The sequence below is a fragment of the Arachis stenosperma genome, chromosome 8 (genome assembly GCF_014773155.1).
Source record: "Arachis stenosperma cultivar V10309 chromosome 8, arast.V10309.gnm1.PFL2, whole genome shotgun sequence".
Lineage (NCBI taxonomy): Eukaryota > Viridiplantae > Streptophyta > Magnoliopsida > Fabales > Fabaceae > Arachis > Arachis stenosperma.
In genome coordinates, this window is record NC_080384.1 from 5751728 (window position 1) to 5822185 (window position 70458).

Consider the following 70458-nt stretch of genomic DNA (forward strand, 5'->3'; position numbering starts at 1 on the left):
AAATAACGTTGCAAGTACAGTTCTTAACCGATGAAAATTCCACTATCAATTTAAAAGGATGTCACAATTTAGAATCAAATAACTGGGAGTAGAATTCCCAGGTCATTTCCCAAAGAGTTGACAAAAGAGTGTAATTTATTGGTTAGGGATTTTCTGAGAAATTTTAGAAGTTTGAAAATGGAAAAATAAGTAACTAGGAGTTAAGCAAGGAACAATTAACAAGAGATGTTGTGTTTTTGAAACAAAAGACCTTGGGTAGGGGAAGATCAATTGGAGATTCTATCCTCGTTAGTTTTTCCAAGTATAATAATAAAAGTTCCACTTAGTTATCCCCTTGCAGCTGCAGAGGAAGGTTAAATGGGTGGCACTAACTCTGACTCATAAGTCCTAGTCACTTCATATGGAAAGACTAGAGTTAGTGAAAATAGAGTTAGCCAGCAATTCTAATTATATATTAATACTTGAGTGTCCCAACTCAAGGGTTTCCAATTAATCAACTCCCAAGCCAAGTTGGGAGTTTTAAATCATTAACATGAATGCCATTTTTAACAACATGGAGAAGGAAGAAATAGGAGACATGGTAATTAAAATAAATTTATAAAATCAAAATTGGCACGGATAATTAATTAAAAGAAATTAACAAGCAATGGAATTAAATATAAAAATAGTTCATGGTATTAATAAATTCAATTTCACAAAATCCGAACATGAGTTGAAGCAATTAAATGGAAAACAAAAGAGTAGAATGATAGAAAAGCAAACTAAAGAGATGACGACTTCAATCGAAGGTAGTAGCAACTCTCTCAATATCCAACCCAAAAGTAAAACTAAGAAAATGCTAGAACCCTAGGAGAAGTAGTAGTTTCTCTCTCTAGAATTCAAAACTAAAACTAAAAACTAAGTGAAAGTGAAAGTCTGCTCTGTCTTAGCTACACCCCTGCCTTTAGTCTGTGTTTTCGGGCTTGAAACTGGGTCTGAATTGGCCCAGAAATCGCCCCCAGCGACTTCTGACATCTGCAGCACGTGATGCTCTGTCACGCATACGCGTCGGCCACGCGTACGCGTCGATGGATTTCTGCGCAAGTCACACGTACGCGTTAGTCACACATATGCGTCGGTGTGAAATGCGCCAATGCGCGCGCACGCATCAGCCATGCGTGCGCGTCGATGCTCGCTTCTTATTTCTTTGGTTTCTTGTATTCTTTCCACTTCGACATGCCTCCTCTTCATCCCTTTAAGCCATTCATGCCCTGTAAACCTGAAAACACTTGACAAACATATCACAGGATAGAATGGTAATAAAGGAGTCTCAAAAATTAACAATTTAAAGGCCCGGGAAGCAAGTTTTTAATCATAGAACAAAATTAGAAAGGATTTGTAAAACCATGCCGTTTTTATGAATAAGTGTGTGAAGAGTTGATAAAATCCATTCAAATGAGTACAAGATAAACCATAAAATAGTGGTTTATCAGGCTTGTACAGGTCCGAGAGCCTTGTGGGTTAGAGTTCTGCCATCAAGAGCAGAGAAATTTTCACAAACCCGAGTCAAGGCTACTTGAAGGGAAACACCAACATGGTTGTCCAAGTATAAGCTCTTCCAGAGGAACCAATGTCAATAAGGCCACACATGTCTAGAGTCTCAGCGAATCTCTCTGCCCTTCTGCTATCAAAGAAACCCCCTCTCACCTCATCAGTAGAGTGTAGAATCTCATTAAAATCTCCTATTGTTAACCATGGTATTTGAATTTACTCAGCTAAGCCTATCAGGTGAGTTCATAAATCCTGTCTAATTCCCATGTTATGACTCTCAAAGATAGCATTACACAACCATAATTTACTTCCTAAAGATATTTCCACTATAATGCATTGCTCCATGATACTAATCACCTTGCAATGATTAACTAGGACAGTAGATAAAAACCAAATACCACCGCTTTGACCTTGCGCTTTAGAGATGGCTACAGCTAAATAACCGATATTACTCCAAAAAAAACTTTAGTCTGTTGGTGTACGAATTTGTGATTCGCACAACTAACCAGCAAGTGCACTGGGTCGTCCAAGTAATACCTTACGTGAGTAAGGGTCGATCCCACGGAGATTATTGGCTTGAAGCAATTAATGTTTATTTTATTTGTCTTAGTCAGGATGTCAACAAAATTGTTTGGATTACTTGAACAATAGAGTTACTTGTTTATAAAGGATTGTGGAATCTGTTGGAGTTTTGGAGATGCTTTGTCCTCTGAACTTCAACTCTTCCTTGAAATCCTTCCACACACGCAAGGCTCCTTCCATGGCAAGCTCTATGTAGGGTGTCACCGTTGTCAATGGCTACTTCCCATCCTCTCAGTGAAAACGTTCCTATGCTCTGTCACAGCACGGCTAATCATCTGTCGGTTCTCAATCAGGTTGGAATAGAATCCATTGATTCTTTTGCGTCTGTCACTAACGCCCAGCCCTCAGGAGTTTGAAGCACGTCACAGTCATTCAATCCCGGAATCCTACTCGGAATACCACAGACAAGGTTTAGACTTTCCGGATTCTCATGAGTGCTGCCATCAATCCGGCTTATACCACGAAGATTTTGTTGGGGAATCTAAGAGATATTCATTCAGTCTGATGTAGAACGGAGGTGGTTGTCAGGCACACGTTCATGGATTGAGGAAGGTGATGAGTGTCACGGATCATCACCTTCTTCACAATTAAGCACGAATAAACATCTTAGATAAGAACAAGCGTGTTTGAATGGAAAACAAAGGAATTGTGATAAATCATCGAGACGCTGCAGAGCTCCTCACCCCCAACAATGGAGTTTAGAGACTCATGCCGTCAAAAGTATGTAATTCAGATCTGAAAATGTCATGAGGTACAAGATAATTCTCTAAAAGTTGTTTAAATAGTAAACTAGTAACCTAGGTTTACAGAAAATAAGTAAACTAAGATAATTGGTGCAGAAATCCACTTCTGGGGCCCACTTGGTGTGTGCTGGGGCTGAGATTAAAGCTATCCACGAGTAGAGGCCTTTCTTGGCGTTAAACTCCAGGTTATGACGTGTTTTGGGCGTTCAACTCCGGATCATGACGTTTTTCTGGCGTTTGACTCCAGACAGCAGCATGTACTTGGCGTTCAACGCCAAGTTACGTCGTCTATCTTTGCGCAAAGTATGGACTATTATATATTTCTGGAAAGCCCTGGATGTCTACTTTCCAACGCCGTTGAGAACGCGCCAATTAAACTCCTATAGCTCCAGAAAATCCATTTCGAGTGCAGGGAGGTCAGGATCCAACAACATCAGCAGTCCTTTTTCAGTCTAAGTCAGATTTTTGCTCAGCTCCCTCAATTTCAGCCAGAAAATACCTGAAATCACAGAAAAATACACACACTCATAGTAAAGTCCATAAATATGATTTTTGCTTAAAAACTAATAAAATTCTATTAAAAACTAATTAAAACATACTAAAATCTACATGAAATTACCCCCAAAAAGCGTATAAAATATCCGCTCATCACAACACCAAACTTAAACTGTTGCTTGTCCTCAAGCAACTAGATAAATAAAATAGGATGAAAAGAAATTAAGAAAAAATAATATCTCAGAGTTTCAGGTGAAGCTCAGATTCTAATTAGATGAGCGGGACTAGTAGCTTTTTGCTTCTGAACAGTTTTGGCATCTCACTTTATCCTTTGAAATTCAGAATGGTTGGCATCCATAGGAACTCAGAATTCAGATAGTATTATTGATTCTCCTAGTTTAGTATGTTGATTCTTGAACACAGCTACTATATGAGTCTTGGCCGTGGCCCTAAGCACTTTGTTTTTCCAGTATTACCACCGGATACATAAATGCCACAGACACATGACTGGGTGAACCTTTTCAGATTGTGACTCAGCTTTGCTAGAGTCCCCAGTTAGAGGTGTCCAGAGCTCTTAAGCACACTCTTTTTGCTTTGGATCACGACTTTAACCACTCAGTCTCAAGCTTTTCACTTGGACCTGCATGCCACAAGCACATGGTTAGGGACAACTTGATTTAGCCGCTTAGGTCTGGAATTACTTCCTTGGGCCCTCCTATCCATTGATGTTCAAAGCCTTGGATCCTTTTTACCCTTGCCTTTTGGTTTTAAGGGCTATTGGCTTTTTCTTCTTGCTTTTTTTTCTTTCTTTCTTTTTTTCTTTCTCTTTTTTTTTTCTTTTTTTTTCACTGCTTTTTCTTGCTTCAAGAATCAATTTCATGATTTTTCAGATCATCAATAACATTTCTCTTGTTCATCATTCTTTCAGGAGCCAACAATTTTAACATTCATAAAATTCAATATCAAAATTTATGCACTGTTCAAGCATTCATTCAGAAGACAAAAAGTATTGCCACCACATATAAATAATTAGAATTTTTCTTATTAAGAACTCGAAAAAAATTATTGCCTCTTTATTCTAAAAATCTACTATTTTATTCATGTTTGATGATGATGAGAAAAATAATTTATAACTTAATTGAAAATAAAATCAAAATAGATATGCTAATTACTACTACTCCTATATAACTTCTAAGGTAAAATCCTATAATAATACTATCACAGAGTTAAAGCTAGAATTAGAACTTAACAACCTGTATTTTGGGAAGTGGATGTTCTTCTAGTCTGTGGGGTGCCTTCAAGAATTAATTTCTGACGCTTTAGCTCCCTTAAGTTCACATCCTTGCTCTTCCTGTTCCCTTAGGTGCCATGATCTTGATGAGTTTTAGCTCAGTGATCGTGGCAAATCACACCAAACTTAGAGGTTTGCTTGTCCTCAAGCAAAATAAAAGATAGAAGAGGAATAGAGGGAGAGGCAATTTCGAAGTCCAAAAGATATGATGAGTTGAAAAAGATTTGAAAAAGATTTGGATTGGAAAAAGATTTGTGTTTATAAATTAAGATACATTTGATATTTTTGAAAAAGGGATTTTAGAAATTAGGGTTTTTAGAAATTAGGAAAAAATTTTTGGAATTGAAGGATGATATTTTGAAACATGTTTATGCAAGAAATCATGAATTGAAACATAAAAAATTAGAAAAATTGTGAAGAAAAACGAATTTTACCTCCTCCCCACCATCCTGGCGTTAAACGCCCAACTGCTGCATGGTTTGGGCGTTTAACGCCCAAATGTTGCTTCTCCTGGGCGTTCAACGCCCAGCTGATGCATCTTTCTGGCGTTGAACGCCAGGAAGTCCTTTGTTACTGGGCGTTTTTCTAAACGCCCAGGATGCTGTCAATCTGGCGTTAAACGCCCAGAAGGTGCTTCTTTCTGGCGTTTAACGCCCAGAAGATGCTCCTTTCTGGCGTTTAACGCCCAGAAGGCTACCCTTACTGGCGTTGAACGCCCAGTGGGTGCTTCTTTTGGGCGTTCAACGCCCAAAATGTTTCTTACTGGCTTTTTCACGCCAGTGAGCTTCCAATTTCCCTTATAACTCTGTGAATCCAACCAATTGCTATTTTACCTTGAAGATACCTTGACATCTACCTGTAAAAATCAATTAAATACGAATAAAATTAAATTTTGTGATTGGCTGGGTTGCCTCCCAGCAAGCGCTTCTTTAATGTCATTAGCTGGACTATTACTGAGTTTTAATCAAGTCTCAGTTTTGAGCATTCTTGCTCAAAATTGCCTTCAAGATAATGTTTGACTCTTTGTCCATTAACAATGAACTTTTTGTTAGAGTCATTATCCTGAAGCTCTATGTATCCATATGGTGATACGCTTGTAATGACATATGGACCTCTCCACCGGGATTTTAGTTTCCCGGGGAATAATTTGAGCCTGGAATTAAATAGCAGAACTTTCTGCCCCGGCTCAAAGACTCTGGATGACAATTTCTTATCATGCCATCTTTTTGCTTTCTCTTTGTAAATTTTTGCATTCTCGAAAGCATTGAGTCTAAATTCCTCTAGCTCATTTAACTGGAGCAATCGTTTTTCTCCAGCTAATTTGGCATCAAGGTTTAGGAATCTGGTTGCCCAGTAGGCCTTATGTTCCAGTTCCACTGGCAAGTGACATGCCTTTCCATACACAAGCTGGTATGGAGAGGTCCCTATAGGGGTCTTGAATGCTGTTCTGTATGCCCACAGAGCATCATCCAAGCTCCTTGCCCAATCCTTTCTACGGTTAATTATAGTCCGTTCCAGGATTCTTTTGAGTTCTCTATTTGAGACTTCAGCTTGCCCATTAGTCTGTGGGTGATATGGAGTAGCTACCCGGTGACTAACTCCATAACGAACCAGAGCAGCATAAAGCTGTTTATTGCAGAAATGAGTGCCCCCATCACTGATTAACACTCTAGGGATACCAAATCTGCTGAAGATGTGTTTCTGGAGGAATTTTAACACTGTTTTAGTGTCATTGGTGGGTGTTGCAATAGCCTCCACCCATTTGGATACATAATCCACTGCCACCAGAATATAAGTGTTTGAGTATGATGGTGGGAAAGGTCCCATGAAGTCAATGCCCCATACATCAAACAACTCAATCTCCAAGATTCCTTTCTGAGGCATGGCGTAACTGTGGGGTAGGTTGCCTGATCTTTGGCAACTGTCACAATTAAGTACAAATGCTCGGGAATCTTTATAGAGAGTAGGCCAGTAGAAGCCACTTTGGAGGACTCTTGTGGCTGTTCGCTCACTTCCAAAATGTCCTCCATATTGTGATCCATGGCAATGCCAAAGGATCTTCTGTGCTTCCTCTCTAGGCACACATCTACGGATTACTCCGTCTGCACATCTCTTGAAGAGATATGGCTCATCCCAAAGATAGTACTTTGCATCTGTGATTAATTTCTTTGATTGCACCCTACTGTACTCTTTGGGTATGAATCTCACTGCCTTGTAGTTTGCAATGTCTGCAAACCATGGCACTTCCTGGATGGCAAACAGTTGCTCATCCGGAAAGGTTTCAGAGATTTCAGTGAGAGGGAGGGACGCCCCTTCCACTGGTTCTATTCGGGACAGGTGATCTGCTACTTGATTCTCCGTCCCTTTTCTGTCTCTTATTTCTATATCAAACTCTTGCAAAAGCAACACCCATCTTATAAGTCTGGGTTTTGAGTCCTGCTTTGTGAGTAGATATTTAAGAGCAGCATGATCAGTGTACACAATCACCTTTGATCCTACTAAATAGGATCTAAATTTATCAATGGCGTAAACCACTACAAGTAGCTCTTTTTCTGTGGTTGTGTAATTCTTCTGTGCGTCATTTAGAACACGGCTGGCATAGTAGATGACGTGCAGAAGCTTGTCATGCCTTTGTCCCAACACTGCACCAATGGCATGGTCACTGGCATCACACATTAATTCAAATGGTAATGTCCAGTCTGGTGCAGAGATTATTGGTGCTGAGACCAATTTAGCTTTCAGGGTCTCAAATGCCTGCAGACACTCTTTATCAAAGATAAATGGTGTGTCAGCAGCTAGCAGGTTGCTTAGAGGCTTGGCGATTTTTGAAAAATCCTTTATAAACCTCCTATAGAATCCTGCATGCCCCAGAAAGCTTCTGATTGCCTTAACATTGGCAGGTGGTGGTAATTTTTCAATTACTTCTACCTTAGCTTGGTCCACCTCTATTCCCTTGTTCGAAATTTTGTGCCCAAGGACAATTCCTTCAGTCACCATAAAGTGACATTTTTCCCAGTTTAAAACCAGGTTAGTCTCTTGGCATCTTTTCAGAACAAGTGCTAAATGGTTAAGGCAGGAGCTGAATGAGTCTCCAAATACTGAAAAGTCATCCATGAAGACTTCCAGGAATTTTTCCACTATATCAGAGAAAATTGAGAGCATGCACCTTTGAAAGGTTGCAGGTGCATTGCACAGGCCAAATGGCATCCTTCTGTATGCAAATACTCTAGATGGGCATGTGAATGCCGTTTTTTCCTGATCCTGGGGATCTACTGCAATTTGATTATAACCTGAATATCCATCCAGGAAGCAGTAGTATTCATGACCTGTTAGTCTTTCTAGCATCTGGTCTATGAATGGTAAAGGAAAATGATCCTTTCTGGTGGCTGTATTGAGCCTTCTATAATCAATGCACATACGCCACCCTGTAACTGTTCTTGTAGGAACCAGTTCATTTTTTTCATTATGAACCACTGTCATGCCTCCTTTCTTTGGGACAACTTGGACAGGGCTCACCCAGGGGCTGTCAGAAATAGGATAAATAATCCCAGCCTCTAGTAATTTAGTGACCTCTTTCTGCACCAGTTCTTTCATAGCTGGATTCAGCCACCTTTGTGGTTGAACCACTGGCTTGGCGTCATCCTCCAGCAAGATTTTGTGCATGCATCTGGCTGGGCTAATGCCCTTAAGATCACTAATGGACCACCCAAGAGCTGTCTTGTGCGTCCTTAGCACTTGAATTAGTGCTTCCTCTTCCTGTGGCTCTAAGGTAGAGCTTATAATTACAGGAAAGGTATCACCTTCTCCCAGAAATGCATATTTCAGGGATGGTGGTAATGGTTTGAGTTCGGGTTTTGGAGGTTTCTCCTCTTCTTGAGGGATTTTCAGAGGTTCTATTATCTTCTCTGACTCCTCCAAATCAGGCTGAACATCTTTAAAGATGTCCTCTAGCTCTGATTCCAAACTCTCAGCCATATTGACCTCTCTTACCAGAGAATCAATAATATCAACACTCATGCAGTCATTTGGGGTGTCTGGATGTTGCATTGCTTTGACAACATTTAACTTGAACTCCTCCTCATTGACTCTCAAGGTTACTTCCCCTTTTTGGACATCAATGAGGGTTCGGCCAGTTGCTAGGAAAGGTCTTCCTAGAATGAGAGTTGCACTCTTGTGCTCCTCCATTTCCAGCACCACAAAGTCAGTAGGAAAGGCAAATGGCCCAACCTTGACAATCATGTCTTCAATCACGCCTGATGGGTACTTAATGGAGCCATCAGCAAGTTGAAGACATATCCTGGTTGGTTTAATTTCTTCAGTTAAACCAAGCTTTCTGATAGTAGATGCAGGTATTAAGTTGATACTTGCCCCAAGATCACATAAAGCTTGCTTGGTACAATTACCCTCTAATGTGCATGGTATCATAAAGCTCCCAGGATCTTTAAGCTTCTCAGGTAAGCTTTTCAGAATGACTGCACTGCATTCTTCAGTGAGGTAGACTTTTTCAGTTTCCCTCCAATCCTTCTTATGACTTAAGATTTCTTTCATGAACTTAGCATAAGAGGGTATTTGCTCAAGTGCTTCTGCAAACGGAATCTTTATTTCAAGAGTCCTGAGATAGTCTGCAAAGCGGGCAAATTGCTTATCCTGTTCCGCTTGGCGGAGTTTTTGAGGATAAGGCATTTTGGCTTTGTATTCCTCAACCTTAGTTGCTGCAGGTTTATTACCTACAGAAGTGGGTTGGGAAGCCTTTTTAGAAAGGTCAGCACTTGTATGTGACTGATTCCCCACTGGCATTCGAATGCTAGTGGTGGGAGCTAGAGTGGCGTCAAACGCCACTTCCTTGTTTGTTACTGGCGTTTGAACGCCAGAACCATGCTCCCTTTGGGCGTTCAACGCCAGATCCATGCTTGTTTCTGGCGTTGAACGCCAGGAATGAGCATGGTCTGGGCGTTCAGCGCCAGCTTTGTTCCTTTCTGGGCTCTGATTGTCCTCAGAGGGATTTTGAGTATCCTCTTGTTCATTTCTTGGTTTCCTGCTGCTTTGAAGTGAGGTATTTAATGTTTTCCCACTTCTTAATTGAACTGCTTGGCATTCTTCTGTTATTTGTCTTGACAGTTGCTTTTCTGTCTGCTTTAATTGTACTTCCATGTTCCTGTTAGCCATTCTTGTTTCCTGTAATATTTCCTTGAATTCGGCTAGCTGCTGAGTTAGAAAATCTAGTTGCTGATTGAATTCATTAGCCTGATCCATTGGACTGAGTTCTGCAGTTACTGTTTTAGCTTCTTCTTTCATAGAGGATTCACTGCTTAGGTACAGATGCTGATTTCTGGCAACTGTATCAATGAGCTCTTGAGCTTCTTCAATTGTTTTTCTCATGTGTATAGATCCACCAGCTGAGTGGTCTAGAGAAATCTGAGCTTTTTCTGTAAGCCCATAGTAGAAGATGTCTAATTGCACCCATTCTGAAAACATTTCAGAGGGGCATTTTCTTAGCATCTCTCTGTATCTCTCCCAAGCATCATAAAGGGATTCATTATCTCCTTGTTTGAAGCCTTGGATGTTTAGCCTTAGCTGTGTCATTCGTTTGGGAGGGAAATAGTGATTCAGGAATTTTTCTGACAGCTGTTTCCATGTTTTTATGCTGCTTTTAGGTTGGTTATTTAACCACCTCTTAGCTTGATCTTTTACAGCAAATGGAAACAGTAATAATCTGTAGACATCCTGATCCACTTCCTTATCATGTACTGTATCAGCAATTTGCAGAAATTGTGCCAGAAACTCTGTAGGTTCTTCATGTGGAAGACCAGAATACTGGCAGTTTTGCTGCACCATGATAATGAGCTGAGGATTCAGCTCAAAGCTACTAACTCCAATGGAGGGTATACAGATACTACTCCCATATGAAGCAGTAGTGGGGTTGGCATATGACCCCAGAGTTCTCTTGTCTTGTCCATTCATACTTACTTCCATAATGGAATACAAGAGATAATTTATATGTTGATATTATTTATTTTATAAAAATTAAAATTTTTATAAAATAAAAACGAAATAAATAAATGAAAGTGAAAATATTTTGAAATTGAAAATTGAATTTTAATATAAAATTTTCGAAAAAATGTAGTTCAAAATTAGTTAGAAAAATAAAATATATATTTATTTTTTTTTTTTTGAATTTTGAATTTTATGATGAAAGAGAAAAACACACAAAAGACACAAGACTTAAAATTTTTAGATCTAATGCTCCTTATTTTCGAAAATTTTTGGAGGGAAAACACCAAGGAACACCAAACTTAAAAATTTTAAGATCAAGACACAAGAAAAACTCAAGAACACTTTGAAGATTCACAAGAACACCAAGAACACAAGAAAGAACACCAAACTTAAAATTTTTAGAAAATCAAGACAAGTTTTCGAAAATTAAAGAAAGATTAACAAGAAAACACCAAACTTAGAGTTTGGCACAAGATTAAATCAAGAAAAATTATTTTTGAAAAAGATTTTCAAAAGTACTGGTGCTCCCTCATCAAGAATATAAACCAATGCTTTAGCCAATTGGGAATAAATATGACACTTGATGTAGATATTCCAATTAGTGCTTTAAAAGGAACACAAGTGAAACAAGAAAAGACACAAAGCAAGAAAAACTCAAGATCAAACAAGAAAAATAAGCAAGATCAACTTGAAGATTAATAAAGAACAAAGATCACAAGTCGACAATTTTAAAGAAAAATATGAGATATGCAATTGACACCAAACTTAGAACAAGACACTAAAACTCACGAAAATTAGCAATTAATTAAAAGAAAAATAATAAATTTTGAAAAGAAATTTTTGAAAAGAAACTATCCTATCAAGATTTAATGACTCTATAACAATGAAAATAAGAATAAAAATAAAAAGAAATTATTCCTAATCTAAGAAATAAAATAAGCCTTCAATTGTCCAAACTCAATAATCCCCGGCAACGGCGCCAAAAACTTGGTGTACGAATTTGTGATTCGCACAACTAACCAGCAAGTGCACTGGGTCGTCCAAGTAATACCTTACGTGAGTAAGGGTCGATCCCACGGAGATTATTGGCTTGAAGCAATTAATGTTTATTTTATTTGTCTTAGTCAGGATGTCAACAAAATTGTTTGGATTACTTGAACAATAGAGTTACTTGTTTATAAAGGATTGTGGAATCTGTTGGAGTTTTGGAGATGCTTTGTCCTCTGAACTTCAACTCTTCCTTGAAATCCTTCTACACACGCAAGGCTCCTTCCATGGCAAGCTCTATGTAGGGTGTCACCGTTGTCAATGGCTACTTCCCATCCTCTCAGTGAAAACGTTCCTATGCTCTGTCACAGCACGGCTAATCATCTGTCGGTTCTCAATCAGGTTGGAATAGAATCCATTGATTCTTTTGCGTCTGTCACTAACGCCCAGCCCTCAGAAGTTTGAAGCACGTCACAGTCATTCAATCCCGGAATCCTACTCGGAATACCACAGACAAGGTTTAGACTTTCCGGATTCTCATGAGTGCTGCCATCAATCCGGCTTATACCACGAAGATTCTGTTGGGGAATCTAAGAGATATTCATTCAGTCTGATGTAGAACGGAGGTGGTTGTCAGGCACACGTTCATGGATTGAGGAAGGTGATGAGTGTCACGGATCATCACCTTCTTCACAATTAAGCACGAATAAACATCTTAGATAAGAACAAGCGTGTTTGAATGGAAAACAAAGGAATTGTGATAAATCATCGAGACGCTGCAGAGCTCCTCACCCCCAACAATGGAGTTTAGAGACTCATGCCGTCAAAAGTATGTAATTCAGATCTGAAAATGTCATGAGGTACAAGATAATTCTCTAAAAGTTGTTTAAATAGTAAACTAGTAACCTAAGTTTACAGAAAATAAGTAAACTAAGATAATTGGTGCAGAAATCCACTTCTGGGGCCCACTTGGTGTGTGCTGGGGCTGAGATTAAAGCTATCCACGAGTAGAGGCCTTTCTTGGCGTTAAACTCCAGGTTATGACGTGTTTTGGGCGTTCAACTCCGGATCATGACGTTTTTCTGGCGTTTGACTCCAGACAGCAGCATGTACTTGGCGTTCAACGCCAAGTTACGTCGTCTATCTTTGCGCAAAGTATGGACTATTATATATTGCTGGAAAGCCCTGGATGTCTACTTTCCAACGCCGTTGAGAACGCGCCAATTGGACTCCTGTAGCTCCAGAAAATCCATTTCGAGTGCAGGGAGGTCAGGATCCAACAGCATCAGCAGTCCTTTTTCAGCCTAAGTCAGATTTTTGCTCAGCTCCCTCAATTTCAGCCAGAAAATACCTGAAATCACAGAAAAATACACACACTCATAGTAAAGTCCAGAAATATGATTTTTGCTTAAAAACTAATAAAATTCTATTAAAAACTAATTAAAACATACTAAAATCTACATGAAATTACCCCCAAAAAGCGTATAAAATATCCGCTCATCATCTGTCAAAAATAATGTGTTTTCAACAAACAGATAAAAGATAAGTGATATTTTCAGCTAAGTTCTTTACAGTAAATACAAGCCATCTTATTAGAGGCTCTTCTAACATTTCAAACCAAAATATTAAAATCACAACTATCAATAAAAAAATAATAAGAATAATAAAGATGAGGATAGAATATACCAATCATGGTTTGAAATAATTTAATTTTCTTTAAATCCACCAACTATATAAAAAATTAAGATTTTATTCAAACAAGTAACAAACAATTCTTAAAATTAAATAATTTTACTTTGAATTAGAACATAGAAATATGATGAGTTTGGAAAACTCCAAATTAATATGATGATGATCAAACATTATTAAAATAATTAATTACAAAATTATTAATTTGAATTTTGATGTACATATGTTGATTAATAATTTTGTTGCTTGCAGACTTAGCAATTGGGCATAAAGAAATTTGGAACCCAAAAATGTTGGCAAAATATTCAACCTTGTGCAAAAATCCTATCTAATATATGGCTGAATTATTTTTTCAGGCAACATGTATTGGGCCAAAAAATTTTGGAATAGCCCATAATCATTGTTATTAAAAGACCAACATTATGGTCCGAATTGAAAGAAGAAAGAAAGTGGAGCATGTGGTTTCTATTATTAATTTACTTTGGTGGGATCCAAATTCAAATTGAAAGCATGCTTTCCACGGATGCCTTTCTCAATGGTTATGAAATTTAAATTTTGATTAACTTGGATTTATTGCATGCCTTGGTAACATGAGAGAGAAAGCTTACATTGATTTGATTGCTATTATTACTTTATACGTTACTAGGCATGGGTAATATAAACATAACTCATTTTAATTTCTTTCTTAATTCCATTGAAAGCTTTTCTCTGTTCTCTCTCCTCTCTCTTTCGGTCATGTCTAGCAAGAAAAGAGGGTTGAAGCAAGCCATCAGAAAAAAATCACAGAGAAGCTATGTGCAAGCAAGAGGCTAAGGTGATGATGGCCTTAGCAAAAGGAAGATCTACAGTATGGTGTGGCTGAGATCTTTACCACAAATGGTAAAATGTGGTGAAGAAGTCTCAAGATCACCATGCCTAAAAAAGGTGGAACATCCAATTCGGTCAGAGAAAAAGATTTTTGGGGTATGGCTCGTCTCTACTTTTGTTCATCCATCACAGGAGGTAGCTACAGTAGCTACGTGGGGAAGAAGCAGAAGATAGAGCAGATGGAGCTGTTAAGGATTAAGAGTTCATCAAGGGTCAGAAATCTTTCTTGGGGATCAAGTCAAGATGGAAGGCTCATATTGATGAAGCTTGATGAGTTGGGAGGAGAGTGAGGTAATTGCATGTTGGATTTTGCATTCGGTTTCCTCTCTCTTCTCTCTGTCCGAACTGGTTTGTTGATTGAAGAAGAAGAAGTTAGCACGGTTCAACCGTTTCAACATTGGAGGCTTCCCCTTCTATAATAAGGGTGAACAGCCAAGACTTGAAGCAAGGAGAAAAAGAGTGAAAAGTATAGAGTTCTCATAGCTACCTAAGCTAACAGAAGTTCTTCTCCTTCAATGTGTTTCATGTTGTATTTTCTGTTTAGTTTTGTATGTCTTGAGTCTCATGATGAAAAAGGCAAACAAGTGTAAGGTTTGTAAGAAAAAGCCAAACAAGTGTAAGGTTTGTAAGAAAAAAGCCAATGAGCAAAAAAAGGAAGAGGGTACAAAATTAAAAGAAAAAGCCATAGATGTCCTAGAGGTCCTTTGTAAATCTGTGTTGTGTTTCATGATTCTGTGGGAATCCCCTTGCAAGTTGGGTTAGCACTTAGCAATTGAAAGCTTGGTAGGTGACCAAGTCAAGTTCAGGATTGGGGATAGATTCTGGGCTTGTCCTGGATAGGAATGGTAGTTCCTAGGGAGAATTGGTGTCTGTAATCAAGATGATTATAGTGAAATTCTATCATTGTTGTGATGAAGACTATATGTAGGCTGCATTGCACTGAGTAGCTGAACCAGGATAATTCTTGGTGTGATTCTCTCTCTCTTTTCTACTCCATATCAGTTTCTGTTCGCAGGAGACAAAACTGAAAAATATCTCTTGGCTGGTTACGAGACAAAAAGAAAAAGTCTCTTGACTAGTCACGAGACAAAAACAAGAATATCTCCTCAAAGAGGTCTAAAAGACAGCAAGTGTAACTAAGCAAAAAGGGGCTAAGATTCAACCCCCCCTTCTCTTAGCCACTGATAACTATCAATTGGTATCAGAGCTTGGTCTCAAAGAGATCAAACTTTGCAGCTTAAAGAAAATATCCAGATGGCAGAGAATAGTGGCTCAAACCTGGTGTCCTACAATCTGACAGAAGGGCAGTCAAGTAACAGACCTCTTCTCTTTAATGGAAAGAACTACACTTATTGGAAGGAAAGAATGAAGATTTTTGTGCAAGCAGTAAATTACAGACTTTGGAAGATAATCCTGGAAGGTCCTCAATTTTCAACCACTACAAATGCTGATGGAGTGGTTTCTCTCAAAGGCGAAGCCAGTTGGACTGAAGAAGACAGAGAAAAGGTGGAGCTCAACGCCAAGGCTATCAACTTGCTCAACTATGTAATCAGCTTCTAAGAATACCGACGGGTATCACGATGCACAACGGCAAAGGAAATCTGGGATAAACTTACTCATGAAAGAACAACCCTAGTGAAGAAGACCAGAATAGACATGCTGAACAGAGAGTATGAAATGTTCTTAATGAAGGAAGGAGAATCGATAGATGAACTGTTTGAAAGATTTAACATCATCATCAATGACTTGGATGCTATGGGGATCACATATCCTGAATCTGTGCTTGTGAGGAGAATTTTGAGAAGTCCCACAAAAGAGTGGGAAACTAAGGCAATAGTGATATCTGAGAGTAGTGGTCTTAATTCTATGACGTATGATGACTTGAGAGAAAATTTACTTGCATTTGAAAACACATATTTGAAAAAAATTCAAAAATAAAAGGAATAGCTCTCAAATCTGTTTCTAACCCTCTGGATGATGAATCCAATGATAACTCTTCTGAAAATGAATTTGTTTTGTTTGCAAAAAATTTCAAGAAAATGGTGAAACTAAAGGAAAGAAGCAAAGGAAGTAGCTCAAGGAAACAAAAGAAAGACTTCAGTAAAGTGATCTATTACAACTGCAAACAAACTGGACATTTCAAATTCGATTGCCCTAAGTTGAAGAAGGAGGAGAAGCCAAAGAAGGGAAAGAAAAAAGGTCTTATGGCTTCTTGGGAAGACTTGGAAAATGACTCAGAAGAAGATGAAGAATCAGAAATCAAGTCTCAACCGTGCCTTATGGCAGATCATGTTGAACAGGTAGTATTTCATAACCCTGACACTGAAGATCTTCATCTCATGATAGATCACCTTTCTAAAAAAATTAGATGCTTCCTAAGTGAAAACAAAGATCTTGAATCACGAATCACTATTCTTAAAGCTGAAAATGATTTTCTCAAAGATAAATTAAGGGAGGCTGAAACTGCTGTTAAACTTGTTGAAGAAAACAAGCAGTTAAAAGCTCAACTTAAAAGCTGTGAATACCACCATTCTATGACCGCAAATCTGAACTACTTTGAAGAAAATGATTGGCTGCATAAAGAGATAAGAAGGCTTAAAGAAGACTTAGCCAAGTTTACTCAAAGTTCTGAAAATCTAAACCAACTCTTGGCTAGTCAAAAACCTCTTTATGATAAAGCTGGTTTGGGTTTTCATAAAGCCTTAAAATCTGTTGAAAAACCTTGTTTTACCAAATTGGCATCCACTTCAAATGATACAAGGTTTCAAAACCCAACAAGCTTTAGCAAAACAGCAACTCCAAGATTTTGTAGATTTTGCAATCAGAGTGGTCATTTTCCCATTCAATATTTTTTTATTAAAAGAATAATTGAAAACAAAGTTTGTAAAGTTGTTTGTGATTACAATGGCTTGGGACAAAGAAGATGTTTTAACATCAAAGGATCCAAAAAGATTTGGATACTTAAGGTCACTTGAGCTTATTTTGTAGGTGTGCCTAGCATCCAAGCGGAAGGACAATATTGGTACATGGATAGTGGATGTTCTAGGCATATGACCGGAAAGGCAACCTTCTTCATTAAGCTTGATGAATATGATGGAGTGTTTTTCACTTTCGGTGATAATGGTAAAGGAAAGATAGTGGCCATAGGTAAAGTTAGTAAGAGCTTTTCTTCTTTCATAAATGATGTTTTACTTATTGATGGGCTGAAACACAATTTACTAAGCATTAGCCAATTATGTGATCTTGGATATGAAGTTATTTTTAGGAAATTGGATTGCTTAGTTATTTGTGAAAAATTTAGGGAAATTTTGTTTGAAGCCAAAAGGTGTAACAATGTGTATGGATTGACTCTTGAGGATTTAAAAGATCAAAAAGTAACATGCTTTACATCACTTGAATATGAAAAATGGCTTTGGCATAAGAAATTGGGTCATGCAAGCATGTACCAAATTTCTAAGCTAGTTAAGAAAAATTTGGTGAGAGGAATTCCAAACATTGAATTTGATAAGGATATTACTTGTGATGCTTGATGGTAGCGCGAAATTGTGATCACTACACAACTTTGCACAACTAACCAGCAAGTGCACCGGGTCGTCCAAGTAATACCTTGCGTGAGCAAGGGTCGATCCCACGGAGATTGTTGGTATGAAGCAAGCTATGGTCACCTTGTAAATCTCAGTCAGGCAGACTCAAATGGGTATAGGTAATAAACGCATAAAGCATAAAGATAAAGATAGAGGTACTTATGTAATTCATTGGTAGGAACTTCAGATAAGCGTATGAAGATGCCTTCCCTTCCGTCTCTCTGCTTTCCTACTGTCTTCATCCAATCCTTCTTACTCCTTTCCATGGCAAGCTTATGTAGGGTTTCACCGTTGTCAGTGGCTACCTCCCATCCTCTCAGTGAAAACGTTCCTATGCTCTGTCACAGCATATGGCTAATCAGCTGTCGGTTCTCGGTCAGGCCGGAATAGAATCCAGTGATTCTTTTGCGTCTGTCACTAACGCCCCGCCTGCTAGGAGTTTGAAGCACGTCACAGTCATTCAATCATTGAATCCTACTCAGAATACCACAGACAAGGTTAGACCTTCCAGATTCTCTTGAATGCTGCCATCAGTTCTCGCCTATACCACGAAGACTCTAATCTCACGGAATGGCTGGCTCGTTTGTCAGGCGAGCACTCGGTTGTCAGGCGATCAACCATGCATCGTGTATCAGGAATCCAAGAGATATTCACTAGAGCCTTGATTGCTTGTAGAACAGAAGTGGTTGTCAGTCACCTTGCTCATAGGTGAGAATGATGATGAGTGTCACGGATCATCACATTCATCAAGTTGAAGAACAAGTGATATCTTGGACAAAGAACAAGCGGAATTGAATAGAAGAACAATAGTAATTGCATTAATACTCGAGGTACAGCAGAGCTCCACACCTTAATCTATGGTGTGTAGAAACTCCACCGTTGAAAATACATAAGAACAAGGTCTAGGCATGGCCGAATGGCCAGCCTCCCAAAGTGAGTTCAATCATAAAAACATGATCAAAAGGCTCTAATACAATAGCAAAAGGTCCTACTTATAGAAAACTAGTAGCCTAAGGTTTACAGAGATGAGTAAATGACATAAAAATCCACTTCCGGGCCCACTTGGTGTGTGCTTGGGCTGAGCAATGAAGCAATTTCGTGTAGAGACCCTTCTTGGAGTTAAACGCCAGCTTTTATGCCAGTTTGGGCGTTTAACTCCCATTTTGATGCCAGTTCCGGCGTTTAACGCTGGGATTTCTGAGGGTGACTTTGAACACCGGTTTGGGCCATCAAATCTTGGGCAAAGTATGGACTATCATATATTGCTAGAAAGCCCAGGATGTCTACTTTCCAACGCCGTTGAGAGCGCGCCAATTGGGCTTCTGTAGCTCCAGAAAATCCACTTCGAGTGCAGGGAGGTCAGAATGCAACAGCATCTGCAGTCCTTTTCAGTCTCTGAATCAGATTTTTGCTCAGGTCCCTCAATTTCAGCCAGAAAATACCTGAAATCACAGAAAAACACACAAACTCATAGTAAAGTCCAAAAAAGTAAATTTTAACTAAAAACTAATAAAAATATACTAAGAACTAACTAGATCATACTAAAAACACACTAAAAACAATGCCAAAAAGGGTACAAATTATCCGCTCATCACTTGACAATTAGGCAAACAAGTAAAATATTCTTTTAAATAAAAAGATGGAATTTCCACTAAGAGGCCATTAGAAATGTTGTTTCACATTAATCTTTTTTGTTCCACTAGAACTCAAAGTTTAGGAGGTAAAGATTATAGTTTGGTGGTGGTAGATGATTACTCTAGATTTGGTTGGGTACTCTTCCTAACTCATAAGAATGATGCTTTTCATGCTTTTTCAACTCTTTTTAAAAGAATTCAGAATGAAAAAGATTTGAAAATTGTCCACTTGAGAAGTGATCATGGAAAAGAATTTGAAAATCAAGATTTTAAAAAATTTTGTGATGATTTTGAAATTACACATAACTTCTCATGTCCTAGAACTCCTCAACAAAATGGTGTAATTGAAAGAAGGAATAGAAACCTTCAAGAAATGACTAGGGTTATGCTTTGTGAAAATAATATTCCAAAATTCTTGTGGGCTAAAGCTATAAATACAGCTTGTTATATTTTGAATAGGACTATCATTGGAAAAGGATTAAAGAAAACTCCTTATGAGCTATGGAATGGAACCCCACAAAATCTTAAGCATTTCCACATTTTTGAATGCAAGTGTTTTGTACTTAACAACAAAGAAAATCTTGGAAAGTTTGATCCAAAATCCTATGAAGAAATGTTTGTTGGATACTCTACCACTAGCAAAGCATTTAGAATTTACTTCAAGGAACATAAAACCATAGAGGAATCCATACATGTGTCCTTTTGTGATACTAATTCAATTTTCAATGCCTTTTTTATGATGATACAGGAAGTGAAGCTGATATGAACCATCAACCAAGTCAAGAAAGTCCCAATGTTGTCCCAAGTGAAGAAACCTGTCCGTCCAAATTTGTCTCATCAGGATGGAGGAGACATTTCAGTTTTGTCTCCTGAACCAGTTAGAGAATCCGGAATAGAACAGTTAACTGAAGCTCATCAAGGCAAAACCTTACTTCAAAAACCAAGAGAATGGAAGTCCTTGAAGGGTTATCCTCAAGATTTTATCATTGGGGATCCTTCCCAAGGCGTAACCACAAGATCCTCAACCAAGAAGCAAGCCGAACAAAGCAATGTTATTTTCTTGTCCTAAATGGAGCCTCTCAATGTGAAGCAAGCTCTTGAAGACCCCTCTTGGGTCAAAGCCATAGAAGAAGAGCTAGCTCAATTTGACAAGAATGAGGAAGCCAGGAGACAAATCTGGGTGTGAGATGGTCAAGCCATGAAACAGGGGGAGAATGACCGTGATGTTAATAATCTTGGGCCCAACCAATCCTTCGTTGACCTTCTCCATGACTCTGGCCCATTTTGAGTTCCTCGTTTTTTAAATAATTCTTTTTGGGAAGTTATCACGTCATACCTTGTAGGAAGGAGTTCTTGTCAAATCATAATCTTTTCCCCAACTCCCTCCCTTGATTCAAGGAACAAATCTTTCAATTTTTTTATTTAAAAAAACCTTCCTTGTTGATAACCGCTCTATTAAATGATCATTATTCTAATAAACCTCTCTCCACTCAGCATTTAATGCGGTTACTTCCTCTCTCCACAAACCACCCTTTTCGGCTATCTCTTCGCATTCTCACCATCTACTTCTTTCTCTCTCATGATGAAAAAGAAGGTAGCGCCTAAGAGAAGCAGTCGAATCCCACATTCCAAAATTCCTCTATCTTCTTCTACTCCTCACACTCACACTTATATCCACGTTCACTCCACTTCATCCTCATCCCCTTCTTCACATACAACAGAAGCCATGAGAAAAAAGGTCATTCATAAAAAATCTTCATCTCGCAAGAAGCCTAAAAAGGAAAAGGGGCCTATGGCTGAAGACGAAGAAGCTTCCCAGTCATCTCCAACTGCCTCACCACCACCACGACGATTCACTCCTCACCCCTCTGGCCGCAGTTCTCAATGCTTAAAAGGCTACACTCTCTGCAACACTAGAGAACCGCCAAACTTGGAATCTCTTGATTTCAAAAACAAGTTCAACAAAGGGCCATTCTCACTTTGATCTGGGCAGATTCAACTCTAGTGCTGCATATGAGTTCCACAATTAAGTTCTGGCTAAACGTCACCTATGTGCCTCTCACATAGTGAATTTGGAGACACTGACTGCAAAAGGCATCAACTTTTCCACTCTATTTGATAATCTGAAGTGGACTCCATTGTTCAACATTCAAAAGGCTGTTTATCCATCCCTGGTTCACGAGTTCTATGCGAACATGATGTACCTTGATGGAGCAATTCACTCCTATGTCAAGAGGGTTCACTTAACTCTGAACAGAGAAACCATCAGCGCTGCATTAATTAGGATATACTGATGAAGGAGCAACTGCCTACATGACTGGAAAGTGGGATTCTCAAGTTGGGATCTCCTATCAGATTGCTCTTACTCAAACTTGAGAAAATTTCTCTGCACAAGATGGAACGGTTCTGACGCATAAGGCTCTTGGTCCTATAAGAGCGCTACTTCACAGAATCATCAATCATATTTTGATACCTCAGAGTGGTTCCTATCAAAGAGTAACTGTTTGTGATACCTTAGTTCTTTTTGCAATCCTTACTTCTTCTCCTATTTCATTTGCTTATTTAATGGTGCGTCACATGTGGGAATGTGTACGCAGTGACAAGAAGGTAAATCTGCCTTATGGCATTTTTCTTACATGCATATTTGAACATTTTCATGTTGATTTGATTAATGAGCATGTAGAAAATAAGGTTTCCACCATCAAAGGATGAGGAGTCTCTGGACCCATGAAAAGTAACAAAGGAAAACGCTCTGTGTCCTCTGTATCTTCAGAAAGTGATCTTGAAAGTCGTCCATCTGAGCCATCGAAGTATTGCTGAATCCATCAAGGATGTTCTAACTGAATTTTCAAACATGTCAAATCTAATGGTATGTTCATACAAGGAAGCTTGCAAGCAGGCATATGAAAATGAGAAAGTTTGGACTAAGTGCAATGAAAGGATCAACCTGCTGCTTAAAAGTTTTGAGAAAGACATGGCTGCTGCAGATGAGGATAATGAATTCCTTGGCTCAGATTTTAATCTTTCTGATGATTAATATGCTCTTAGCTGCTTTTTGAACTCTGTTTCTGTTTCTTGCTTTCTTGTTCTGGTATTCTGTAATTGTTGGTTAACTGTACTAGACCATTGTATTTTGGTAAAAACAAATATTTTCTGCATTTTGGCATGTTATTCTCCTTTGTTTTGCAGGACCTCCATTGATGACAAAAGGGGGAGAAAAGTTGAGAAAAAATTGAAAAACAAGGGGCTGAAATCTTTGAAAAACAGGGGCTAAAATCTGAATGATTAATGATTACCCTTGTGTATGTGCTTCAATTTTTATGGTTTATGATTTATGATCTGATTTTTGGTCTATACTTTGATTTCTGCATTATCATATTTTGATTTTGGTTATGCTCTGATATTTTCCTAATCTGCCTTTTTTTTTATGAAATTCTATTATTGACACTATATCTCAAAAAATGTTTCATAAAACATGAATCATTGTGTTGTTTGGCAAATTTGTTACTTGGCAGAAAATATTTTGGTATAGCCCAAAATCATTATGATTAAAAGACCAACATTATGGTCCGAATTGAAAGAAGAAAGAAAGTGGGGCATGTGCTTTCTATTATTCATTTACTTTGGTGGGATCCAAATTCAAATTGAAAGCATGCTTTTCACGGATGCCTTTCTCAATGGGTTATGAAATTCAAATTTTCATTAACTTGGATTTATTGCATGTCTTGATAACATGAGAAAGAAAGCTTACATTGATTTTATTGCTATTATTGCTTTACACGTTACTAGGCATGGGTAATGTAAACATAACTCATTTTAATTTCTTTCTTAATTCCATTGAAAGCTTTTCTCTGTTCTCTCTCCTCTCTCTCTTTCGGTCATATCTAGTAGGAAAAGAGGGTTGAAGCAAGTTATCAGAAAAAAAATCACAGAGAAGATATGTACAAGCAAGAGGCTAAGGTGATGATGGCCTTAGTAAAAAGAAGATCTACAGTACGGTGTGGCTGAGATCTTTACCACAAATGGTAAGATGTGGTGAAGAAGTCTCAAGATCACCATGCCTAAAAAAGGTGGAAGATCCAATTCGGTCAGAGATGAAGATCCCTAGAGTATGACTCGTCTCTACTTTTATTCATCCACCACAGGAGGTAGCTACTGTAGCTACGTGGGAAAGAAGTAGAAGATAGAGCAGATGGAGCTGTCAAGGATCAAAGGTTCATCAAGGGTCAGAAATCCTTCTTGGGGATCAAGTCAAGATGGAAGGCTCAGATTAATGAAGCTTGATAAGTTGGGATGAGAGTGAGTTAATTGCATGTTGGATTTTGCATTCGATTTCCTCTCTCTTCTCTTTGTCCGAACTGGTTTATTGATTGAAGAAGAAGAAGTTGGCACGGTTCAACCGTTTCAACCTTGGAGGCTTCCCCTTCTATAATAAGGGTGAACAGTCAAGGCTTGGAGCAAGGAGAAAAAGAGTGAAAAGCACAGAGTTCTCATAGCTACCCAAGCTAACAGAAGTTCTTCTCCTTCAATGTGTTTCATGTTGTATTTTTCTGTTTAGTTTTGTCTGTCTTGAGTCTCATGGTGAAAAAGGCAAACAAGTGTAAGGTTTGTAAGAAAAAGCCAGTGAGTGAAAAAAGGCAGAGGGTACAAAATTAAAAGAAAAAGCCATAGATGTCCTAGAGATCCTTTGTACATTTGTGTTGTGTTTCATGATTCTGTAGAAATTCTCTTGCAAGTTAGGTTAGTACTTAGCAGTTGAAAGCTTGGTAGGTGACCATGTCAAGTTCAGGATTGGGGATAGATTCTGGACTTGTCCTGGATAGGAAGGGTAGTTCCTAGGGAGAATTGGTGTCTGTAATCAAGATGATTATAGTGAAATTCCATCATTGTTGTGATGGAGACTGGATGTAGGTTGCAATGCATTGAGCAGCTGAACCAGGATACTTCTTGGTGTGATTCTCTCTCTCTTTTCTACTCCATATCAGTTTCTGTTCGCAGGAAACAAAATTGAAAAATATCTCTTGGCTGGTTACGAGACAAAAAGAAAAAGTCTCTTGACTAGTCACAAGACAAAAACAAAAATATCTCTTCAGATAGGTCTAAAAGGCATCAAGTGTAACTAAGCAAAAAGGGGCTAAAATCCAACCCCCCTTCTCTTAGCCACTGATAACCATCAAAATAGAAATTGAAATAAATTATCTTTAAAGATAAATATCACAAATAAATCTCAACTTTATAATAAAAAAAAAACAAATTAAACTTGAAGTCAAGATTTTAATAATGAATTCTAAATTATATATATATATATATATATATATATATATATATATATATATAAGTTTAATTTATCCATTAAAAATTAAAAATATTATTTGTGCACTAGAATCAGTCACTAATATATTTGTGTATAAATACATATATAGTTTAATTTATTTTTAATGTGTATTTATATTCTAATATATCTTTTAGAGAGCTGCTACACATCCAAGTCTTTTTGGCAATCAAGTCCAATCAAGATATCCGAAACCCAAAAAAAATTAGTTTCATTAGTGAAGCGTGAATACACACTCTAACTACGTAAATGTTCCGCATTTCTCTCCTCCTCCTCCTTCTTCTTCTACTTCTTCGTGTTTCTCCTCCTCCTTCTTTGCATTCTTCTTCCTTCTTCTTCATGTACCTCCTCCTTCTTCTTTACATTCTTTTTTCTTAATTTTATTCCTCTACAGAGAATAAATCAAGAAGAATTTTGAGAAAATAAAATAAGAAGGAGAAGATGAAGAAAAAAAGATGAAAATGAAGAAGATGAAGCAAAAAATGAGGAGAAAAATTCAAGTAAAACGAAACCAAAGAAACTTAAATTAAACTCAGAAATGAACTGAAATTTCTTAAGGAATAAAAAATTTGGTCAATACTTAGAAGCAGCATCAAGTGAACCTCAGTTAAATCACAAATGAACCAAAATTAGTTCAAATTTAAACAAAAACTAACTAAACAACCACACATGAACAAGTTCAGCAAATTCAAGTGAAACGAAACCAAATGAACCTAAATTAAACTAAGAAATGAATTAAAATTTCTTAAGGAATAAAAAATTTGGTTAATACTTAACATGCATCAAGTGAACCTCAGTAAATTTACAAATGAACCGAAATTAGTTCATATTTGAACAAAAACTAACTAAACAACCACACATGAACAAGTTCAGCAAATTCAAGTGAAATGAAACCAAATGAACCTAAATTAAACTAAGAAATTATTGAAATTTCTTAAGAAATAAAAAATTTTGTCAATACTCAACAGCAGCATCAAGTGAACCTCAGTTAATTCACAAATGAACCGAAATTAGTTCAAATTTTAACAAAAACTAACTAAACAACCACACATGAACAAGTTTAATAAATTCAAGCGAGACTAAACTAAATGAACCTAAATTAAAATAAAAAATTACACGAAATTTTTTAAGGTATAAAAAATTTGGTTAATACTTAACAGCAGTATCAAGTGAACCCTTAGTTAATTCACAAATGAACCGAAATTAATTCAGATTTAAACAAGCAGTAAAAAAAACTCAATCATTAACAAAAATATATCGAATTTATTTTTAGATCCAAATGAACCTCAAATAAAGATGTTAGCAAAATATTGATGTTGTTGGTGATAACGATAACGAAAGAGAAAGATAATGAAGAAGAAGAACATGCGTGCGCAAATTTAAAAGAAGAAGTGACGGCAGTAAACATGCGCGCGTGAATTTAAAATACTTGGTTGAACTTGATTAGTATTATGACTTTGATGTAAAGATTTATTCTATTTTTATACTTCCTAAAGATATTTTCACCGTAATGCACTACTCCACGGTACTAATCACCTTGCAATGATTAACTGGGACAGTAGATAAAAACTAAATATCACCTCTTTGACTTTGCGCTTCAGAGATGGCTACAATTGAATAACCCAAATTACTTCAAAAAAATTTTAGCCTGTAAAAAATAATGTGTTCCTAACAAACAGATAAAAAAATATGTGATATTTACAAACAAGCTCTTTACAGTGTGCACAAACCATCTTATTAAAGACTCATCTAATATTTCAAGCCAAAATATTAAAATTACAACTATCCATAAAAAAATAATGAGAATAATAAAGATGAAAAAAGAGTATATCAATAACATGGCTTGGAATAATTTAATTTTCATTAAATCCACCAACTATTTAAGAAATTAAGATTTTATTCAAACAAATAATAAACTATTCTTAAAAATAAATAATTTTACTTTAAATTAGAACATAGAAATAGAAATCGAAATATATTATCTTTAGAGATAAATATCACAAATAAATCTCGACTTTATAATGAAAAACAAATTAAACTCTTAATAATGAATTATATATATAAAAGTTTAATTTATAAATTAAAAATTAAAAATATTATTCGTGCACCAAAATCAGTCACTAACGTATTTGTATATAAATACATGTATCGTTTAATTTATTTTTATTGTGTATTTATATTTTAATATATCTTTTAGAGAGTTACTATACATCTAAGTTTTTTTTGGCAACTAAGTCCAGCCTAGTTGGTCAAACCCAACAAAATTCAATTTCATTAGTGGAGCGTGAATACACACTCCAACTACGTAAACATTCCCATGTTTCTCTCCTCCTCCTCATCCTTCTTCTTCGCATTCATCTTACTTCTTCTTTGTGTTCATCTTCCTTTTTCTTTGCGTTCCTTTTTCTTGGTTTTATTCCTCTCAATAGAGTAAATTAAGAAGAATTTTGAGAAAATGAAATAAGAAGGAGAATATGAAGAAAAAAAGATGAAAAATAAGAAGAAGCAAAAAATGAGGAGAAGAAATTCAAATGAAACGAAACCAAATAAATCTAAATTAAACTAAGAAATGAACCAAAATTTCTTAAGGAATAAAAAATTTGGTCAATACTTAACAACAGCATCAAGTGAACCTCAGTTAATTTACAAATGAACTAAAATTAGTTCAGATTTGAACAAAAACTAACTAAACAACCACACATGAACAAGTTCAGCAAATTCAAGTGAGATGAAACTAAAAGAATCTAAATTAAACTAAGAAATGAACCAAAATTTCTTAAGGAATAAAAAACTTGGTCAATACTTAACAGCATCATCAAATGAATCTCAGTTAATTCACAAATGAATCGAAATTAATTCAGATTTGAACAAAAACTAATAAACAACCACATATGAACAAGTTCACCAAATTCAAGTGAAACAAAAACAAATGAACCTAAATTAAACTAAAAATGAACTGAAATTTCTTAAGGAATAAAAAATTTGGTCAATACTTAACAACAACATTAAGTGAACATCAGTTATTTCACAAATGAATCGAAATTAGTTCAAATTTGAACAAAAACTAACTAAACAACTACACATGAACAAGTTCAGCAAATTCAAAAGAGACAAAACTAAATGAACATAAATTAAACTAAGAAACAAATCAAAACTTCTTAAGGAACAAAAGTTTTGGTCAATACTTAACAGTAGCATCAAGTGAACCTCAGTTAATTCACAAATGAACCGAAATTAGTTTAGATTTGAACAAGCAGTAAAGAGACTCAATCATTAACAAAAAACACATTAAATTTATTTCTGGATCCAATGAACCTCAAATAAAGATGTTAGCAAAATATTGATGTTGGTGATGACGATAACAAAAGAGAAAGATGTGTGCGCGAATTTAAAAGAAGAAGCGACAATAGTAAACGTGCGCATGTGAATTTAGAATACTTGGTGACTGACTTTGGTGGTTGATTTTGGTGTACTCGTAGCATAGTCAATTAAAGTCGCAGGAAACGTGCGCATGAATTTAAAATATTTTGTTGGACTTGGTTACGGTTATGACTTGGATGTAGAGATTTATTCTATCTTTTATACTAGTAACTGACTTTGGTGATTGATTTTGGTGTACCCGTAACATAATCGATTAAAAATATGTATGCGCGCTAAATGATCTTATAGATAATAGATAAATTATAAATAAATCTTCTAAAATATAATTATAATATAATATAAATGTTAAAATATCTTCAAAATTTAAAATATTACATAAAATGTCATCAACTAAATCCATATGATCTTATCAAAATATAAATACTTTAGTGAATAAACATAGGCTAGCAACTTTACCACAGTCAACAAGAGGTAAAAAAGAAGAAAGAACAGAGAGACAATCAACATATATCACACATTCATATGTACAACAATTGACAAGTAGAGACAGGTACTATATAAATAAATTGGAAGCTTGTTGAAAATGGCATTACCAAAATTGCAGTGTCGAGTCTGTAATCTCCCAATCTAAAAACATGAGAAAATACTTATGAAGGTTCTCAATTATAATTGTTACCAAATAAAAAACAAAAAAATAAAAACTCATTTTGTCGTTTCACCATTATATTATTTCAAAAGAGGATGTGCAATTGATACAGTTGGAAACCAAAATTGAGTTTAAAAAAAATGGGCCAAAAAATACAACTTACCCATTTTTAGTCCTAAGCTTCCCTGTATTTTCTATCATAGTCACCAACCCAAAAAATATCAACCATTTGACAAAAAATTCATAGTTTAGTAACAGTTTTCTATTAGCATTTATGTTGGACTTGGTAACAAGATAAATTTACAGCTTAGATATTCTAAACACATGAAAAGACATGAATTGTGTAGATCATATGACCAATATGATTTCTTCCTTGATTTTTTGTAAAGTGGGTTCTATTATCTCTTTTTTCATTTTCTTTTCTCTTCATCTTAATAAAATTCTTCTCTCATAAAAAAATAGATAAAAATAAAAATCTCTAAATGAATGAGCAATAAACAGTGACAGAGTCATCGATCTTCAGTTTAATTAACAAGATTAACAAGATTTTCAATTTAAGTAAGAAATAGTGAGCAATGAACAATGACAGAATCATTAATCATCATCAATCACAGGTTTATAAGAATCCACGACAAACCACTTCAACCTAATAATCTTAACAGTCAAAATTATTCAATAATTATTTAACCTAGTAACAAGTAACAACAACAAAGTTTACAGTTTAACTAACAATAATTATTCATAATTATTCAACAAAGTTCAGTTCACAGTTCACAGTTCATAGAAAAATAAAAAATCACAGTTCACAGTTTACAGAACTTCACCATAATAAAAAATTATTCAATTATAGTTAAAAAAATTACCTAGAAACTAGAACCTAGAAGCCTTGAACAGAGTATGCAAGAGGAAGACACCGAGACAAGGAGAACTGATAAACCCTAGTTTTAGAGTGTATCTTGTATTAAATTTAGTGAAATTTATCAATTTATCTCACATTTATTTAATAAAATAGCATGGTTTTGTGAATTTCTCCTAAATTATACTTAAGATTGAAAACATGCTTTTTAAACTCTTAATTTGCTAAATTTAATTTACTTTAATTCCATTTGATACCTTGATGTATTTGTTAAGTGATTTCAGGCTCAGAGGACAAAGATTGGATTGAAGAAACGAAGAAAAAATATGTAAAAGTGGAGAAATCATGAAGAAATGAAGTTTTGGAAATCTACCATGTGGTGCATACGCGTGACCTGGAAAATCGTAATATGGCACGTACGCATGACCTTGAGCGTATGTGTGACATGCAGCACGTGACTCACTTAAAGAAAACGTGGCTGGCAATTTTTGAGCTCATTCAAGCTCAAATCCAACTCATTTCTGAAGTATTTGAAGCCAAATCCAAGATGGAACAAGGGAAGAGCAATTAGGGTAGCTTAGGAACCATGTTTTATGCGTTTTCTAGAGAGAGGCCTTTTAGTTTAATTTTCTCCTAGATTTAGGTTTTAATTCTTGCTTTGATCTAGTTTCAATTACTTTTCCTTGTTTAATTGCTTTGATTCTCTTAGTTCATCTTGTTAATTTCTCATTTGTGTCACCTTTAGTTTCATGAACCTTTATTACTTTTAATTTCATTTAATGCAATTTGATGTTTTTATGTTTATTGGTGTTTAATTAAGTTGTTGTTATTGTTATCTTGCATTTGGTAGTCTTAGGTTTTATTATTATTACAATTTAATATGCTTTTCTTTTTATGCACACCAAGTGTTTGATAAAATACTTGACTTAGTTTTAGAGTAGACTTTTTGCATTCTTGATTTGGAAAGAAAAATTAGGTACTCTTGAGTCATTAATATCCAATTTATATTGGTAATCTAGAGTTATTAGTTAATCTTGTTTTCATTGATACTAATTATGGATTGGGATTAACTAGACCTATTTGACCTTCTCCTAATATTAGAGATAACGTAGTAGATTTAACTCTTGGTAATTATTGTGTTATGATTAATGACTAAGATAGAAAACCTCAATTCTCATTCCTCTCCTTGAATGCCTTTTTAGTATTTACTATCTTTAGTTGTTTACTTTATTTTCTTGTTATTTAAATTCTTGTCTTCTTATTTGCAAACCACCCTATGAATCTTATAACTGAAAATATGCATACCTCACTATAATTCCTTTAAGAGACGACCCGAGATCTAATACTCTCGATATTTTTATTGGTTTGCACTTGTGACAAACAAAATAAACTCTGATGCGGGTCAATTGTTGGTTTGAAACTATAGTTGCAACGAAGCGATTCTTTTATTGAGAAGAAATTTTGAACTGACGTTTGGCCTACATCAAGAACCTTCGAACGGGATAGTGGCTGCGGTGGAATAGAGCTAGCGACGGCGCAACCTTCACTATGCGACAGAGGCTTCCATGTTCACACGATGGCTGCGCGATGGAAGGGAAATGAGGGAGCAGGCGGTGGCTATTCAAAGTTGGAAGTTCCGACAGCGGTGATAGCAGGCGATGGCTGAACAAAAGTGAAGGAGGACCAAGAGATCGATGAGAGGAGCTTTGGACTGAATGAGAGAGAGGCAGAGAGCGTGTTCCTGGAGTCTGAAATTAGGGCTGGACTGGAGTAGAGTTATGAAAATAGGGTTCAGCACAACCAAAACGACAACATTTGCTTCATAATTCAAAAAATCGGCCAGTTACAGTTCGGTTCGACTAACCGATTTCCGGCCAATTCGACGGTTCAAAGGTGTTTTTTAAAATTGGCGATTTTAACATCTGACCGATCCGTTTTTTGTAACTAGGTTCGATCGACCGGTTCAAACTAATTTTCAAAACCTTGCTGCATAATGTAATAGATACTGGTTGAAAAACTATTTTCTTATTCAAAACTTAACTAGGATCAAATAAAAACATGTGAAAAAAAAGGTCTTATATAATGTAATATTACATTTTACAGTGAAAAAAAAAAATCTATTTCTCTTTCGATAAACATGCCTAGTTTTTTTTTTTTTTTGTCACAGGTATAGGCTTGAGGAACCAGCCCAACCCAGTTATTACCCATAGCCCGACCCGACCCCGATCTTCTGCCCCGTTCACAGTTTTACTTTTACACCGACTAGAGTAGCATGCAATTGTGATAAATAGAAACTTTGATTAGTTGGGTTGGGCTATTGATATAAAGACTGGACTAACCAAGTTGGGCTATGATTCAGTGACATAAAGCTGGACCGGTTTTTGCGCGGGGCACACGCTAGTGAAAAGAAAAGATAAAAAAAAACAAAAGAAAAGAGAAAGGAGGGAAAATTGCGTGATTTGCGGGAGCTTAGGCCAAATTGCGCAGTTAACTACGCTACCTTTTCTGGTTGACTAAGAGAAAAGAAGCCTCTATCTGCAAATAGAGATGCAATTGCTCACAATTCTTCATCATCTTCTTCCTTTTGCTGTTACTGCAAAAGAGAAAAAGGATGGAGGCAGAGCAAGCCACATCAGGAGCTAACAATGGAATCGGAAGCTTATACATGAAAGTGATGACCGATGAACAACTGGAAATGCTGCGGCAACAGATATCGGTCTACGCCACCATCTGCGACCGCCTGGTTGAGATGCACAAATCTATCACCACTCAGCAAGACCTCGCAGGTTCGGTTCATCTTTAATTTCACGATCTAATTTGTCATCAATTAGGAGAGCGTCATGAATGAATGTTAATTGTTGTCTAGGAATGAGGTTAGGGAATTTATACTGTGATCCTCTCATGGCGTGCTCCGGCCACAAGATAACGGCGAGGCAGCGGTGGACGCCGACGCCTCTGCAACTTCAAATTCTGGAGCGTATATTTGACGAAGGGAATGGCACTCCAAACAAGCAGAAGATCAAGGAGATAACCCTTGAGCTTGGCCAACATGGCCAGATTTCAGAGACTAATGTCTATAATTGGTTCCAGAATCGAAGAGCACGTTCCAAGCGCAAGCAACTGCTTCCCTCCCAGAATAATCTAGAAGCAGAAGCAGATGTAGAAGTAGAGTCTCCAAAGGAGAAAAAGATGCCTGAAATTCAAGAAACAATTCATCAAGTTCCTTCCTATGAGAACTTGTCCCACAGTCCTGATATAGGTATATACCGTTTTGCTAGACCACCCAATCTTTCTTTAACCTTGTATCATCAAACGTGTGTAAAAACACTACTAGTTTATAAGCGAATCCTTTTAGTTCACCATGGATAATTTGCTAGTTATGTATTGGGGTTCAGTTGACACGAGTTGGTTCGTTGTAATCTTTAGACTTTACTTAATTTAGTATAAAAATATATAAATATATGAAATCTTTTGACTTGTATAAATATTAGTTTTAAAAATAATTAAATCGTCTCTCATTATTTTTTCTTAAGGATATTCTTAGCTCGCGGAGAAAATGAGTTAATTTTTTTTTTTTTAATTTTGATTAGTTGTGCTCTTGACGAGTTTACTCGAATTTGATTGCTCTAGCGTTAAAATCTGATTGGTTTGTTTTGTTATGCAGGATTTGAACAACTGATGAGTAAACTAGAAACTGGAGGCTGCTATGGTTCTTATTTTCTTTAGAGATGTGCCAAATGATTGTGGATGGTGCTATCCCAAATTAGGAGATTTCATCCAGCTGAACATGTTGTCTAAGTCTAACCACAAGTGATGTGGCATAGCATATATATAAAGTGTATTCATATATGCGTATTGTAGAAACTATGGTTGGTGCTTTCAAGAACTAACTACTGCTTATTATACATCACTGTGATTCTGTTGCAATTTACTTAATACCAGAAATTCTAATTTCCACGATGTTAATAATGAAACTCGCATAACTGGATGAAACAAGGTTTAGCATACAAATTAGCACCATTGGGGTATTATATAGAAGAGAAAACATGTTATCCCGTAAGAAAAAGGGAACATGTTAGTAGAACCTTCGTTTTAGCTGATGGCAACCATGTATCTAAATGAAATTGAAGGCTGAGCAGTACTCCCATCAGTCGTTCTCTTTGCAATATGAATGGCAGCAGTATTTGGCTATTTGCTAAATCCCATGGTATTGTATATATTTTTTCTTTCATGTTTTTTGGCTTAGCGACACAATAAGAAGTAGCGTTAATAGTTAAACTACAATTCAATGGTGAATTGGTTAGGGGGGATATAGATAAAATAAAAATACAATCATATTTACAATAAAAATCAACTATAAAAATGAGTCACTAATACAAAATGTATATTAAAATAAAAAATGTATATTAAAAATAAATTATACAATATATATATATATATAATTAATTTCAATATATAAATAACATTTTTAATATAATAACGATACATCAATCCCATCATTTTTGGTTTTGGCAAATAGGATGGCATCGCTCAAATGATGACTTGTTATTAGCGATCATAAATTAGATAGCATAAATATTTTTAGATATCCATTTGTATGTAAGAAGTGAGTTCAAGTATGATAATTATTTAAAGTGTTTAAAAAGTACAAAATTTTGATAAATAAAAATATATTTAAATTCTTTTGATGAATAAATTAGTCCAGAATTTTTTATGATAAAAATATAATTTATTTGTCTAATTTTGTTTTAAAAATACAACACTTTTTACTTCGTATAGAATGTTTAAGGAGGTAAACTCTCTTTTTCTTTTGTACATATATGGAATCATTCTTATTTTCTATGCAGACATAAAATAAGTTGGACTGCTACGCTCTAATTTTCCTTTTTGTTCCTAATCCATTCCTTTTAAATATTACAAAAAAATTGTAAAATGGGGCAGGTAGATAACTTTCTGTGTGTTTTGTTAGGACTCCAAAATCAAAGCAATCGAATCATCAAGCACATCGGAAATAGATTTTGTGTTTTCAGCAATTAGCTGAAATAGTACATAAAAATAAGAGTAAAAATTTAAATTTTACTTATAAATATATTAAATAAGAATAAAATAAATAAAAAATTGATAAAAAAAAACTGCTTTAGTGCCTTTAGGTTATCAGTAATATAAAAAAAATATTAATTAATATTAAAATGCTAAAGTGTCTGTACTGGTTTTTTTCCCCCTTCTAAAATTGATAAAAATGTGATGTTAAATAAACTATCTAGTTTCCCTCGTGAAGCCAAGCTTAAAGAAATGGGAGTCAAATTTTACTAACGAATTATTAGTTTATTACAAATAACCTTATAATCAGCGGGTGCAAAAAAATAATGCTACAGCAGGACAGCTAATAAGAATTATTTAAGATATGATTATTATTTTATGATAAGGTTTGTTGATGGTGTATAAGCTGGGGATTATTATTACAACATTAATATTAATATTACTTTATGTAGATGAAATCAAATGAAGCTTCTGCTTCTTAGTATCTCTCGTCTCATCCCCACAAACCCAAAGAGGCCCAAATCAAACTTAAACAAACGAGTCAGTGAAATTTCTCCGTCGAATCTCGACCTCTGTTCTCCACCGACAATACGCCACCGCATCTCGCCGGAAAAATTAAACCCGCCACCAGTTTTTCTTAATTTCTTCCAATTCAGGCGTAGAATTCTCGATTTGCCATCCACCGCTATTCCCTTTTCTCCCAATTCATCATTTCCGTCCCTTTCTCTTTCAACTTAACAAATCCCTAAATCTGATTCAGTTCCTTCTGCGGCGTGCGATCTAATTTAGCGGTTGAAGATTGAAGCCGAATACATACAATTAATGAGATGGCAGCACCACCTAACATGGATCAGTTCGAAGCGTATTTCAGGAGAGCGGATTTAGATGGTGATGGAAGAATCAGTGGAGCTGAAGCTGTCTCGTTCTTCATGGGATCCAATTTGCCCAAACCCGTCCTTGCTCAGGTTCATTTATATTCTCATTATAATTCCTAATTCTAACCTATGCCATACGAATCGCGCCACTGTACTTCTGTTAACTTATATCTTCTGCTTTTTTGGGATTCAATGATGTAATGGAATATGGATATCGTTTCGTGCTTGTTTTGCTTCGGATCCTTGTTCTAGGTTTTTTGTTTGATGCTTTGTTTATTATCTTCAATTATATGATGGAAACTTAGATGTGATCTAGCCTAATACTTGGTGTGCTTGGTGTATTTTACAGGTATGGAATTATGCTGATCAGGCCAAAACTGGTTTCCTTGGGAGGAATGAGTTTTACAATGCTCTGAGATTGGTAACTGTTGCTCAGAGTAAGCGAGATTTGACGCCTGATATCGTGAAGGCCGCATTATATGGTCCTGCTGCTGCAAAAATCCCTGCACCTCAGATCAATCTTGCCGCATTACCCCCACCACGCCAGAATGCAGTAGCTCCTGCTGCATCAATGCCGCAGATGGGTGTCACCGCACTACGCCCAAATGCGGTAGCTCCTGCGGTTTCAATGCCGCAGATAGGTGTAACTGCACCACGCCCGAATTCGGTAGCTCCTGCAGCTTCAATGCCACAGATGGGGCTGACTGCACCGCATCCGAATTCGATTTCGCCTGCAGCTTCAATGACGATGGGTGTAACTGCACCAACATCAACCCAAGGTTTTGCCTACAGAGGGCAAGGATTTCCTGGTCCTGCTGCTAACCAGCAATATTTTCCTTCCCAGCTGGGTCCGACCATGAGACAGCCTCAATCTATGCCAGCTACTAGCGCTCCCCGCCCACAACAGGGGGTTGTAGGCCCGGATATTTCTAAAGGAGTTAGTGTGGCTGGCCACAATCTCTCTAATCCTAGCATCTCAAGTGGTTGGAATAGTGGAGGTCCTGGTACAGTTGCTGCTAGGCCTGGAGGACTAGCTCCATCACTTCCCTTATCAACGTCAGCACCACCACTTGCTCCTGTTTCACCAATGTCCCAGCCAACAACTGTCAACACAAGAGCGTTATCTGTTTCTGGAAATGGTTTCTCTTCCAATTCAGTAGGAAATGATTTATTCTCGACCACATCATCCACACTGAAACAAGAGCCGGCTGGACAGAGTTTTTCATTTAGCAGTTCACCTGCTTCGCCAGCCATTGTTCCAGTGTCTAGTGGTGCCCAACCTGCAACAAAGAAGAATGCTCTTGATTCACTCCAGAGTGCATTCTCAATGCAGCCTGTGGGTAGTCAATTTCAGCGAGGACAGTCTGCTTCACATCCAAGCCAGCAGATTTCACCACCTGCTTCTGCTTCACACTCTAGCCAGCAGATTTCACCACCTGCTTCTTCTCCCCATGCATCATCTGGGATTTCAGCTGGACTTGGAAATACTAATTCTGACAATTCACAGCAGTCTTGGCCAAAAATGAAACCTTCTGATGTGCAGAAGTATACAAGGGTGTTTATGGAAGTTGACACTGATAGGGATGGAAAAATCACAGGGGAGCAGGCCCGCAGTCTATTTTTAAGTTGGAGATTACCTATTGGTAAAACCTTTTGTTTTCATGCTGTGACAACTGTTTGATGTTGTTTCTGCATTAGGTGCATTAATGTATTAACTTGTCCATGATATGTTGCATCATAGCTTCCTAAAATTGGAAATTGAGAATATTACGGATGTTTTTGCTGGGTTATATGGTTGGTGACAACTATTACACCTGAGATCAAATTCACATTTGGGAATCCACTTGATTAAAGCCAAGAATATTTAACAATTCCAAGTCCTTAAGTCTCATCCTTTATGAAATGAATACTTTAAACAATTTTGTGTTGAACATTGTGTTGGCTCGAAATTTGATGTTGCTATTGAAGTTTCTGTGCCATGCTAATGTATTTTAGAAGGTGCTTGGGGGAAAACATTACACTGATGAGATGATGTTATTATTAGATATGTTTATCCACTAAAGCTCAGGACTATCTGTTTCCTGTTTAAGTTCTATGTGATTGCATATCTCATTATTTGGACATGCTCTTGTATAATTCTTGGGACGACCTCCTTTGATAGCATATAATTAAATATGTCCTGGACTTTCTGCAGATGTCTTAAAGAAGGTGTGGGACTTATCTGATCAGGATAATGATAGTATGCTTTCTTTGAAAGAGTTTTGTTATGCTCTTTATTTGATGGAGAGGTACAGGGAAGGTCACTCTCTTCCGCCAACCCTTCCACATAATGTCATGTTTGATGAGACACTATTGTCTATGTTGGGCCATCCTAAAATTCCTCATGGAGGTGCTGCTTGGGGTATACGCCCAGGTATAGTTCAATAACCTACAGATCATGAAAGTTTCCTTTTCCACTTGTCTTTTTAGGATATTCTTGATGGTATTTTTACTTCTTGTTTGTCACAAGGTTTTCAGCAGCAACAAGGGACGCCAGGTGCTCGGCCAGTGGCACCAATAGCTGGTTTGAGGCCGCCGGTTCAAGGAACTTCTGTCCAGGTTAGTGGCAATATGCTGCCCAATCAGCAAAAGTCGGGTGCTCCTGTGTTGGAGGATTCCTTTATGAATCGCACAAATAATGGTGAGCAGCATATGCCAAAGCCTCAAGATGCAACTACTACAGAGAAGGTATTTTCAGAAATGAACGTTCCGCAACTGTTTTTCTTTTTACGTTATCAATGAACTCTTATCCTCCTCATGAGTCTTTGTAATTATCCTCTCTTATTTTCCTAATTTTTATTGAAAACAGTTCCTTCATTCTTTATAAACAAAAAATGCTAACATTATGAAGTTCATCTTAAACCAATAAGTTTAATTACATCCAATAACAATTTGAAGGCCAATGGACACCTTTGACTTTGAAATAGGAGCATTAAGTACCAGTTTGGTAGTTCTTTCAATATTAATTTTAACCTAAAATTTATGTGTCAGTGTCACCTTTTAAGGATGTTGGCCCAGTGTCCCAAATTTAATTTTGCAAGAAATTATTTGAAACAGTTTATGGGGCTCATAAGTACTTTTGGAAACCAAAAGTCTCCCATCTCATGTATTTTTGTATGTGGCCTCAGTTCCTTTGCACCTTTTGATATATCATAAAGATATCACTCTCTGTTGTTGTAGGCTGAAGAATCAGAGAATGTGATTTTGGATTCAAAAGAGAAGTTGGAATACTACCGCAACAAAATGCAGGAACTGGTAATTCATCACATTTATCTTTTCCTTTTGATCTTGAGCTGATGTTGTGTATATGTACTTATGGTTTTATACGTTGAGATAAACTAAATGGAGGATTCAAGGTCGTGCTGCTGGTAGCTTGGTTTTAAGTAATTAGGGTTGATGCACAGCTGCTTGCTACTTCAAAATATAAATTTATTAATTATCTATGACCCTTTTATGTGAAAGTTGTAGCACATGGTTGCCTTTCTTGCTGGAAATGATCTCAACTCAAGCATTTGAAGTTAAGCATAAATTAATCTAATCAAACAGTTGTACTAGAATTATGCAGTTTAGTGTGAGGGAATGTCTTTAACTTGTTAATTCAATATAGCTAGTCCAGCTAATAAATGGGTAGGGATCGATTTGAAATTCAACCTATAGTGACTTAATGGTAGCTTTAAGTTTCTAGTTAGGCTTCATTTTGATTTGTAGTTAGGATTGTGATGGTTGGAGAAGCTTTTCTTGTGCCTGAGAAACTGTAGTTACTAGTTAGAATCATGGTGGCATTTTATAGAAAGTAAGGCTTATAAATGGGTACATCTAAAGGAACTGTTTGGAGTTCAAGAAAGTGAGAAATATTATTTTTTAAGCTTTTTAATTGAGTATGATGGCTTATTATGTGCTGTTAATATAAAACTGTATGCAATGTTATGAGCGACTACAAACATTTGGTGGTGCACTCACTTGTTTCCCACCGATGAATCCTTTTTGCTATATGTATGTCAGGTTCTATATAAAAGCAGATGTGATAATAGACTGAATGAGATTACAGAAAGGGCATCTGCGGACAAACGTGAGGTATGTTCCTTTTCTCTTTAAATATATGATTTAACTTGAAGTTAGAAGAATAAACTCTCAGTTACTGCTATTTTACAGGCAGAGTTGTTAAGCAAGAAATATGAAGAGAAGTACAAACAGGTAGCAGAAATAGCATCCAAATTGACTGTTGAAGAAGCTAAATTTCGTGATATACAGGTAATTAGAAATTTTCATTATTACTTGACAAATAGTAAAAGATAGGGTCAATTGACATGCATTGTCCATGTGCTGCAAATATGAATTTATTTCTGTTAGTTAGGAGGATGTGCACTTGAGCATTTCAATGCATCACGTAACCATTACTTTATACATATTAGGAAAGGAAGGTGGAGTTGCAGCAAGCCATTGTCAAAATGGAACAAGGAGGCAGTGCAGATGGTATTCTTCAGGTATTTTTATTCTCTGAATAATTTCTGGTGTTCTAGAAAACCTCTGCATTATTTTATTGCTGAAGATTAGTTAATTCCATAGGTCCGTGCTGATCGCATACAGTCAGATCTTGAGGAGTTATTTAAGGCTTTGGCTGAACGATGCAAGAAACATGGGATAGATGTGAAGTCAATTGCAATGGTTCAGCTTCCTACCGGTAAGTTCGATGTTGATTTGACTCATTGTGGCTTCTTGCTTAACCCCTTAATTTATTGTTGATTCTCAAAGGGTCACACTACAAAATTGTCATTTTTCTTTTACTTTTTGCTTTTCCCTCTTGTAATATGTGATTCTAGTTATTTTTCTTATGTAATTAATCTACTTCTCGGAGCCATTTAGAAACCTAAATTTTACGAGGGTATACTGGTGGCAAGCCCTTTATAGTTGTTTATCCTTCTCTACTTGTTATGCACTAAATCAAACATCAGCAATTTGCTTAAACATGGGTACTGTATAATAAGTATGTGAGAGCTTGGGGAAAAACATTGGTTCTGTTTAAAATGTATCATTAACTTTACCAAGTTGTATGTATAAGTGGCTGCAATCATAGGTGAAAGATCTGTATAGCATATTAATAGCTATGAAGGCATTTTTCTCTCTAACTGAAACATGATCGTGCATGTGTCTTAAATCATAGGATGGCAACCTGGGATTGCAGAGGGAGCAGCTCTTTGGGATGAAGATTGGGATAAATTTGAAGATGAAGGTATGCAATATTTCTTTCTATGAGTTTTTTGTTTTTGTGTTTTTTGTTTTTTGTTTAATACCCAATTATTTGCTATTTTAACTTCCAGGATTTGCCAATGATCTCACTTTTGCAAAACATGCATCTCCAAAATCAAAACCCACCTTCGTTAAAGGAGAGCAAAATTTCCCTGATGACAATTCAGCTTATGGTTCACCTGTGAATGCAAATGGGAAGCAAGAAACTGCTATTAATGGTGATTATGCAGTTGAAGATGAATCTTATACACACAGTGAAGATGGCTCTGCAAGAAGCCCTCGTGGTAGTCCAGCTGGAAGGACTACTGTGGAAGACAGTCCATTTGTGAAAAGTCCTCGAGGAGATGCAGAAACTAGGTAACTTGTTTGTTTTCTCTTTATTATTTGCTGACAGGGTGGTTTCTGGGCCCTTTCCTATCTTTTTTTGGCTTGTTCTTCCTCTCTGCAGTACTTGGATTTGAATGTAGTGCATTTAGTAATTAAGATATTATTAATGTGGTAACAGAAGTTTTGATGAATCGACTTGGGGTGCATTCGATAATAATGACGATGTAGACTCGGTGTGGAATTTTCCTGGTACCAAGGTAACTTCTGTCAGATAGCTTTTCTTTGTATTGTTTTCTTTCTTTAAAAAGTGTAACAAATTCTCGGTGTCTGTAAATACTTGCGGAGGTGGAGAAAGCCAATATATGTATGAAACATAATGTGGTTTTTTATTTATTATTACCATTATCATCATCATTAATTATTTATTATTATTATTATTATTATGTAATGTTGGTCTTCAATATTACCCTTATTTTTCAAAGTTATGCCATTTTCAGATATCAGTTGCTTTGATTTTCTTGGCACAACCCTGTCCCATTGTGGTTCTTCGCTTTTGTGAAGTAATTGATCTAATGCTATGATAATTTTTCTTGTTTGGTTCTGTAGGACTCTGATGGAGATTTCTTCAAATCTGGTGACTTTGGTATTAACCCAATTAGAACAGGATCTACACATGCAGATGGCATGTTCCAGGCCAAGAGCCCATTTACTTTTGATGATTCGGTGCCTGCAACTCCACTTTCCAAGTTCAGCAACTCTCCGAGATACAAAAACTCCACTTTTGATGATTCAGTACCTGCAACTCCACTTTCCAAGTTTGGCAACTCTCCAAGGTACAGTGAGGCAGGGGATTTCTTTGAGACATCAAGGTTTGATTCAAGGTTCGATTCCTTCAGCATGCATGATGGTGGGTTTTCTCCACAACCAGAGGGGTTTACAAGATTTGATTCCTTTAGTAGCAGCAAGGATTTTGGCTACAGTAGTGAGAATTTCACAAGGTCCGATTCCATGAGTAGCAATAGAGATTTTGGCTTAAATAATGATAAATTCGCAAGGTTTGATTCCATTAGTAGCAGCAGAGATGTTGGGTTCAATAATGACAAATTTTCTAGGTTTGATTCCATAAGTAGCAGCAGCCAAGACTTTGGCTACCATCCTGAGACGTTCACAAGGTTTGATTCCATGAGTAGCAGCAGCAAAGATTTCGGGCATGCAAGGTTTGATTCAATTAGTAGCACCAAGGACTTAGGCCACAGCAGTGCATTCTCTTTCGATGACACTGATCCATTTGGTTCCTCTGGGCCATTTAAGGTTTCTTCAGATACTAATTCTTCGAAGAAGGGTTCTGATAATTGGAGTGCATTCTAGCCTCTAAACCAAGTTTCCTGTTTCCTTTTATGTTTCCATTTCCTTGATTGTTCATTGTAGGCCATTTTTTGTGTATAGTTAGAAGAAAAGCTTGGATGGTATTATTGTATTTTGTGGCGTTGATGTATTAGTCTAAAGAGTTTTTTTTTTTTTTTTTAAGGATTTTTTTTCCTGGGGCTGATGGAGGATGTGTATGAGTGAGAATGAGAGTGAGTGAGAGAGAGATGTGAGATTAAATGATTTGATGTGATATGTACTATACTGAGTTGAATCGCAAGTCAATCTCTATTACGAGCATTGCCACTTATAAGATCTATTTTTCTTGTAAACTAGAGAGCAGTGCTCACTCTGCGTAGGTTCATAGAAGCATTAGTGCTATGCAGCTTCCCTCTGATGTATTTGGTTATGTATGGGTATCTTTCTTCTTATTCTTCGTTCTTAATAGTCAAAACCATATCTAAGGATGAAAAAATAAGAATTAGAGTTGGGGTGAGAGTTATATTCATGATTGAATATAGGGCAATTTACGTAAATAAATAAAGTGGGAGAGTTATTTACGTAAATGTGCAAATCTGTTTGTTGTTACGATTTTGTGCAAAATGGATTTATATGTAAACCGTGGCAACCCACCACGGTTTCTAAACATGCATAAACCGTGGGGAGTCACCACGGTTTATGAAGAAACTTGTTTGCACATAAAACCTTGTGGGTCACCACGGTTTATATGTGGTAAATAATGGCCAGAAAATCTTGTTAATTTTATGTCCAAGAGACACAAAGCTGTTTATTATAAAAATCATTATTTTTATAATAGAAAGAGTACAATAAAAAAAATCAGATAATACTAAGAAAATGATTTTTATAGTGCTTAAAAAATTGATGTCTATTTACTAAAAAATAAAAAATTAATATTTAATTTAAGATGATGAAATTTAATAAATTTGAAATATTTAAAATTTGTTATGTAAAATAAATTAGAAAAAAATTAGACTCTAATAATAAACACCATGAAATTTTTGGATTTTTTTCTATTATAAAATAAAAAAATATTTTTAAAAATAAATTACACTAACATTAATGTTTGGAATCTGTGTTTTTATTTTTTATTTTGAGTTTTTATGAAGTTTTCAAAATCTTAGGCGAACTTATAAAAACTACTCAAAAGTTCGTTTAAGCTTAAGGTGACCTCTCTCATTATATACATCTTTATTTTTTCATTTATAAAATAAAGATTTATTACACTATAACATATTAATGAGTACAATAAAATAATTACTTGTTAATATTGGTATATTAATATTCATTAACATGCTTATTGATTAAATCTTTTATATAGATTTAATAAATTCACATATAAGTGTATATTGATACATTAGTATTTGTTAAATTTAAAATAAAAAATATTTATTATATTTTAAGAATATTAATGAGTACTCTAAAAATATTAATAAGTAATTATTTTATTATGTTCATTAATATTTTTTATAGTATAATAAATATTTAAATATAGTGTAAAATGAAAAATAGGAATAAACATAATGAAAAACTAATTGATAATACATGTAAAAATTTTATAGTATATATTAGTCAATAATACATAAAGAGAACGAAAAAATTTTATTATAAATATTCAATAGAAATAGATGATTTTTTTTCTTTATAAAATGTACTATATAGTGTGTATTTATTAGGCTGCCTTTGTTTTCAACAACAAAATAGGATAAGACACTGAAAATAGGACATGACAAGACACTGATGGATAGAGACACAAAATTTTATGTTCTTGTAATTCTGCTTGGTGATAAACTAGAACAAATTATGAAAATCTAATTTATTCTCATTTTTTTCATTAAAAAAATTTGAGATGAAAAATATAATAATAAAAAATATAATTATAAAAAATTTAACAAGAATAATAAAAAAATAAAAAATAAGTTGTGTCTCTTGGACATAAAATTAACAAGGTTTTCTGGCCATTATTTACCACACATAAACCGTGGTGACCCGCAAGGTTTTATGTGCAAACAAGTTTCTTCATAAACCGTGGTGACTCCCCACGGTTTATTCTTGCCAAATTTCCTTCATAAACCGTGGTGACCTACCACGGTTTCCTCCTACAAAAATTTGCTCCTAATCCGTGGTGACCTCCCACGGTTTATGCATGTTTAGAAACCGTGGTGGGTTGCCACGGTTTACATATAAATCTATTTTGCACAAAATCGTAACAACAAACAGATTTGCACATTTACGTTAATAACTCTCCCACTTTATTTATTTACGTAAATTGCCCTTGAATATATTGATTTGTGTTGAACTTATTTTATTTTCCCTCCTTATTTTGAGTGGTGGCAAAATGTTTTTCTAAGTTGTTTTATTTTATTTTCTATCAAGAATGTTAGAGGATTATTAGAATTTATTATTCTTAGTCATCAATTAATCATCAATGTTTAAAAATATAAAATGACGTATTTTGTATTATTAGACTAAAAGAATTAAGTTGATGACTAAATAATGGTCAAAAACAATAAATTCGGGCAGTTTTTTAGCATTTCTCATTTTCTATTCTTTTTTCGGACACTCGGCCTCAAATTAATTCTAAAAAATACATCATCTCAAATATTACTGTAATCCTAACAGTAGAAAAATTGCTCGTTTTAATATTGTAATTTATTCATTTTTCAGCCTCCCATGTTATAGAAAAAGAACAAGCATAATTACACGCCATTTTCCAAGTGAGCAGTAAGCTTGATGAAAGAATAGAGTGCGTTATTAAGCCAAACACAAGAAACATGAAGCTAGTGTCGGCAAAACTATCTTGAGGAACTTGCTTTTGCTTCATCTTTAACATCTCATAAACCGTTGAAAGCTAATTTTATACGCGGGATGCAAAAACGAAATGAACATGATGCGAATATATTTCACTATCTTCTGACAAATCAGTAAATTTAACGTCAACAACCTGGAATGCTGGTCCCCATTACTATAATCAGATAATCCACATGCTACACATTTCCGGCATCCTGTACATGCAAAAAAAATTAATCATGCCAGTAATAAGTGGGGGGAAAAAATTCTATTTGGTTATGAATTTCTCGTTAATCGTTGAGTTATCTTGCAAACCAATTACTTTTACTTTCCTCATTCTGTCTTTCCTAAAGGCGGAAGAAAGGATAATGGTTTCTATAAAGGAAAAATCATGTTACCCTTTGATGATACTGCTTGCCACCCAATGCTGCCTATTCCTTAGTATCTTCTACCTCTTGATGAAGTTGGTGAAACGAATATAGGAATCTCGAGCGCATATTTGCCATTTCTACTAGTGTCTCTAGTGCTGCAAAGAATTTCATTCGACAGAATGTGTTATATCCTGGTTATCAGCACATTTGCAAGGGAAGCAAGGAGATTTAAGATCATCAATTCTTAATTCTTATATGTCTACCTCTCTCAAATGACAGTTGGGCGGCTCGAAGCTTTGGCGGAATTAAAATTCCAAAGACTGACAATGACTTCGCTCGCTCCCTTCGAACCTGTGAATATCACTAACAACATTTATACAATAACTCAATTCAAAGCTTAGAAACTTGGACAAGGGAAATGTATATAAAATGTTCACTCCATGATTCCATCATGGTAGCAATGATATTAATAACAATCCAGTGCAAGAAGAAGAAAGTGTAGAATACTTACTACTACATCATCATCATCATCTGCGCGTTCTGAAAATTTCTTTGCAATGGTCACCTCAGCAGTTTGTACAACCACCATGTATAAGAAAATTAGAAACATCTAACAGAAGTACTTAAAAGTACACAGCAGCAGAATCAAATAACAAATGAAGCAGAAGTTTGGTTTGAGTAGGTATGTTTCATTTAAAAATATGCTTAAATTAGCACAACCCTAATTACTCAGGTAAGAATGCCATACCAGAAGATTTGGTGCTAGTACTATCTTCATCTTCTTCAACTTCTTCAGAGGATACCCATTTACGCAACACGAACCATGCTTTTGCATCTACCGAATCAACTTTAATATTCAAACAGATAAATAATCAAGAAGTACACAGCACCATGTTCCACTATAAAAACACAAACTTTACCATCATATTCGGTAATTTTCAACGTTGTAGAAGCTGGATGGAATTTGAGGTCCAAAAGAGAAGTATTAAGGCGTGCAGTTCCCATGGAATGCCTCGCACTCGCTAATTCCATCCATGCCTGTCCAAAATTAGGGCAAGTGAATTGCAGAATTGTGAGAAGATTTTAGTTTTTTAGGGAATTAGGAAGAAGAATGAGTACCTACTTGTCCAAGTGTGGAAGAGAGAGAGTGAGAGAGGGAAAGATAGCTATTAAGTGAGTCCATGAATTGCAACACGAGTTTCTCTTCAGCTCCAGGCTGGAGTCGCACTTCCCGTCGATTCTCAACTTCAACCGCCTCCTGCGGCGGTTCTTGATCGCCGCCACTTTCGGGAATGAAATGCCGTTCCTCCATGAAAGTTAGTTAGTTCACAATTCCAGCCTCCGATCTCTGCAACGCTTGTTTGATCCCAAATATTGGTAATTTCGATATGTATTGATTTAATCTTGATGCATAAAAAAAATTTAAATTGCATATATTTATATATAAATACATTAATAGTTAATTTTAATATATAAATAATATTTTAAAAAATTTACGGAGCAATTTAGTACAGTTTAAGTATATGTAAGATTTACTTCACCGATTAAACAGTAGCTTTTTTTGTTATTTTTTTTTAGTGCTTGAAAATGTATTTGACAAAAAATATATATAAATGAGAGTTTCAATGAAGAATATAAGCTGAAAGATTTTCCCAATTTTTGATGTATTTAGTATCATTATAAAGTAATGATTGATATTGATAAAAACACGAGTGGAGCCAACCTGGCAGTGTTTGAAGGGACACTGTACATAAATAAGAAATATGTTATTTTACTTGTATTATTTTTGTGAATATGTTTTTTATTTTTAATTTTTATATATCATAAAAAATATCATAAACAAACATAATAATCTCTCTCTCTCTCTCTCTCTCAGGCTGGCTGAGTTGATGACTATTTCCTCCCAGTCAACCTTCTCTCCTTCTCTCTGATTTTCCTCCCTTTTAATTTTATTTATTTATTTTTGCAATTTCTGTTGCTGTTGTTCTCTTCTTCTTCCTCCTCCTCTTCTTTGTTCCTACATCTCAACTTTCATCTCTGCAATTCCAGCTCTTTATACCATGACACTGCACCAACCACTTTCTCCAATCAACTTTTCCTCAACCTCTTTTCTTTAACTCTCAAACTTTAGTATAAACTAAAAAGTAGGGTTTCAGAATAGTATCTCTGCCACTTCCACCAATTTTGATTTACACAGGTAACTCTTATTGATCAGCTCAATTCTGCAATTTATTATTTATTTTTAAAATTTAGAGAAAATTATTGATCCCCCCCCCCCCTTTTTTTGTTTTGTTGTCCTTGGTCGTAACCCAAATTATCTCTGCTCTGAAGAAATGTTTTTATTTTTCTTGGGTTTGAATTTTCTCGGAATTCTCCTCTTGATTGCAACGATAATTTCAATGGAAATTAATCTGAACTAGTTTGTATGGCTCTCTTTCTAAATTAAGGCGATATGTGTCGATTCTGGGAGATCTTAATTCAGTGATCCTTATTATTATTATTTTTTTAGCACTAGATTGTTGAACTGTTCTCTAATTTTGACTTAATTTAATGGTTCTTTGCAATTTCGTCGTTGTAGTAAGAATATATCTTTGCCAAGGCATGATTCTGTTTGTGCGTTTACATCAAATTTCTTCATTGTTTAACTACTCTTTTGATATTATGAATTGTCATTATTGAACAATGGAAACTTATCAGCACTACCTTGCTGTGTTGTTTTATTTGGGGGAATAGGAAACATATATGATGGCTTCAAGCTGGGATGGAAGCAATGACCCTGGCAGCCAGTCAGATGATAGCTTTCATTTCGATAGGTTGCACATTGAGCCCATTTATGATGCTTTCGTGTGTCCTCTGACAAAGCAAGTTATGCGGGACCCTGTAACGTTAGAAAATGGACAGACTTTTGAACGTGAAGCAATTGAAAAGTGGTTCAAGGAATGCAAGGAAAGTGGACGGCAACTTGTTTGTCCGTTGACTCTGCAGGAGTTAAAGAGTGCAGAACTGAATCCAAGTATGGCTCTGCGAAACACCATTGAAGAGTGGACGGCCAGGAATGAAGCTGCACAGCTGGATATGGCTCGCCGCTCGTTGAATATGGGAAGTCCAGAAAATGATACGCTTTATACTTTAAAGTATATCCAGCACATATGCCGAAGAAGCAGGTCAAATAAGCATAATGTCCGCAGTGCAGGGCTCATACCCATGATTGTTGACATGTTGAAGAGCAGCAGCCGTAAGATACGATGTAGAGCTTTGGAAACTCTTAGAGTTGTGGTAGAGGAAGACGATGAAAATAAGGTTGTGACTTCTTTGCTGGCTATCATTTAATTTCCTTTGCAGTATGTGTGCGTATTTTTTCAACTTTTAATTTTATTTTTTAGCTCTGGCATTTTGCCTTTGGGATTTATGTTAACATCTTCTCTTTGTTCCAAAGGAATTGTTGGCGGAAGGTGACACTGTGCGTACAGTTGTAAAATTCCTGTCTCATGAGCTTTCAAAAGAAAGAGAGGAAGCTGTCTCTTTGCTTTATGAGCTCTCAAAATCTGAAACCCTATGTGAGAAGATTGGTTCAATTAATGGAGCTATTCTTATATTAGTTGGAATGACAAGCAGCAATTCAGAAGATCTTTCTACTGTTGAGAAGGCTGATAAAACATTGGAGAATCTGGAGAAGTGTGAGAATAACGTACGGCAGATGGCTGAAAATGGTAGATTGAAGCCTCTTCTGACCCAACTTCTTGAAGGTGCTAATACTACTCTGTAATTAATCTCAATCAAAGCTGTGTTGTGTGGCTACTTTGCTCACTATTTATGTTAATTCTCAAGAGAGCATAATTTATATTTTGCTTTTGAAATGGGTATCCGTGTATTATTATTATAATTGTTATTATTCTTAGTATCGGGGCTCAAGATTGGTTGCAGAACTCTCTTTCATATGTGAGAATCAAATCATTATCATGTATCCTTTCAGGTCCACCGGAAACAAAACTTTCAATGGCTGGATTCCTTGGTGAGCTGGTTTTAAACAATGACGTCAAAGTCCATGTTGCTAGAACTGCAGGTTCATCTTTGATCAATATAATGAAAAGTGGTAATATGCAGTCAAGAGAAGCTGCACTGAAGGCACTAAATCAGATATCGTGCGAGCCAAGTGCAAAGGTTCTTATCGAAGCGGGAATACTTTCTCCTCTTGTCAATGACCTTTTTGCAGTGGGTCCAAATCAGCTTCCAACACGATTAAAAGAGGTTGCTGCTACAATTCTTGCCAATGTGGTGAACTCAGGGGAAGACTTTGACTCAATTCCTTTCGGACCTGGTCACCAAACTCTGGTCTCAGAGGACATAGTTCATAATCTACTTCATCTCATAAGCAATACTGGTCCAGCAATTGAGTGCAAACTTCTCCAAGTTCTTGTCGGACTCACTAATTCTCCAACCACAGTTCTGAGTGTGGTTTCTGCTATCAAAAGTTCTGGCGCCACTATCAGTTTAGTTCAATTCATTGAGGCTCCACAGAAAGATCTGCGTGTAGCTTCCATAAGACTTCTTCGAAATCTCTCACCCCACATGGGTCAGGAACTAGCCGATGCTCTACGTGGCTCAGTTGGACAGCTTAGTGGTCTAGTTAAAGTCATATCAGAGAGTACAGGAATCACTGAAGAGCAGGCAGCAGCTGTTGGCCTTTTAGCGGATCTTCCTGAGAGGGATTTGGGACTCACAAGGCAGCTGCTAGATGAAGGTGCATTTCAGCTGGTCATATCTAGGGTGATTGCCATCAGGAAGGGTGAGATCAGGAGCAGTCGCTTCATGACACCATTTCTTGAAGGGCTTGTGAAGATTCTTGCAAGGGTTACATATGTCATCGATCAGGAGCCAGAAGCCCTTGCACTCTGTCGTGACCACAATCTTGCTGCATTGTTTATTGAAATGCTTCAAACTAACGGACTTGATAATGTACAGATGGTTTCCGCCACAGCTTTAGAGAACCTGTCCCAAGAGTCGAAAAATTTAACAAAGTTGCCTGATTTGCCACCGCCAGGTGTTTGTGCTTCAATCTTTACATGCTGTTACACACAACCGGTCATTACTGGACTGTGTAGGATTCATAGAGGATTGTGCTCTTTAAAAGAAACATTTTGCCTTTTTGAAGGGCAAGCAGTCCTTAAGTTGGTAGCTCTACTGGACCACACGAATGTGAATGTGGTTGAGGCAGCACTTGCAGCCTTAGCTACTCTTATAGATGATGGAGTAGATATTGAACAAGGAGTACAGGTGTTGTTGGATGCGGAGGGAGTGAGGCCTATACTCGATGTGTTACTCGAGAAACGGACAGAGAACTTGCGGAGGAGGGCAGTCTGGGCAGTGGAGAGATTGTTGCGAACAGAGGATATAGCCTATGAAGTTTCAGGCGATCAAAATGTGAGCACTGCACTTGTGGATGCTTTCCAGCATGGCGACTACCGAACAAGGCAGATTGCGGAGCGTGCCCTCAAGCATGTTGATAAGATACCAAACTTCTCCGGAATCTTCCCAAACATGGGAGGAGCGTAAGCCTGTTGTAGATGCTTCAATGTGAGGTTTACAATTATGATTACAAATATTTGTATGTAATTTTCTGTTGTTCCAAGCAGTTTTGGATTGTATCTATATTTTTGTTTTATTTTATCTGCTATGCATTGATTCAACTGCAGTTGGGATTGTTGTATACTAATTATCCATTCTTTTAGGAGGTGTTAATTTTTCCTTGCAAGACTATTATGAAGGATCAAAACATCTTTACAGAACTTACACCAGTATGAAAATTTGGGCCAGGAAATTCCAGAAATTGGTTTAAATTCCCATCGAAATTAAAAATATTCGTGAAACCAATACCAAATTTGTATAAAGACCTGTTGTGACCTTTTCAATACGCAGAAGATGGTGAGTAGAGAACCACATTGACATTGTTATCTGGTCGCTTGTAATGGCAAAGCTATCTATGACAATATAATTGAATATTACTATTTTTAATTAAGAATCGAATTTATATTAAGTTGCATAAATAAGAAATAACGATAATGCATTTTGATTACATATTTTAATTAATTCAATCTTTTTAAAAGAAAAGAAAGTATATATAGTGTCGGGTTAAAACACACAAACCAATTGACATATAAATTTAAAACATTTAGTAAAAATGACCAATATACATAGGGCATTGGTCAAAGACTTAAAAAAGGCATGGAAAGAATAAAAATTTACAAATGTTCAATTTTGTTAATTCCATAACCAATTATTACACAATTCCCTTAAAAAGAATTAATTTCCTTACAACTTTTAGTCCTACTACTCAATTTTCAAAAGCACTTAAAGGATACTGATATCCTGTCATCATTGGCATGCGTTGTCTTCTAACGATTAAATTATAAATGAATATGATATTCTTTTAAAAAAATAAAAACCTTATTTTATAATTTAGCATTTCAATAAATTAATAACCTTTTAAATACACCTAGAATATTAGAATATAGAGCGACACAAACTCAGTAATACATTGAAAAATATTTCTTACTCCAAGAGTTACCCTATTTTGTTTTTCTTTCTCGAATTCTTCACATTTCTACCGTCTCTTCAAACGAAATTTGTTTATTATTTTCTGATTTTCTCTCATTATAATCTGACTTAATTGTTCAAGTACCATAAGGAAGAAATAAAAATAGGCAATTGCTTAAATGAGTAGTCCAGGACCCAAATTGCTTTATAGAGTAGAATAATGCGTTCATTTAACTCCCATGGTTAAGCAAACCTTGAAAATTGGAATTAGCATCCTACCTATGAAAATGACTAATGCTCGAGGCCAGATACTAAAAGACAAAATGAGGTTGATTGGTGAACTAATAAATGAATTTAGAAGACCAAGGAATAAAAGAGAGTAGAATTCATCTTACAAACACATAATTCCAGGAACTTGATGGATAGCAGAAAAATACAAGTGCAAAGCCAAAGGGAGGAATTCAACTTTATGATTGGTGTGAAATGAATTAAATAAGGTACATAAGAAACCCTGAAACAGAGAACCTGCAAAGTTCAGTAGACTTGCCCGTATAAAATTATGTGCAGCCAAATACAAAGTAAAAATGCATGCATGTAAGCTAAGGATTTCAAAGATGTAGCACTGCCACAGTTTTGGTCAAGCAAGAAGAAGCATCCAGCTCATGAGTGACATGATTCCTTGAAATATGGTGCCAGCATGCCATATCAGACACATCACATACAGTGAAAAAATCCAACACCTGACCAAATATCTTGAACATCTCTATCCCAAAAATAAGGCTTTTGTCTGCCACAAATACTGCATTCCAATCCATTGGGGCATCAGGATGCACTGAGACTTCAGTCCAGGTAAGATACATGAGATCTAACTCCCATAATTTTCTAACAGCCTTGTTCCGGCGCCCGATTTGACCATCCCCTTCACACCAGGACACAGATAGCATGAAAAGACGGCCATCGGAAGATACAAGTTTGGGGTAGTATTCAAGAACACGCGGCGGAAATGGAGAGGTTTGAATTGATATCCAGAATCCCCGTTCAACATCATAAGCCGCAAGCTTGTCCGTCTCGGAATAAACATAAAACATCTTGCCACAAACAATTCCAGAACATGCAACCCCAAAATCAAAAGGCAATCGCTGGATTTCAGTCCATTTATTTGATACAGAATCATATATTTCTCCAGAGTCCAGAGGCTCGTCCCATGATCCCAGACCTCCTACGGCTATCAGCAAAACTCTTCTACTTCCCTTTGAACTTGAATGATCACTCTTTTGTCTAAGGAATTTGTATGTCCTTCTACTGGTAACAGATGAAGCTTCACTCTCATTGAAAGAAGATCTGCAATGACGTCTCATTGAGAGCTTATGAGGATCCTCGTAGACGTCCGACACCCCACCGATCCTTGATCTTGGACGTCTATCCTGCCGGCTTTGATGACCTTGACATGTTGGGAAATCCGAACTGACCTCAGAAACTCCTAATATAGGAACTGATCTTCCATATTTCATAGATGGTATTTTACGCCAAGACTTCGTCAAGGGACTAAATACGACCACCCCTTTGTGCGTCTTGAATGAGCTCCTATCCACCCTCCCAAAGCTGGTCAAGCTAGAACATCCTCCAACAATGAAGATATCATCCTGTATACTGGCAACAGAGAACAAGAACCTTCCCCTTAGGTATTCGGCATCTATCCTATGCCATTGATTCATAGACACATCCAATGCATGTATCTCCCCAGAGCAAAAGCCATCTTTAACTGCACCAAACAGAAACAGCCATGGATTTTGATATGAACCCTCTCTTCTCATTTGGAGGAATCTAGGAGTGGTAGTCAATGCCCTCCATTTCTTGCACACAAGGCGAGCATTCATGAGACTTGTCAACGGGAGCCGGACCAAACACATTTCCAGAACATCGTCCGGGAGAAAGATATGCATTCTAGTATTTGCAGCCAATTCTTCAATTTCAGAATTCTTTCTAGAGTGTCTCCGCCAAAATATGTCCCTCACCCCATACGAGAAACAATCCACGGCAGTTTCTTCAGGGCCACAAATAGGTTTATATCCCCTACCCTCTTCACTGGCACTCGATCTCCTCCTACCATTTGAATCACTGAATTCATCACTGGTGTCGGCGCCTACCTTGCAGCCCCCACCTCGACTGTACAGAGTTAGGCATCTTAAAGCAACACCCTTCAGATCATCATCTTCTTCCCCCGCACTTCTGTTATTCTTCTTTCTCAGCTTCTGGCTGACACTCCTCACAAGACGCTTGGACACGCTCAAACTCTGGACATCTTGACAAAGGGATTCGTCTGCCCCCAATCCTTCAGAAAACATTATGCTCACTCACTAATTTTTCACAAGAAAAAATACAAGCCCCATAGCTATCTTGAAACTTGCGTTCTAGAATAGCACACAAGCTCGCCTTCTATGATTCATCTCAAGAAAGAAAAAACACAATAAATTAGAATCACAATCACCAACTGCAACACCACACATACATTATTAATGCTCTATAAGTTAACGTTCCACACATAACAAAGCATTTCTCCGTTAAAAACACTTGCTACACCTCATCAAGAGTTGCAGAGATGAAAAAACAAGAACGATCCTTAAAATATACCTTTTTCTAACAAAAATTATGAATAAAAAACGGAAATTTCCTTGGAAGGCAGTGAATGAACCCAGATCCAGAAGGGAAGTGGAAACATAGGGTGAAAATTGCAAATCTATGTGGAAATTGAAAAAGAAAATAAAATAATAAGAATAAAGAGATGAACTTGAGGAAGAAAAGAGGTAGCAGTGAGTGAGAGTGAAAGATGAGTATGAACAGTGACTGATACCTAACACAACACAACAAAAAACACCGCAAACTGAAATCTTGAGAAGGAAATAAATTGAGTTCACATATCCATGCGACTTTTGTGGTTGGATAAATCTAATCTAGTGCACAACGGAAACAAACGTTCACAGAATTTCCAAAGCAGAAGAAAGTGTGAAAAAAGAAGAGAACGAAAGGGGAAAGAGAAGACTTACATTGCAATGCAATTGAGAAAGAGAGAGAAAGAGGTGGGGGAAGGAATCACGAATTCGAGAGTCCAATTAAAATGGTCATGTTGTACTTGTACCTACCACATCAACACAGAAAAGAAAACAACTTTACCTTTTGTTTTCATGGAACCTCTACGATTAGGAAGAACCGAAGAAGAAAGCAGAAGAATAATAGTAATATTAAATAAATAAAGAGAAAAAGAAGAACATACATTAGTGAGATTAGGGGAGTCAAGAAATGAAAAAAAGACATTGGATGAGGAGCAGGTTAGTTGGTGGAGACGGGAATTTAGTAAAGCGACTTCACCACTCATTAAAAAGCGAACCACCACCCTTCATCCAGCCCCTTCAATCTCTCCTTTCTCTTTTCTTTACCCCTCATTTTTTATTTAGAGTAAATATTCTTTTTGTGTTAATATTTTGGATAAGTTCTAAAGTTGTAATATTTTAATAGTCTTATTCAAGTTTTTAATATTTTAAAATCGTTTTAATTTTATCCTGTCATTAATTCTGTTAAATAGGACAAAAACATTAGGGATAAAAATATATATAGAAATAAATTTTAATTTTATTATTTAATAATATCAATTTTTTACTATATATAATATTCAATTATTTTTTAATCATATATAAATAAATTACACTTAATCATATTATTTTTATTTTAAACAAATTAATTTTTTTATAATTTTACTCTTAAAGATTTTTAATTATCATCAAATATTTGTAGAATGATTAGTATATAAACTTGTAGAAAAGAAAAAAAATAATATATATATATAATAAAATATAAATTATATGTTTTGTCTCTAATGTATCAAAATTTTTTAAAATTATAAAAAATAAATTTATTTAAAATAAAAGTAATGTGATTAAGTATAATTTATTTAGATGTAATTAAAAAATAATTGAATATTATGTACAGTAAAAAATTAATATTATTGAAAAATTAAATTAAATTAAAAATTTATTTTTATGTATCGTTTTTGTCCCTAACGTTTTTATCCTATTTAAGTCTCTAACGTTTCAAAATAGTCTTAATTTTGTTCCGTCGTCAATTCTGTTAACGGATCTCTAACGGCATGACAACATTGAGTCAATTTTAAAACGTTATGGACTTAATTAGGACGATTGAAATGTTAGAGATAATTTACTCCAAACGTTGAAGACAAAAACAATACTTTATTCTTTATTTTATTTTTAGTGAATATTGGTATAAAGATGAAAAATATAATAGTTAAAAATTTAAATGTAAATAAAATCATATAATTAAGTATGCCAAACAAACTAATCTAACTATCATCTTTATATAAAAATTTTATGCGAGTATTATTTATTATTAAGTGACTACTCGTATAAAAATAATTTTATATAAAAACATCTAGAAGTATTTTATGACTTTTTAAATTAAAAAATTATCTTAATAAAATTATCAAAAAATAAATTAAAAATAGAAAATTGTCGTAATTCATTTATTTTTTTTCATTTTTTATGGTGAAAATATATCTTTAATAACTCAAGTTAGTATAGATTATAAGAGATATTATGTTAAAAATTATACTTTAATGTCACATATTCAAAATAGTGTATGTGTCATATGTTATAAAATCTGATCATAATTCTGAAATTATGATTTGCCGTTTAATTGATTCTAGAATAGTAAATTATTTATTTTTCACATATTTTATTTCCTTAGACATATATATAATTAATATCGTAACATTTTTATTAAAAAGAATGATGGTTATAATATAATTCATTAAACTCATAAAGTGAAATTATTAGGTTGTTATTAAGTCGAATAAAAAGGAAATATTATTACTGGTTCTTTATTGCTATCAAAATGTAATATTTTTCTTGAAATTTGATATAACTCTCAATTATTAAACCAAAATCCTAAAATTTTTTAAGCTTAACAAATGAATTTAGAACAAAAGCAATAACTAAAAGGTTAATATGTATTATATTAAATAATCTTAAATCATCTAACAAATTATCTAATAGATATCAATCATCTTCACATATCTTAAATGGGTATTTACTTAATATTAAACTAGCGTTTTATTTATTTTTTTCTTTTAATTTCTTTTCTTATATAATAAGTCACATTAGTGTGTCTACTGGCTAGAGACTACTAATATGGGATTTTTTTAAAATAAATAATTTATTTGCAAATATAGATATTTTGAACACAATTTACATTTTTATATATTATTATTTATCTCATTTACAGCATAAATGAATTAGCTATTATACTAAAATAATATAAAATACATATTTTTAACTAATAAAACAGATGTACTCGTAAAACGTAAGAGACGATGAATTATATATATTTCGTTTATAATATAAATATGTGTTAAATCAATTCAAACACACTATAAATGAGATATGTTCATAATTAATTTATTTATACTGTAAAAAGATACAATGCAACAAATTTAAACTAACTACAAAGGAACTACAAGTATTAGCCTTTCTCAGAAACAATTCACTCTTTTTTCATTCTTTTTCTCCATACTTTCAATAAATTTAGTAAAAATAACTATTGGTGAATATATTTTGGTGAGTGTATATTCTAATTGTCACATGAGAAATAGTGATGATGGGGTTATATTTGAGTATGATAATTCTATCTTTTTACACATTTTTCGTTCAAGTTCTTTGTCTGAGTTAAAGAGTCTAATAATGACAAGCATAAGTGCTAATGAACAAAGGAGATTGGAAGAGTTGGGTATATGTTGTTAGTACCAATAGAAAATAGAGTATTTCATTTTCGTGTATTTTGTCTTGATGGCAATGCACATGTGGTGCGAAATTTACAACCACAAACTAACCGGTAAGTGCACCGGGTCGTACCAAATAGTACATCAAGTGAATGAGGATCGATCCCACGAAGATTGATGGACTAAGCAACAATGGTTGATTAATTTACTTAGTTAGACAAGCAGAAAATAGTGTTTTGAGAGTTCAAAAGCATTAACAGTAAATTTAGAATATTAGAAAGCAAGCAGTAAACAAGTTGGAAAAACAATATGGAGAAGGCAGTTAAGGCTTCAAAGTTATCTATTTTTCGGATTGACTTTTTTTATTAATTTATTTTAATCATGCAAGATTTAATTCATGGCAAACTATATGTGACTAGACCCTAATTCCTTAGACCTTTCTAGTCTCCTCTAATTCTCATCAACCGCCAATTCCATGGTCAATTAATTCCAATTAGAGGGTGAAATTCAATTCTAGTTTATATGCCACAGAAATCCTAATTATCCAAATATAAGAGGATTATATATCACGTATCGCGTTAAATCCAGATAATTAGAATTTAGGAGAAATTGTTTTCAAGCTGTTGTTCAAGTAAAAAGCTTTTCCAAGTTATACAAGAACTCAATTAGAAAGAGGGTCATACTTCCGTTCCACCCAAATTCATAAGATAAAGAACGAAAACAATTCTTAAATTATAAATCAATACATGAATTAAAATAGAAAAATAATAGAATCAATCCATACAAATAGATAGAGCTCATAACCTTAACGGTGGATGTTTAGTTGCTCATGGTTCAGAGAGAAAAACTTGGATTCAAATAAACTATAATTTACAGAATGAGATGGAATGGAATATTCCTCCGAAGAGAAGTTTCTTTTCTCTTTTATATCTAATCCTAATTAATTTAAAATCTAATTTCTAAAATTAAAATAATATCTTTTCCTATTTTAAAATTTAAATTTAAATCAAAATTAATTAAAGATCTTCGCATTGTAACGTGGGGACCACTTGGTTTCACTAGGATCCACGCCTAACTTGGGCTTGGCAGCATGAATTGGAGTTTAGTTGAGTGAAGCTGCGCCTAACTTGAAGTGGGCAGAACTCTTGCGTGTTGTTGTTGTGTAGTGCGGCGCAGGCGTCGCGCACGCGTATCCTACGCAGACGCGGGGGTCACGTGAAAGTGAAGGCGACGCGTAAGCGTCTAGCACACGTACGCGTGCCCATGGGCGTGCCAGTCGCGCGAAGCCCACCGCGCGCACGCACAACTCTCTGTTCGCATAGCATAGAATCAAAATTTTCATGCGACGCGTGCGTGCACGCGTGGATGGTCTGAGAACAAAAGGGGTCGATTGGTGCCTCTCGCACGACGCCAGCGCCAGGCCATCACAACTTTCTGTTCAAAACATATTTACGCTGATTTCCTGATGCACGTGTGCGCGTCCTAGACGCTTATGCGTGGGGTGCCAAAACTGCAAGTGACGCACACGCGTGATATACGCGTACGCTTGGGCTTGCTCGTGCGCAAGGCACTCTTCCAGCACACCTCCCACAGAACTCTCTGTTCAATCCAAATATTATTCGCATTTGACCTTTGTAGCTCGAGTTATTCAGGTTTGAGTGCAGAGAGGTCATGATTGACATCATCATTCGCCTTTTTCTCTTTTTTTTTTTTTGTGAAAACTCCATCAAATTCATCTGAATGCTACCTGAAATAAATAGAATTGCATACAAATCAAAGTAGCATCTATAGTGGCTAAAAGATACTTAATTCTTGATTAAACTCAACAAATTAAATGTAAATTCACTAGGAAAAAATAGGAAAGATGCTCACGGATCAACATGTGCACCTAATATTTGATGTCCATGGAGAATCTTAGTCCAACAAGTAATGGAGATTTCTGCAGAGGTTGGTGACATAGGTGGTAGTGATTTTGGGCATTCGAATTTTGTCCAAAATGACCCACTTTTTGCACCATTTTCTTTGCACTATACTAGTCTAATGAAACACATGGACGTAGATATTGAGGAGTCGAATGAAGAATACGCATAGATAGCAATGAAAATAATTCTTATGAGGATGAAGAAGAGTTTTTACCTAAGATCCCACTAGGTGGAACAATTCAATACCTTCTGCCCACTCCACAACTAGTTTTGGAGTTATCAACTGCAGCTAGCCATTATCACATGCTAAATTTTGACATAATGCATGAGGATATTCCATTTTCTAATATATTCAACATAGATAGTAGTGTGAAGTTTTGTATTGGTCATATATTCAAGACAAAGGAGGTTGTCATGCTAGATACGAAGAATTTCAGCATTCAGAGGAGTACCGAGTACAGATATTTTGGTGAATATATACTTGTGTTCCAATTCAACCTGTTCACTTGTTTGGGAATTATCACACTATTCAGAGGAGTACCGAGTACAGATAATGGTGTAAAGTACCATGTGCATTGCAGATAATCTGTAGCAGGATGTCTTTGGAGTCTCTGTGTTGCACTCTAATGTGGATTGTATTGGCCAACTCTATTCAGAGAAATAAAAAAAATTGTTACATCTTGTGATAAGTGTCAAAGGACTGAAAATGTTTCAGCAAGAAATAAAATGCCACAAAACTTCATTTTAGAAGTTGAACTCTTTGATGTTTGGAAAATTGATTTTGTGGGCTCTTTTCATTCTAACAAATATATACTTGTTGTAGTTGATTATGTTTTAAAGTAGAAGTCATATCACTACTCACTAATGATGCTAGAGTTATTGCTAACTTTCTCAAGAAGAACATTTTTTGTAGGTTTGGTGTCCCTAGAATACTCATTAGTGATGAAGGGAGTCATTTTTGTAACACACAATTAGAGGCTTTACTACATAAGTATGGGGTTAAACATAAGATTGACACTCTTTATCATCCCCAAACAAGTGGACAGGTTGAAGTTTTCAATAGAGAACTTAAAAGAATCCTAAAAAAAATAGTGGGAGCATCAAGGAAAGACTAGGCCAAGGAGATTGACAATGCATTATAGACATATAAGACAGCTTTTAAAACACCAATTGGCATGTCACCTTACCAATCGGTGTACAGTAAGTCTTGTCATCTCCTTGTTAAATTGGAACACAAGGCTTACTTGGCCAACACACACTTGTCTAGCCCCTACCATGTCTTAGGACTATCGACAGTTGGATAGTAACCTCATTTGTAGTATCATCATGCCGCTCATACAGTCCAACCCCTATTATCATTCCTGTCCTATAAGGTGTAGTTAGATAGAGCTATCACTTCAAACCTCATATAAGAAGTTGTGAATGACAAAGCAAAAGACAATTGCATAGTTCTTTGGTGATTGAGAGGAGTCATATAACAAAGTTTTGAGGTTGTTACAAGCATTGTAGAGTTGTTATCCAAACACGATAAATAATTTTAGTGCGGTACCTTACTATGAAGGACACTTAATGGTCTGCGATTACAACCAACTTGATGAGGTATTTTAGATCTTTTTTGTGTGATGAGACTTTCAAATCTAATAATATCCAAATAAAATATTTTTAAATAAAACATCTAACAACTAATATTTCTAAATAAAATATTTATTTAACAAAAATTTCAATTAATATTCAATAACACAAATTACTAAAAATAGATATCGACAACTAATAAAAATTAAACTAGCAACTAACCTAACCTATATTATATTTCTAACAGAACATCTAATCTAGTCATACATATTACAATATATCTACACAACACTACTACCATAATTATAACTATATACTCTTTTATTGAAAGAACAAAATAACAACATTAATCTCGAAGTTAATCGTTCCAGCAATATGTCACGTCGCATTTAGTCGATTGATATCGTTTCTCCCGTATATCTGTGCGCACCATAGTGTCCAAACACCTCAAATATCTCAAAAAAAAAAAGGCGTAAGAGAGAAGAAAAGTGAAAACTTCTGAAAGTGATGCTTTAAAGTCGTTGTGAATGAATTTCATATATAGGCGTTGTTTGAACATATTTCGTTTATAGCGTAAAAAATGAAATATGCTCTATTACTTAATACATGTGTCGTGATACATTCACAAGTATTTATATCTTATCTTATTTATAGTGTAAATCAAAATTTGTGTATAATTAATTTATTTACACTATAAACGAGATAAATAATAAGACATAAAAATATAAATTATGTCCAAATTATTTATATTTATAAATAAAATATTTAAATTACTTATTAAAAAAATCCTATTAATATGTCTTGAAATGATACCTTTTCATGTCATTTGTGAAACTTTAATTCAATCCAATAAAAATGAAAAATTATTTGCATAAGAAAACCTTAACAAATCCAAAAGAAAGTAAAACAAACTACTTGAAAGATATATAAACAAAAAAAATATAAAAAGAGGTAATTAGGCAAAGTAGGAATAATCAAGAGAAGCCAAATCAATTAAAATTATATGAAGGAATACTCTATCTAGAGAACATATGGAGCAATTAAATAGGACTATGATCCTATAGAATGAGTTAATAGGTTAGAACTTAAGTGTTTTATGGTGTCTATAAAATATATTTTTTAATTTTATAAAAGAATGAATTCTATCTCTTAATAGTTATATTTAGATAAGTTAAACATAAAATTTGTAGACACTCTAAAATTGCTCTAGAACTTAAAAACACAACTGCAAGTGGTGGATCATGTATGTGCAGATGCAGTCATGAGCAATTTAATGATGCAAGACAGAGACTTTTAATTTCTTTTTACACCGTTTAGTTTTCATAATATCAAACATGATATCCTTTTTGTTTTTTTTTTTTTTCTTTTAAGGTAGGTTAAATAAAAAACCTTGCATGTAGATTTATCGGAAAATTAATAGTACAACATATATTCTTGTAATAAGAACACTTTTATTTAAGGTTTGATGTATATTTTAATATTTTTAGCGAGATTATATCTTTCTTTATTGATGATTTAAAAAGGTTTTTTTTGTGTATTTTATAATGTATTTTTTTTTCTTGTTTTAATTCTTGTTTCGTTTGTTTTTTATTAAAAAAAAGACACACAAGGGGCTAAATACAATACTTTCCGCATATTACATGAGTATACATTTTTTAAGGAAGTTATAATAAAAAGAAAAATTTACACATTTTGTATAATTAATTGTGTATTATTCAAGATTCTAAGCATAGTTGTCAAAATTGAACCGATAATTGAATCGGTCAGATTACTGAATTACTGGGTCATTGATTTAATTGGTAGATCACTAGTTGAACCGATTAATTCGATTATATGTAAATAAAAAATAAAAAATAGTAAAAAATTTAAAATTAAAATTTAAAATACATATTTTCATTAACATTTTAAAAATATCTAACTATTTTACAACAATATAGAACAGAAACAATAAGTATTTTATTAATTTTATTCTATCATAAATATTTTATTTTATTTTTATATTAAAATAACTATTATTTTTAAATTTTAATTATTTATTAATTAATTTATATCTATTACACTATTATATACTAAACGTATTCATTCAAAAATAATACTAATAGATATTATATAATTATGAAAAGAAAAAATAAATGAGTTTATATTTATTGTTAAATAAAAATATAATTAATTTAAAAATAAATAAATTTATAACTAAAAATAAAATAAATTAAATAAAAGTAAATTATTTAATGTAAGATATCTATATATATTATAATTTGTAAATAAATTAATAAGAAATATAATAGCTTGGTGGCTGTGAATGGCACCTTTTTCTTTTTCATTGAGGATAGGGGTTTGAAACCCACCTCAAGCATTTTGAAAAAATTTTAACTTCCAAGGGGTTCAATCGGACCGGTCTTATCGGTTTTTGTCGATTCGCACCGGTTCTCTGCCTTGTTTGGTTCAAGTAACGGATTAGACCAATATAAGATCCCGTTTATCGGTTTTTCAATCGAATCGGCTGGTCCAATCCGGTTTTAATAACTATGATTCTGAGAATTGGACTGATCATCAAACCATTTTAGTTAGGGTTAAGTACGATTTTGGTCCTTAAGATATAGGCTAAAAAAATTTTTTATTTCCAACCTTTTTTTACATACAAATCGTTCCTAAGGTTCAATGTAGTTTTAAAATCGTCCTTTTAACCTAAATATTAAATTTCTGGACCAAATTACCCCTAACAAAAAAAAAAAAAAAGAGAACAAAAGAGAAAGAGAATGACCACAAGCTGTGCAGTTTTCTCTATGCCATTCTCAGAGTCACTCCTCCAATTCGATCTAAAGGATATAGTTTCACTTCTTCATTCAACGACCAATGCGAGATCTTTGGCGACGGTTTCTAGTCCCAAATTGGCGTTGTTTTGTGTCATGGGAGACTGGTTTGGATTTAGGACAATACGACGGAGGAGAGAGTAGTAGCAATGGTGGTGGCAGCGAATCCTCGTTGAAAGGAAAGATGATGAGTAAAATTGGGATGGTAAATGGGAGCATTAGCGTGGTTCACCGGCTTCACACTCTGGTGAGCCGCAACTACATGACGAGTGATGCATGAGTGGTGTAGGTGAAGGTCGGAAAAGGGAACAAGGTGAGAATGGTACTCGTCAATGTCTACGTTACAATTGAGCTCTGGAGTGGCTGGTAGTTCCTGCGATCTGGACCGGTTGTCGGCGCATTCTTTAGCCACCTGAGGTCCTGTTGTCGAAGGAATCACCATTTCTTGGGGTGATGAGGTTTGCTTCTATCTTCATCTTGAATATCTGGAAAATTTGAGGATATATATTGTCAATTTGACCTAAAAAAGTTGTCTTTTAGTTTAGTGCTGATCATTTACTATGAAGCTGTGAGGGGTTGCTATAGTTGCTATAGTTGCTATTCTGCTTTTTGAAAGTAGAAACTATAAATGAATTCATAGTGTAGTGTTCTTGTAATAATGATGATGGAAATATGGAACTATGTGGTTTAAGGAAGAGGATAAAGAAGAATAGAAATTAAGTATTTTGGTAAAGAAGGAGAAGAGTATTTTGGTTCGAAAAACAATTTTAAAACTACGTTGAATCTTAGAGACGATTTTGTATGCAAAAAAAGGTTGGAGACAAAAAAGAAATTCAGATTATACCTTAGGGACAAAGATCGTACTTAACCCTTTTAGTTACTAGTTTACTGATTTATTAGTTCAATCAGTTTAACCAGAACAATCATTTTATAATAAGATAATAAATAAAATATAAATATACACTAAAATATAATTATATTTTAATATAAATTTTAAAATATCATTCAAATTAAAATTATTACATCAAGTAAAGTGTTATAAATTCATTTAAGTACAAACTTAAAAATTAAATAACAAAAGAAATATTTAATATGTTATAAAATATAAAGAATAATCTCAAAAAAAATATTTAACACTATAATGATATCTTAATCCTTAAATTTTTTATTTAAAAAAAATATGTTTCATATCCTATAATTTTTAATATATATTATAGGTTAAGTTAAATTCCTCATATTAATATTTAAAATATAAATATAATTTATAATAAAACAAGAAAGAAGAAAATGTCTACATTTGAGGAACTGTGGCTACATTTAGAGATGGATACATGAATATTTGTCATTGTTATTAAAATTGGACCGGATCGATCGATTCGACTGAAAAACTGATAAACCAAATTCTATACTGATCCAATATTTAGACCGTGTAAGGCAACGAATTGGTACGAATCGGTCAAATTCGAATTGAACCATTAAAAACCGATCAAATTCGATAAAAATCGGTACGAATTGGAAATTTATTCAAAATGCTAGAGGCACCATTCACAGCCACTAGGCTGCTGTACTCTTCATTAATATATATAAATATCTTTCATCAAATTATTTCTATTTAATTTATTTTAATTTTAATTATAAACTCACTCACTCTTAAATTAATTATATTTTTATTTAACAATAATTATAAACTCATTTATTTTTTTTATAATTATATAATATCTATTAATATTATTTTTTCAATAAATACTTATAGTATATAATAATATAATAAATATAAACTAATAGTTATTTTAATATAAAAAACAAAATAAAAATATTTATGATAGAGTAAAAATAATAAAATATTTATTGTTCCTATTCTATATTATTTTAAAATAACTTAATATTTTTAAAATGTTAGTAAAAATATATATTTTAAATTTTTAACTATTTTTTATTTTTTATTTATATAGGACCGAGTCAATCAGTTCAATCAGTAATTTACCGGTTGAACTAGTAATTTAATAATCTGACCAATTCGATCATCGATTCAGTTCCGACAACTATGGTAAAAATTTTCTTAGGTGTAGAAATTTTCTTCTTTTTACATGGTAATATTGACCTAAAACAAAAATAAATAAATAATATCTAAAAACCAAAGTTTGGTGAAAATAGAAAATAAAATTTTATTATTTTTACTGTTTTCACTTTTCTTTCACAAAATTTAAAAAATAGAAAACATGAAAATAAAAACAGAAAATAAAAATACAAACCAAATGCATCTTAACTAACCTTAGTGAATACTTCTTAATGGCAATAGAAAATTAAACGAGTAGTCTAGCAGCGGCTGAATGACCAAAGAAAAAGAAAAAACTAGCAGCGGTAACAAGGCAATGATGGTATACTCCAGCCTTTTTCTTCTCCTTCGACATATGATCAACTCATTCTTTTTTGCCTCTATGTTTTTACTTCCTAATGGTTCATCTGTTTGTGCCACGCTTAGTCTGCCTTTTTTTACTATCACATCTGCTGTCTTTGATCTATGTCTTTCCTTCGTCACAATTATTTTTACTGTTCTGCCTGCCAAATCTATCTTTGTCTTTTCTTTTTCTTCTTCTTTTCTACCATAAACGACAACAATCGTCCAGATGAGGAGAAATTAGGAAATTGAATTTTTTTTAATTTCTGTATTTTTTATTTTTTATAGAATGACGCGCTTTGTTGGTGTAGCCGAAAGCGGCCAGATTTTGGTTTGATTCAACCATCTAAGAACTGGCCGGTTCAACAATTTACATACAGTTTTGAAATCGATGGTTTTTTTTATAGTAAATCGAATGGTATTTGTGTTTGCTTTGCAGTTAGATCGATTTGACCAGCCAATCCAATTTAATTTTCAGAACCATGATATTATTACATTTGTAAAAGTAATTAAATTTTTAAATTTATTATCTAAAAAATATTTAAATATGTGAATGTAGTTAGATAATTTTGTATAACTCTTTATATGTCAATATATTAAAATTAAATTCTAACAAAAACTTAAAAATGTTTTATTTAAGAAAATTTCTTTAATGAGAAAAAAAAAATCACCCTCCACCTTAGGATTTTTTATTTTAATATGAAAGAGTGGAGAGAGTTTTACGTTAATGTTGTAAAAAATAGAGTTTTACAGTGTTATGGGGGTGCTGCTCTGTGCAAGCACAATACGCAAAACACGTATTGTACTGACAATACGCAGATTGTGTATTTACAATACGCAGACTGTATTGTAATTTAATATTAAAATAGTACAATACGCAGTCTGCGTATTGTAATTTAATATTAAAATAATACAATACGCAGTCTGTGTATTGTCTTTATAAATTAAAAAAACATTAATCTAATAGCCCCATAATTTTGTAAAACACCATAATTTCCAATATTAAAAAATTACACCAATTTTTATCCAATATCCAAAAAAAAATTAACCTCCACCTTACTACCAAGCATTACTAATTTACATTGAGTAAATCTTATCATTCATTTAACTTTTAATACTATTTTAAGAATTAACAGTGTGGGAATTTGGGGAAAAGCTATAGGAAATTACGCATAAGGCGCTACGCAGCTGGTGTGGATGGTAAAGAAGACGATGGAGAAGGAAAGGTTTCGGTCAATGTCAGTGGCGGCACTTTGCCTGTTGGTGTTGGTGGTCGCCGGCATATTTGCTCTTTCCGATGCCATCGATGACAAATGCGCCGCCTGTAGAGCTGTCGCCGTATGCATTGAATCCGATTGCTCATTTAATCTCTTTCTGTTTTTGGATCTTGGATCTTGGATCTTACCCTTTCCTTTTTGTGTGTGCAGGGGGAGCTAGAGTTTGAGCTCTCCAAGGTAACACCACACCTTTTTTGTTCCCATCCGAATTCAAACATTTTTTTTCTTGTTAATTTCACAGTAAATGATTGAGTAGGAGAAGCCGCGGAATCATTTGGATATGCGTCACCGCTTGGATTCCAAGGGCCAGCGTCAGGGCAAACTTATTGATTATAGGTTTTTTTTCACCTACCTACTTTCTTTAGCTTCATTCAATCATTCATAGATCATAGCACAGAGCCAATTTTGATTATAAGGATTCGCAATTTGACTTCATAACTGATACATTTGGTTCAAGGTTTTGGTCATTTCGTTTCTTCAAACAATTAGTGGTTTCATCTATCTATCTATCTATCTATGTTGATCTCTCCAACAATTAAACAAACAAACGTCTCTTAAATTGTGAATTAAACTGTTTAATTTTGTGCAAAACAGAGTTAGCGAGCTTAGAGTAGTTGAACTCCTTGACGATCTTTGTGATAAGATGCAAGACTACACACTCAAGGTTCCTTCTTCTCTGTTCCAATGCTTGATTCTGTGGCTACTTAGATTTTCTACAATGGATGTTATCATCAGTGTTCTGTTTCGATCTATATTTTGCAGGATGATACAAATGAATGGTACAAAGTTGTTAGTTGGGAATTACTCTCAAGTATGTACTTTGAGAATAATTTTTTGTGAGTTGTTCTTCTTTTGATGACCATTTGTTATTACTTTACTACTTACTTAGATTACAAGAGTTTCCTGAACAACCATATTCTTTCTCTTCACAGATAAGCAAGAAGCCAAGGCATATGCAAAGGATATATCTACTTATTGTGGAAGGTAAGAGGCACATAGTTTTATAACCCTGCTACTATTTTTTAACAGGGATATTCATGGGATGAATTTTTCGCCTTTAGCTTTTGCAACACAGTTGTGCCCTAACCATATGTGTGTACTCTGACCAGATTGCTTGAAGAAACAGAAGATGAGGTGAATTTTCCTGTTTGAATTCTTCTCAGCTGTATCTGCATTATGTGGTAGAGATGCACTATTTCTAATGATGCCAAACTTTGCAGTTTGCTGAGTTGATAAAGAAAGGATCCGTTAAAGTGGGAGAAGTGAGCAAAGTTCTTTGTCAAGATTTGAGCAAACACTGCAGTCAAAGGAGGTAACGTCAAATATAATAATAGGAATTTACTGTCTTAGCGATTTACTTATGTAAAATGGGCAATGGGGTGTCCAAGCAAGTTCAATCTTCTAAAGATCATGGACATAAACTCTTAAGAGGGAGCAGTAATATCTAATTTCAAAATGTGGGAGCTTATAATTCACCCCAATTTCAGTAGGTGACTTTGATATTTAATAATTGATGTTCTCAAAATGATAGTATAAACTGATAAATGCTGTATTTTCATGCAGTATTTCAGAGAAGGGAGAGGATAATGGTAATGGAGAGCTCTGAAACCCTGGATAACAGGAAGGTTCAAACTATCTGCTTTTGATCTGTTAAATTATATACGATGCATCTCAAATTTGATGATGTCCTTTTCCCAGTTGAAGCTGCTGGGACATTTTTTTCTCAAAACAAAAAGAAACTTTATCAGTGAGTTGGTGGATCGGACTCCAATCAAGTAATGACTAAATTATGACTTCGATATTGTGCACTGCACTTTTTAACATCTTTCTTTTCCCCTTTTAACAATTTCTATTTCAGAGAGATACTATAGATGCCTAATGCCAGGATTGTTGAGAGCTATTTTGGATTAAACAAATCAAGAATACCCTTTAAATAAAAATAAATATTCATTGTGGAAGCGTTTAGCTAAGCTACAGTCATTCCCAAAAAGAAAGGAATATCAGTGTTGTATTTAATCTATGTAACACAGAAAGTAGAAACCAGTTATCTAATTTGTACAGACAAATGCTACGCGGGAATGTTATAGTCTTATAGAGTATATAAAACCTAAGAGTCCAATACACCCTTGAGTAAATTGAGGCCTTCTGCAGATATGCTCCTTCTGACTCGAGAAGGTGGTGTCTCTATTCTTGGAGGAGGATCTTGTGAGAAACACACCACGATCACTGTTAAGTTATCACAAGAGTTGCGCTTAAGAGCCTCTCTGACCAGCTCTCTTGAACACCTTTCAGGATCATTATGTATCATTAATTCTTTCCTTGCCATTGTCACAGCGCATTGGTTACTCATCACGTCCCATAATCCATCACAACCCATTATCAAGAACTCGTCGTCCTCAGTCAGGTTGATTTCTTGCAACTCAGGTTCCGCGCTCAGAGGGCATGCAGAGCCCTTGGGACCTTTCATGTGCCAG

At 34.9% G+C, this 70458-nt stretch overlaps 7 protein-coding genes across 11 annotated transcripts in view; 4 read left to right on the forward strand and 3 right to left on the reverse strand.

Moving 5' to 3' along the window:
- Positions 1-32112: 32112 nt before the first annotated feature.
- On the forward strand, positions 32113-33571 carry LOC130943781 (WUSCHEL-related homeobox 8-like). The gene is made up of 3 exons (XM_057871800.1): positions 32113-32397; positions 32478-32870; positions 33276-33571. The coding sequence occupies exons 1-3, from the start codon at positions 32223-32225 to the stop codon at positions 33335-33337; spliced, it is 630 nt and encodes a 209-aa protein (XP_057727783.1). The 5' UTR covers positions 32113-32222; the 3' UTR covers positions 33338-33571.
- Positions 33572-35082: 1511 nt separating this feature from the next.
- LOC130944059 (uncharacterized) lies at positions 35083-42939 on the forward strand. The gene is made up of 13 exons (XM_057872195.1): positions 35083-35616; positions 35876-37169; positions 37721-37939; positions 38036-38253; positions 38746-38820; positions 39568-39639; positions 39718-39816; positions 39978-40049; positions 40132-40246; positions 40727-40795; positions 40884-41169; positions 41318-41396; positions 41746-42939. The coding sequence occupies exons 1-13, from the start codon at positions 35479-35481 to the stop codon at positions 42505-42507; spliced, it is 3498 nt and encodes a 1165-aa protein (XP_057728178.1). The 5' UTR covers positions 35083-35478; the 3' UTR covers positions 42508-42939.
- Positions 42940-45010: 2071 nt separating this feature from the next.
- LOC130943875 (uncharacterized) lies at positions 45011-47126 on the reverse strand. 3 transcript variants are annotated; one of them, XM_057871946.1, is made up of 7 exons: positions 46807-47126; positions 46604-46721; positions 46432-46509; positions 46195-46223; positions 45947-46034; positions 45711-45838; positions 45011-45527 (listed from the first exon to the last, which is right to left on the reverse strand). In XM_057871946.1, the coding sequence occupies exons 1-6, from the start codon at positions 46993-46995 to the stop codon at positions 45744-45746; spliced, it is 597 nt and encodes a 198-aa protein (XP_057727929.1). In that variant the 5' UTR covers positions 46996-47126; the 3' UTR covers positions 45011-45527; positions 45711-45743. The 3 variants fall into 3 exon arrangements, with proteins under 3 accessions (XP_057727929.1, XP_057727927.1, XP_057727928.1); XM_057871944.1 differs by having other exon boundaries at positions 45012-45527; positions 46432-46530; positions 46807-47122; XM_057871945.1 differs by having other exon boundaries at positions 45014-45527; positions 46432-46518; positions 46807-47105.
- A 429-nt stretch (positions 47127-47555) lies between these two features.
- On the forward strand, positions 47556-51469 carry LOC130944262 (U-box domain-containing protein 44). Its single transcript, XM_057872497.1, has 4 exons — positions 47556-47880; positions 48417-48983; positions 49120-49429; positions 49657-51469. Exons 2-4 carry the CDS (start codon positions 48426-48428, stop codon positions 51234-51236), a joined length of 2448 nt encoding a protein of 815 aa, XP_057728480.1. The 5' UTR covers positions 47556-47880; positions 48417-48425; the 3' UTR covers positions 51237-51469.
- Positions 51470-52519: 1050 nt separating this feature from the next.
- On the reverse strand, positions 52520-55627 carry LOC130944602 (F-box/kelch-repeat protein At5g42350-like). Of its 3 annotated transcripts, XM_057872990.1 has the most exons (3): positions 55489-55627; positions 55262-55353; positions 52527-54653 (listed from the first exon to the last, which is right to left on the reverse strand). In XM_057872990.1, the coding sequence occupies exon 3, from the start codon at positions 54560-54562 to the stop codon at positions 52826-52828; it is 1737 nt and encodes a 578-aa protein (XP_057728973.1). In that variant the 5' UTR covers positions 54563-54653; positions 55262-55353; positions 55489-55627; the 3' UTR covers positions 52527-52825. The 3 variants fall into 3 exon arrangements, with proteins under 3 accessions (XP_057728975.1, XP_057728974.1, XP_057728973.1); XM_057872992.1 differs by lacking the exons at positions 55262-55353; positions 55489-55627 and adding an exon at positions 55389-55416 and having other exon boundaries at positions 52520-54549; XM_057872991.1 differs by lacking the exons at positions 55262-55353; positions 55489-55627 and adding an exon at positions 55389-55478 and having other exon boundaries at positions 52525-54653.
- A 12234-nt stretch (positions 55628-67861) lies between these two features.
- On the forward strand, positions 67862-69837 carry LOC130944455 (uncharacterized). The gene is made up of 9 exons (XM_057872785.1): positions 67862-68045; positions 68135-68161; positions 68241-68320; positions 68579-68648; positions 68747-68795; positions 68917-68968; positions 69094-69118; positions 69205-69296; positions 69548-69837. Exons 1-9 carry the CDS (start codon positions 67905-67907, stop codon positions 69588-69590), a joined length of 579 nt encoding a protein of 192 aa, XP_057728768.1. The 5' UTR covers positions 67862-67904; the 3' UTR covers positions 69591-69837.
- A 254-nt stretch (positions 69838-70091) lies between these two features.
- The window catches only part of LOC130944453 (probable protein phosphatase 2C 27), a 3124-nt gene continuing 2757 nt past the window's right edge, over positions 70092-70458 (reverse strand). The window contains exon 4 of the mRNA XM_057872784.1: positions 70092-70458. This exon is cut by the window's right edge and continues 186 nt beyond it. Coding sequence (XP_057728767.1) covers positions 70092-70458 — 367 coding nt within the window.

Excerpts from the sequence above, each read along its gene's own strand:
- LOC130943781 (XM_057871800.1), top strand. The coding sequence starts at position 32,223 with ATGGAGGCAGAGCAAGCCACATCAGGAGCTAACAATGGAATCGGAAGC. Across the intron at positions 32,398-32,477 it reads CACTCAGCAAGACCTCGCAG|GAATGAGGTTAGGGAATTTA; the intron begins GTTCGGTTCATC and ends ATTGTTGTCTAG. Across the intron at positions 32,871-33,275 it reads GTCCCACAGTCCTGATATAG|GATTTGAACAACTGATGAGT; the intron begins GTATATACCGTT and ends TTTGTTATGCAG.
- LOC130944059 (XM_057872195.1), top strand. The coding sequence starts at position 35,479 with ATGGCAGCACCACCTAACATGGATCAGTTCGAAGCGTATTTCAGGAGA. Across the intron at positions 39,817-39,977 it reads CTAAATTTCGTGATATACAG|GAAAGGAAGGTGGAGTTGCA; the intron begins GTAATTAGAAAT and ends TATACATATTAG. Across the intron at positions 41,397-41,745 it reads GGAATTTTCCTGGTACCAAG|GACTCTGATGGAGATTTCTT; the intron begins GTAACTTCTGTC and ends TTGGTTCTGTAG.
- LOC130943875 (XM_057871944.1), bottom strand. The coding sequence starts at position 46,995 with ATGGAGGAACGGCATTTCATTCCCGAAAGTGGCGGCGATCAAGAACCG. Across the intron at positions 46,722-46,806 it reads TCTCTTCCACACTTGGACAA|GCATGGATGGAATTAGCGAG; the intron begins GTAGGTACTCAT and ends AATTTTGGACAG. Across the intron at positions 46,035-46,194 it reads ATGATGATGATGATGTAGTA|GTTCGAAGGGAGCGAGCGAA; the intron begins GTAAGTATTCTA and ends TGATATTCACAG.
- LOC130944262 (XM_057872497.1), top strand. The coding sequence starts at position 48,426 with ATGATGGCTTCAAGCTGGGATGGAAGCAATGACCCTGGCAGCCAGTCA. Across the intron at positions 48,984-49,119 it reads AGGAAGACGATGAAAATAAG|GAATTGTTGGCGGAAGGTGA; the intron begins GTTGTGACTTCT and ends TTTGTTCCAAAG. Across the intron at positions 49,430-49,656 it reads TCTGACCCAACTTCTTGAAG|GTCCACCGGAAACAAAACTT; the intron begins GTGCTAATACTA and ends GTATCCTTTCAG.
- LOC130944455 (XM_057872785.1), top strand. The coding sequence starts at position 67,905 with ATGGTAAAGAAGACGATGGAGAAGGAAAGGTTTCGGTCAATGTCAGTG. Across the intron at positions 68,162-68,240 it reads TAGAGTTTGAGCTCTCCAAG|GAGAAGCCGCGGAATCATTT; the intron begins GTAACACCACAC and ends ATGATTGAGTAG. Across the intron at positions 68,321-68,578 it reads GGCAAACTTATTGATTATAG|AGTTAGCGAGCTTAGAGTAG; the intron begins GTTTTTTTTCAC and ends TGTGCAAAACAG.